At 37.0% G+C, this 72,089-nt stretch overlaps 1 protein-coding gene across 1 annotated transcript; it reads right to left on the bottom strand.

Moving 5' to 3' along the window:
- Positions 1–19,615: 19,615 nt before the first annotated feature.
- On the bottom strand, positions 19,616–48,032 carry LOC145995199 (coiled-coil domain-containing protein 112-like). Its single transcript, XM_083131758.1, has 11 exons — positions 47,918–48,032; positions 44,820–45,011; positions 40,136–40,239; positions 35,381–35,456; positions 34,691–34,853; positions 30,974–31,121; positions 29,667–29,908; positions 26,970–27,065; positions 24,237–24,379; positions 21,624–21,854; positions 19,616–19,792 (listed from the first exon to the last, which is right to left on the bottom strand). The coding sequence occupies exons 1-11, from the start codon at positions 47,953–47,955 to the stop codon at positions 19,753–19,755; spliced, it is 1,473 nt and encodes a 490-aa protein (XP_082987884.1). The 5' UTR covers positions 47,956–48,032; the 3' UTR covers positions 19,616–19,752.
- Between the last annotated feature and the right edge of the window lie 24,057 nt (positions 48,033–72,089).

The following is a 72,089-nucleotide window of genomic DNA, read 5'->3' as shown; positions in this document are numbered from 1 at the left end:
GGATAACATGACCAGGCATCCTGCTTTTGGTGGGATAGTCCTGCTTTTAGGTTAAATGTCCCTCTTTCCCACACACAATTGTTCTGCTTTTGCAAAATTTACTTTCCTGCTTGAGGAGAATATCATTTAGAAGGGTTCAGTGGCCACTGTAGGTTATCCTTGTCAATGCCATGAACAGAAATATTAAGATTCATTCATTGGTATCGACATATCACACTGACATATTGATTTTAGATACTGATAATCAAAACTTGTCACTTTTGGTTCCCTTCCACACCAGTTTCCTCTCGCATATTCTACCACTGAAGTTTTAATCTGAGTAATCAGTAGATAATCTACAAAATGCAAAAGCAGAAGTGTTCCTTAAAAGACAATCTGTATACATTTACTTCACATCTTAGCATATACAGGTGTACTTTGTACATTTTATGCTTAAATTTTTGTTCTATTTGTTCGAGCAGCTTCAGCATGAAAAAATTAGTTTGCAAAGCACTACAAGAAAAATAGATATTTGTAATACATAAATATTTTACTACCTCACATTGTGCAATTTAGGTTTGCATATTACTTGTATGGCTGAGTGGTTACTAACTTTCTGAGTGAATAAACTGTGATAAGCGTGATGACAAGAGTTGTCTGGACAATTAGCCTTTCTGTGCATAAAGTGGACTTAAACCAAGGTTATTAGAAGTATAGGTTGGGCCAATCCGTTGTTTACTCGTGATGACGAAACGACGGTAAGAGGTGAATATATCCATGAAATGAATTCCAAATCTATTCGCTAGTGTTGCACTATGCAGATAGGAAACCATGCCAGAAACTGAACACACGAAATCGAGTACACAAATGAGCATTTCCACCCATTTACATTTTGTGGCTTCAGACAAATTGAAAATAAATATCGATGGCTACTTATTGTTATGCGGGACAGAATATTATTGATCGGAACGGTAATTGTTTTTAAATTCCGACATTCGGGATGGGATATTTCCGAAATTTCCCGAGGCTCTGGAAATCTCAAATTCTACACGTCATTTTCACCTTAAGTGATTGTCTTTGCATATCTGGAATGAAAACTAACAATTTCCCATAAGTTCCAGACACTTGCAATGTAGAAAACGTCAAGAATTAATATTGTTTTAAAATGACCATTCGGTATTTCTCGACTGCTCGGGATCCAGAAAAGTAGGGAAGTCATTTGCTGAAGTCGGGATCGGGATGGAATTTTTCTTTCCGGTCCCGACTTTTCGAGATACCGCACACCACTTGTTATTATTATTTATTTTAGTTCAGCACAAGATACATCTTCCAAGTACGTTGAACATAATATGCTGTGGATACCAAAAAAGAAAAGTTCAAATGAGCATTTATGTACGCTATATTTACACTAGGCTATGCACTTGTATTTTTTCCTCAGTGCACAACATGTTTGTGCATGTTTATATTTTGACAAATGATGATACTTGCATTCCACTTATGTTTCTGACAAACTGTTAATTGTTATAAAATGTAAAATATATTCACATTCTCATCCTCTAATCATATATTTATGCCGTGCAAATGAGCAATAAATTTGATATTTCATAACTTGAACATTTGAAGCAATGATAGTATCATTCATTTGCATGTCAGAAGTTAAGTTTAAGATGATACAAGGTATATTTATTTAAACTCATCCTCATACCTATGTGGGAATTATGTAGAAATTAATGAAAATGAATAGTAGTATTAATCGTGACAATAGATAGGGTGAATAATTAGCGATATGAAGTCTCGCAGCAGCGGTCCTTAACAATCATATGAAATGGAGAAAGGTGGATGAATTGTGCGCTCCTAAGCATAATTACTCATAGTCAGACATGTAATGGAGTTAAACGAATTGTAAAGAGTAAAGACATATAAATTTTGATTGGAATACTTTCAATCCGTCAATACTTTTTTCTTCAGGGCAGAAATATAGTTTTCTTGAAACATTAATTTAAAACAAAATTAAAGCCGTACAGCCAACTACAAAGATTAATTCATTGAGTACCTTTCACTTGATCATACAAGTATAAGTTTCACTATGATATGAGATATGTCAATAATATTAATGTCTAATTTTGAATACAAGGAAATTAACCTATAGTCTAGTTTTATCTATTAAGTTAGTAAAAACAATAATACTTTAAGAAAGTTAAGAAGTAATGTAGTGTATTTTGTAATAATAAGAAAAAAGTTTAAAGTTAATGTCCATTAATGGAAAATATGACACAAATAATCTTCTATATAACAAATGTTACATTAGCAAGCTCCTTAGTGTGGTTCTAAATTTAGATGTATTTTTATTCTTGAAGAGATAGATAATAGTAGGCAAATTGTACAACGTTATTTTCATTTTTTTTTCTACATCCTGTGTTCTTTTAAATAATGGAAAGCAGATGTTGTCCTCTGCTTATTTCAATTTGCGATCACCAGATTGGGGAAAACAGACTGCAAGAAAATGTTGATGAACAATTCGCCTACCATTTCTTTTGCCATTGGTGTACAATTCTCTCTCGTTTTTCCCTACATGTTCACATAAAGCAATGAAAATACAAACTGCTAATTTTTAATTCTATTTTGGTTATTTATTAAACTGTACGTGTTTGCATTTATATTTGATAAATTTACTTTGCTCTTCTGGCCATTGAAGTCAATTGAGATGATGAAGAAGTGATAAAATAGATGAATGTCCAATCACAGTTCCCCTTCCTTATAAGAGCGACTACAAGAAAAAGAACCTTCGTCGAAAAGTCCCCGTGCACGTTCCTCCTCTTCCATTCAACTCGGGCTATAAGAGAGCTGCTCCACTCTCCCCTTCCCTCCACACTGGAGTACGGTGCACAGGAGTCACGAGTCTGCACAGGTTTCTTTGCTTGTGGCTCCACTAACTATAATAGTAATATAAAAATGTGCACTCACCTCACTTAGTTATCCGGCAGTTTGTTTCTTTATACATCATATTTGGAGAAGATACAATTCAATCTATAGGTGTACACTGTATATAATACACCTTATTACTGACTTCCTTGACCCTGGATGTACAGGGACAAGGAAAACAAAGAAAAGAGCATAATTTTCTCTTCGGAGAAGATGTTGAACCTAAACCAAAAATAACACAAATAATGAACTCGACAATGTAAATTGATGAGATTTAGTAAATCATTTGATGAAGTGAACTAATTCTGAGTGGACTAATCGCAAAGGACATAATCAGCTCAGATCCTATTACTTCTTCATGGTATGTGACGTAAAGTTCCCGCCCAACAGTTTGACGGCGTTAGTGGCTATCGTGACTCCTTTTCCACAGCCTGTAGTACACATCCTCATCTAAGGTCTAAATCACCATCCCTGAGACCTTCTGTAAACAAACGGTCTCACCGATTCGATGTATCACTCCGCGTCAGCTGATCCATGACCGCAATCATCTGCTGTTACACTCATATTTCGCCGCACCTATTCATTTTATATAAGAGCCTCTGAATGTGAGAACCCGTTCTCAAAACATCAGACGAATATGCAGCCGCATACATTGTTACTCTCCCGGTCATTCTCTCTTTCATAACCCTTAAAACTGCAGACACTGACACACCACTGCAATGGGATACCAACTTAACGACTTCATTTACTGGTTTCTCAGGATACTACTGACAGAACGTTACATAAATATTGAGTAGAATCTGTTTCTCACCCCTTTTCAAAGGCTGTCCTTGCTGGTGTTTTGAAAACAAGCTCGGAGTAAACGGAGATTTTCCCTCACGCATAGAACTCGGCATGTTATTTTTCTAAGGATAAGTCAGGCAATATTACTAAGTTGCACTACTTCCTTGCTGTTCACATGATTATTTTTAGAAAATAACCAATGTTATAAAATATCATTATGTACAGAAATCTCTAAGCTCATTGAAAGTTATATTACTACAAAATGTTCACACTTATCTTGCCTTGCCATGTCACCAAGTTATTTTACGAAGTGCACTATATTTGGCGGAACAAAAATCGTTATTAGGATGCTTGTCAAAGTGTCCAACCGCAATAAATTTACGAACTTTTTGTCTTGTTTTGATCATCATCAATATATTTATTGGACTTACAGCAATGCATATGGCTGTTTATGCCCATTATATATCTTATTTACATAAGATACAATTTACATAAAATCTACAAACACATTTCAAATACACTCCTATCTATATCAAACCTTAGAAATATACATTACCATGTTATATCATTTTGTCTAAAAAATGCAAGTAAAATATATTCAAAGAAAGAAGCCAAATTTATGGGAAATGATAACTGGTGCAAAGAGTTAACCATAAAGGTGAAGCAATAAGTAAAAAAAGAAAGAGCATTGGGTTTAAAGTGAGACGTCATTTGCGGCAGCGTATCCCATACTACAAATTTGCCATTGTTTTACCTTACGTAATGAATCCTGTAACAACGCTGGATTTTCGTGTGGATTATTTTACTTCTATGAGTTTGCAATGCTTTCTGCATGCAGGTGGTTTTGTTTACAGAAGGTGTCAGGGTTTGTGATTTGAACTATAGACATTGTTCTTGTTCTGGCGTTTAATATCTGCATACTGCAGCACTGTCGTTCTGTCATTTCACGTGACTTCACATTGAAGTGATGCATTCACTTGGCCGGTTACACGTCATCGCACGCAAAAACTTCAACTGTTACCATGGTTTTGGGCCAGGGCTGACTTAAACCACCAATTCAAAATCTAATCTGCAATATTGTGATTCAACATTACTGTCATCTATCTCCAAATCAGGCAGTTAATTCAAAACGTACCAGTGACATTGGAAGTACAGTTCAATATGTTTCTTATTTCATTATAAAACTTTACTTTTGTGCCCGTTTAGATTAATTGCAATGATTATAATTATTAGATTAAATGGATGATAGCACAATGAAACATATTGTTCTAGCTGAGACTCAAACCTACAACCTTTGGTGGAAATATCACAAGAATGTGCTTAGCCACAAATGCAATGACAGATTACAATTTCTGGTACTGCTCAGCACCTCTCCAGAGCCTAGATCACTGACCTACAAGACTAGGAAGAGTGATCCAAAGCCTGCAATTGTATTAGTTGATGCAAACTGAATGTCAAGTGTTTGTAATGTTTATGCTGGTTGCCAGGAAAGTGGCCAGCATCTAATGAGAGAGAACATTCAACTTGCAACAGCATATACAAATGATGCAATTCCTTTTGCACAATTTCACTTTCAATTTGCCACATCCACTCTAAACTTTTACTTCTACAATTTTTTAGTGCATTTTAAAAACAGATGCAGAGAGTTTCAAAACAAGACCAATATTGTATTTGTAGGACTACCCAATACTAAGAAAAAGTTGTTTTGCAAAATTGATAAGAATGGTTCTTTGACACATTTTAAAAATTCGAAAATTACGAATTGTTTAACACGTTCGCTGCCGGTGACGCACATGTGCGTCATTTGGGGCTGCAGCTGTGTGCCTTTGATGCACATGTGCGTCATTCGCATATCCTTCTTCGAGTGCTTGCCCAACAGTGGCACTGCGAAGAAGGCTTTTAATTCTTTCATGGCACATTGCTGAAGGATTGTTTGAAATAACCTTTAGCTTGGTTTCTTTTTTGCGTCTCTCTTTTTGCATTGTTGAATGGAATACAACACAATTCGTTTTTGTTATTTTCTTACTCGTGTGTTGGTACATTGTTTGGCGGTAAAGAAGTTGTTTTCTTTTTCATTTTTGATTGTTAAAATGCAGCACCACAATTGTTATTGTTTACACCAATAGCTTTGGTCTGACACGATTGGCTAGAGAAGAAAAGTGAGCTACAATTTCGTTGCGTTTTATTCATCTGAGAGGAAATGGAGGACTCGGAAGGAATAAATGCTGGCCCTTCTCGCCCTAAAAGGCCAAGAAGAGAAAAAACATATACGAATCAAGATGATATTCTGGCGTCATTAGAAGAACTTCAACTAAGTGAACTAAGTGACAGCTGCAGTGAGTGGGAAGTAGAAAGTGAAAGTGGTAATAGTGATAATAGTGAGAGTGAAAGTGAGGATGTGATCATTGGCGATTTGCTTCATCACAACGCTGTAGCAGTTTCTAAGACAGGACATCCACAGGGGACAGATGGTCCTCCCAACATGAAAACATTACCATTTACTGGAAACCCTGGACTACAAATAAATTTACATTCAATGAAGCCTATTGATTTCTTTTATATATTTGCTAATGACGACTTCTTCAGTTTATTGGTAAAAGAAACAAATTCTTATGCAGAAACCATTGTATCGTGGGGTACAAAGTCACGCATCTTGGATTGGAAACCGGTGACTAATTCTGAAATGAAGATTTTTCTAAGTCTTCTGCTGCACATGGGAAATGTTAAAATGCCACGACTACAAGATTACTGGAAGACTGCCCCCCTGTTTGACATGACTTTCTTTAGGTGCCATATGAGTAGAAATCGTTTTCTTCTTATCTTGAGGTACTTTCATCTGGCTCACAATCAGACTGCAGACACTACTGACCGTCTATACAAAGTCAGACCTCTTATTGATTTCTTCAACCATGTCAAACAATATATATTACCCAGAAAAGGAATTGGCACTGGATGAATCAATGATGCTGTGGAGAGGCCGCCTTGTTTTCCGCCAGTACATCAAAGGAAAAAGACATAAATATGGGATAAAAATTTATATGCTGACAGATTCAACAGGAATTGTCCTAAAAGTGCTGGTCTACACTGGGATGGCTGATGCTACAGGTGGGAAAGGTCATGCAGGAAAAGTTGTTCTGAACTTGATGGAAGGAAAATTAAATGTAGGTCACTCTCTCTATATGGACAACTTTTACAATAGTTATGATCTGGCAAAAAAGCTTCTCGATGAAGGTACATACTGCACTGGAACAATTCGATCAAGTTCCACAAAAAATCCCAAAAATGTGGTTCAGCTGTCTCTAAAAAAGAATGAGCATAAATGCCAATATTCAGATGGTGTAGCAATTGGGAAGTGGAGAGACAAAAGAGATGTAATGTACATTTCCACAGAATTTATGGAAGAAATGGTTGAAGTGCCGAAGGGAAAAGGAGGAACTATAAGTAAACCTAAAGCTATTGTATCCTACAATCAATACATGCGTGGCGTTGATTTTCAAGATCAAATGTTGTCGTACTATCCCTGCGAAAGGAAAACAATAAGATGGTACAAAAAAGTAGCTATTCACATGATCCAAATTATGGTTCACAATTCTCACATGTTGTACAACAAGTACTCAGGTGACAAAAAGAGCCTCTATGATTTTCGGCTGGACATTATTATGCAACTGCTACCTGTAAATGATGCAAATGATGAGCCAACAAACAGGAAGAAGAAAAAGGAGAATGTCCATCTTCCAACAAAACTGTCAACTAATGAAAAGGGAAAGTGCCTGAGGAAAAGATGCAAAGTTTGCTATGAGAAGGGAACGAGAAAAGACACTGCTTTTTGTTGCTTAGAATGTCCAGGAAAACCAGGTCTGTCCATCGAACCTTGTTTCGCTCTGCACCATAAGTGAAATGAAAGTATGTGACCTTTTGAAATGTATTAGTGATACGTTACAAGTAACGTAATGTAACAAGTACAAATGTGATGTTTATTTTATTACCGATTTTGTAACATTACATCTACAAAGTAAAGAATCAATATAGCCATTTTTGTATTTTGCTCCATTATACAATAATACAATATGTATAAATATTTGTAACATGTATGTATAATAATGCTATTAAATTGAAATATAATAATTTTTCTTGTTATGAGGAACATGAATATTGTGAAAATAATGAGAAGAATGTAAAATAAAAATAACCTATATGAATAAAACATGACGCACTTGTGTGTCATGCGGCACAGAGCAACACAAACTCATACTATATGCCAAGGACGCACATGTGCGTCATTGTAAAATTTACATGAAAATTTTAAATTTACAATGTATTTTATGAAAATCCATACAACTTATGCTTAATATGAGCAGAATTGCATAACAGCACAAACCGGCTCCTGACAAAGGTATGCATTTTTTAGGTGGCAGCGAAAGTGTTAAAACCTTTCTCCCTGCACTGCACTAAAATTTTACAATGATCGGCCAACCCATTTTTGGCCAACCCATTTTTGATTTACACAATTTCAAAGAGAGCGATCGTTTGCAAAACAAAAAAAAACTGTCCTTTTTTTGTTCTCACGACGATAAAAAATGTAAGGCCTACTCGAAAAAAAAATTGGTTTGCATAGGTTAAAGCAGAATTGAATAAGCTAAATTTTGATGTAACTCGATCTTATGAAGGTCTAATTAGTCCAGGATAATATGTCAATATTTCTATAGGCCGTGGTTTTTTGAATGAAGGGAATATATAATTAATATTTTTCACTTGTTATTTATTAATGAAAATGCATCTGGAAAAATCTGATAAACGAACTCTAAATCAGGTTATGGACAGTATATCATATGCACAACCTCTAAGGCGGCCATCTTGGATTTGGGAAGTCATGTATGGCCTCTGACACATTATCCAGCAAAACACCTGTAGTAATACATGATTGCATGCCTCCAAATGAAAGCATCCTCCATACACGTCTTCCCTTCGTGTAAAAACCCAACAAACTTACAAATGGTCAAAATTACTCCTAAAGGAGTTAAGGAGATAGGATCGATTTTGTTCGTTAATGTCTGCAGAGGCAGCCATCTTGGATGTATGATGTCACACAGGCAATACGCCACAATAGTAGGCATCAACGAAATATCACAGGCAGTAATTTTCCCCCTTCATATGCCAAAATGTCAAGTAAAGTGTAAAATATGCATAGAATCCTTGCAGAAAACTAACTAACTAACTAACTCCCTAGCCTTCTTAAACCCGAAGGTTCATGGCTGCAGCAACACAGGCCTTCCATCTTTCCCTATCTTGAGCAAGATCTATATACTCCTTTCCATCCCTATCGATTTCCTTTAGGTCTATCTCAATGTTGTCCCTCCATCTTCGTCTTGGCCTTCCTACAGGTCTCTTACCATCAGGTTTCCCAACAAGAATCCTGTAAACTTCTCTTTCCTCTCCCATTCGTGCCACATGGCTAGGGTTACCAGATCGCTGTAAGGGAAATGTAGGACATGTTGTCCCAAAATGTAGGACATTAAGTCAAAATGTAGGACACAATACATTCTCAATAAATAATACATATTTCTTAGAACAAGTAGTTGAAAAATGACACTTTTCAGTTTTTTAAAAAAATATTTCCCAACGAATGTTTAAATGCAAAATTTCAACTTGCAATCATACTAATCAATGCACCTCTTACTACTTGTAGGAGGAGGAGACAATTTTTATCAAAATTTCAGGTTTAGTCAAACTATATATTGATGTTAGAGTGGACAGTCAAACTCGTTGAAATTATAGGGACCAATACCAAACATTTTACAGAGTTTATGAAAAATAATTACTGGAATTTAAAATTGTTTCATCTTGGGTAGTTTTTAGTTCAATAACAGGGTGTCTACCAAAACAATACATCCAGAAATCTTGACTTTTTCTGGACTTTTCTAGATCCTACTTAGGTAAAGTTGGAAATTAGTAATTAAGAAAATAAATATTTATTTAATGAAAATCCCTACCAAAGGGCCAGTTAAGATGAAAACTGAAGCTGAATTTAAGAAGAGAATTAGATCTGCTTTCTCGTATTAATGCATCCTGAACTGTGTTTGGCAGACAAGCGAGGCTTTGGCGTCTGGACTCAAGCCAGTATAATCTTATGTGGGGTTTCTGTCGGTTGTCCCTATATGTTTATTACTATCCATTCATCCATCTTATATTACCATCATTCATCCTAATCTTCGCAATTAGCCAATGGGACAGAAAAAAGTGAAGTAAAATAAACTAAATCAACCAATCAATAGCAAAAATTCTTGACCACAAGAATAATTTGTTGCCTTTTTATTGACTTTCTTGACCTACTTGTTGATTTCTTTACTTTTTCTTGACTTTCATGACTTTCTTGACTGGCAGACACCCTGAATAACTTTGTTCTCTATACCCCTGCTTTACAATTAAATTATATTGAATATTGAATAAGAATGGGCAACACCTTGTTCCATCAGTATAAACCCTAAGGCAAGAAATTCTGCTCAGAAAGTGGTCCCAAGACTTTGTTCATTAACTGCTTCCGTTTTCCCGTTTGTTTAATAGCAGGACAAACTTCATTATTTTTGTGCAATGACTGAATCAAAATAAATTTCTCTATTGAGTTTGGAAGCGGAGTCCATAGACTTGTAATTTGCATGACTTTTTTCTGTTACATATTTTCCTAATTAATATTATGTGACGCTCAAAATGTAGGACATTTATGATATTTTTCAAATTCCTCCCGGACGCCGGACATAAGGCTAAACTGTAGGACATGTCCGGGAAAATCCGGACGTCTGGTAACCCTACACATGGCCTGCCCACCTAAGTCTTCTTGATTTAATTATTCTGATAATATCTGGACATGAATACAAATTATGTAGTTCTAAATTATGTAACCTTCTCCACTCACCTGTCTCCTCATCCCTTTTAGGTCCAAAGATTTTCCTAAGGATCTTATTTTCAAATACTCTCAATTTATGTTCCTCTTTCAATGTAAGGGACCAAGTTTCACATCCATATAATACTACAGGCAAAATTACTGTTTTGTATATTTTAACTTTTAGTTTCTTAGATATTAAACGAGAAGACAAAAGTTTATGAAGAGAGAAGTAACATGCATTTCCTGAATTAAGCCTACTTTTTATTTCCTCTTTAATATAATTTTCATTTGTTAATATTACTCCTAAGTATTTGAATTGCAGAAAAGGGCACGAAATAGTTTCACTAGATATATCTCCATAACAGTGAGAGATATGAACAAACCTGTAAGAATCAATTTTGTTCCTTTTTCAATTCTGAACAAAACATGTATCTATAATTTCTTTTTCAAAACCACTATTAAAGGAGTTACGATGGATTTTTGTAGTTAGTGCATGAAGTGGTAGCCATCTTGGATTTATGACATCACACAGGCCTTCTGCCACAATTGCGAGCAAAACACCTGGTAGTATGTTATTGTGTACCACACTAGCAACATATTACCAGTAGTCATATATTCCCTTCATTCAAAAACACATGGGATTACAAATGCCCCTGGACTAAATGGTTAATTTTTAATTGGAGTCCAAACTCTAGTATCTATAATTTTTAATTTGATAGTAGAAAGCTATCCATACTTTCCAAGCTCCATTTTTACATTACCACTGAATGCAGAAACCGTATTGAATCCTGTGATTGAATGAAAGACTGGCAGATTACCGAGGATCTCAGGCTTTAGTTGAAAATCCATGTCATCATTAGCAGTAAGTAATGTTAGGATATCCAGTACTCCAGAAATGGTTAAGTTTAAGTCAAAGGCAAAAATAGGTGGCCTACGAAGCCAACATGAGTAATATGAAGATTACATACATACAACAGCCATACTAGATGAAGCAGTAATAATGCACATACTCTGAAGACAACAATTTATGAATGATGATTCTCACCTATCTGATGAATGGTTGTGAACACCAGGGATATTTTCTTAATAGGATATACCCAGTATAGATTAAAATATGTAACTTTAGCACTCACGTAGGATAACCAGTGTGGATTAAAATATGAAACTTTAGTTCTCAGACAAAATATGTCAATTTCCTAATTTCTGGTGCTCAGGTCCTGAAATCAGAGAAGCGATTGATGTGGAGGGGGCAGGTTAACTTGATCATAAATTTAGCTGCAGTTGTGAAATGATATGACTTGGAATTATTCCCTGGCCAAGTTACAAAAAAATCCTTTCTGTACAACATAGAGAGTTTATATAAGCTACAATGATGAATTTCAGAATTACATAGAAGATCAGATGTTACGATCAGATAAATATCGACAAGCAGAAACTCAACTGCAAACTTCAATCTAGTATACATGAGAAAGTCAAATGCTCCTGACTCCTTGTTATTTAGGATTAATCTCATTGACATCAAACATGATAAACTCTCAACATCACAACATTTATTTATAAAACTAATACACTGTATGTCAAATGAAATTCCAATATTGCGCTAGCTACACAATCCAGACACCACCTTTGCCTTCTATTCATACTTAAGGTTTGTGCAACTTGCTCAATTTAGAAGGCAAAGTATATTCTTTCGTATTTCTTAACGTGATACTGTTAAGTATTAAGTAGGATACAGAAAAAAGGCTAATCGATGATTGTAAAAAGGGGATCATCCCAGTGGCTTTTGGAATACCAAAAATTCATAAAGAAGGGACATTAATAGTACATATATGATATCGAGTTTTGATGTTGTCAACTTGTACCCCAGCGTACCAAGGAAAAAGGCCGCCGACTGTTTACAGAGGTGGCTGATGGGGAATGGAATTGATGTGGTGACCACTTGGGAGTATGTAAGATGGTTTACCATATGTACGGGGTACAATTACTTTTGCTGTAACGGTAAAATCTTTGTCCAAAAAGAGGGATTAGCTATGGGGAACCCCATTTCAGGGATAGTATCAAGTATATTCCTTCACTTTATTGAAAGCACAGCCTTGAACGTAATAGGAAATGAGGTTAAATTCTATGGGAGATATGTCGACGATATTTTGGTTATCGGGAAGAAGGAAAGATTTGAAAGTTTATTCATTGCATTGGGGGAACAAGAAGAAATAATAAACTTCACAAAAGAAGAAATAAAAGATAATAAGATAAGTTTCTTAGATCTTGAGATTTGTAACAGATAAGAAAATTAGGACAGGCGTATATCATAAGCCTTTGTCAGGAGAAATGTATATCAACAGGTAATCCGCGCATGCAAACAGGACTAATTATAATGTTTTCTTAAATTTCTTTGTACGTGCAATAAGATTATGTAACTCAAAGGATAATTTAAGGAAAGAGATTGAATGGATAATAAATGTGGGTAGAAAGAACGGCTACAAGAAGATGGAAATGATGAAGAATTTAAGCAAAGCACAAAAGATATGCAAGAAAGATGATAACAATAAGAGAATGGACAAGGATGTAAAAGAAGGGGGAGAAAATAAAAGGGAAGAGGAAGAGAAAATTAGGTACGTAGGAATCCCATATTTTAGAGGAGTGTCAGAGAATGTGGAAAAAATAGTAAAGGAGTACGGAAGGAGTGTGGAATGAAAGCACCTAGAACCTTGGAGAAATATTTTACAAATTACAAAAGGGAGGGAACGGAAAAAGAAGATAATGAAGAAAGGAAGAAAGGAGTGTATAAGATTACATGCCAATGCAATAAACAGTATATAGGACAAACAGGTAGAAGGATGAGCATACGTTGGAAAGAACATGATAAAGACATAAGGGAGGGGGTTTCCCGGACCGGACTATCGGAGCACATTATAGATGAAGGACGCAAATATGAGTATGAGAAATAACAAGGGAAGAGGAAAAATTACTTAGGAGGAACGTCTATGAGGCATCGTACATTTGTAAAAATAGAGAGAATAAGCTTAACAGAAAAGATGGTCATATAGACAAACTATGGATTGAGATGCTCAAAAAATGGGAGAAATGGGAATACGAGAAAATTGGATTCCAGGTCACTTCTGATGTAATACGCGAAGCCCAAGTTATACACAATTTTGATCTTGGAATGACGTAACGAGGAGGAGAAATGTAGGGGCAAAGTAGGGGAGGGGAGAGTCGACATGCCCGCAACCTCACGCATAGCATTTTCCAAATATTTTACCTTTACCATATTGTACCAATTCCTTTTCCTGACGAGTGTATGAATTGACAAGGCTATGCAAATTTTAGAATAGCTGAGATATAGGGCCTGAATGGAGGGAACAGTGGTTCCCGAAACGTTGTCGTGAACAAAATAGATACTCATTTTACATAAGTAATAAATAATTTTGTATTTTTTAATTTTTAGAAATACGAAAGAATATACTTTGCCTTTTAATCAAGAGATGATGGATTCAGTTCCTGGTGGAGGCACATTGCACAGTGGGATGTAAGTCTAGTTGTGATAAGCCTAAATGAGGATAATATGGACATAAAACAAGCTATGCCAAAATTTTGCCCACATAAACCTTGTCATTATATTTATCACAGTTTATTCACTAAGCAATTTTTACTCTGTTCATATATTCCTCATCCATGCTTTTTCTCTGTCCCTTGTAATTTCATCTACTGGATGTTACACTGATCATCAAATTTCAACATGGTGCAGTAGAGATGAGATGTAGATTCAATATCCAAATCATCCCAAACTAACTACAAACAATAAAAATAAATAGTTTGCCTTTCCCTACCACCACACCACATCCAACTGCCTAGCCAAGACCCTGAGACAGTTCGATATTAATTTACCACACAAAATAGCCAGTGCGCTGAACAAACAAGGGATATTTCCTCTCCCCCCTAGACAACCCAGGAGTATCTGATGTCCAATGTGAGTGCCTGGCAGGTCCATCAGTGAACATATATAAGGGTTGCCCAAGTGAAACAAGACTTTTGTCATAGCGTCGTAGCTTAACTACGCAGAGCTTTGTGTTTGCTCTGGTAGGTGGCGTTGTATGTAAGAAAGCATACATCGTATGCATACCTGGTATAGTCTGATGGTGCAGTGTTGTTTACATGTTATGACGCTTGAGTGGTTAAGGCAACTAACTAACCCGGTAAGTTAATGATAGTTATTTGGAAGCGCGTGGTAAATATACCCCTGTTAGTGCCTATTCCAAACAAGGGTCACAAACACCTTTCGACGCTACGTTTCCGTTGAGTAAATAAGTTCCAAAACATGTAAACCATCAACAGAAAGGCAACGTCGCGTTCCGCTAAATGCAGGAACCCGAGGAACGGTCAAAATCACGAAGATTCCGTTCCAATTATTACTATACTTATTTATGTTGTCTACAGCAACGTTCCTGTAACAAATGATGACACCAAAAAATACTTAATCACCATTAACTCACTTAATACTAATTGACCAAACAGACTTGCATAATTTAATAACCATCGTAATCTTCAAAAAAGAAGCAAAGAAGAGGGAGGGGGAGAGAACAGTCAAAAAGGTGTAAAAATGACTTTAACCATTCGAGGACATTATCCTGGTTGCTATTCAAGAAAACATATTTATACACATATACATATATTGCTTTTCTTTCAATGTGTTCGATTTAATTCTAACGGAATAAAGCAAAAGATAAAGGAAAGAAAACTTCAAATTTAACCTCCTTTTTATTTCAACAATTTTAAACTATCTTGACTTCCTAATAACACGTGAAATATTATTACATGACCCTCAACCTCTCATTTTTAAGAGGGGGAATATTCTTTACAAAAAACGAGTACAAGGAACAAGTCCAATTAAAAATTCAACGTTTCTGTAACTGTATTGCTTAACAAAAGGCAACGCAATGCCAATAACAATCTACGGAGGTATTCTGCAATAACAATTAATCCTTAACATCTACGTACAATCAAGCATAAGTACCCTACATGTACATATGTATACTTATTTATTGTGCATGGCTTTGAGGCTACTGCGTAAGGTGTTCCGGGGATATGACTTATTAAAGCCGAAAAAGGGGGGGGGGGGAATTAGAAAAGAGGGCACATCGTCATTTGACAAACTTGATTTTTAAACTGTTGCTTCCCGTCTTTCCGCAGGGGTCTACACAGCAATTCCTTGCGTAAAAAAAAAACAATTTTTTTTTTTTTTTGCCACAATCGATTATTCAGTCTCCAAAAGGGGCATGAGAATAGAGAGCTAATCGATCTTTCTTTGGGATTGGACGGTTATACGAAATATTGGAGTAAAATATCTAAGGCTTCGTGTTGGACGTACTTTCACTTGGTATCATTATCAGTTCCAAAAATGCATACATAAATTATTAGAATTCACAGTCCGAAAGCACTATACCAATATATTCGGCACGTCAATTACATCCAAAAGTCAAAAAAGGGGTGGGGGGGGTAATGTGTTAGAAAAAAACTCCGAACAAAACAGCTCGCTGAATAATCTCACAAAAGGGGGAGTAATTGTACAGTTCAAACGGGGCAAGTCGGCAACAGGATCAAATAAATCTATAAACGTCCACTTTACCTTGATGCAATCCTTCTGATGGTCTTTATCACAATCGCAAGCACATGGTATGGATCACGTAACTGCATTCGTGCGCCTCTTTACGAGTCTAGAAATCGTGGCTTCCAAAGTTGTATTCCCATCTCACCATTGCAATGCGTGGGCGAAGGAATTGCGTACAGGCAAGGTGATCCTGCTCCGCTGCTAGTTGACTGTATGTGGCTGTTTCGAAGACCGGATGCGAACTGTGTTACTGACGATCGGGAATCATGCAAGAAAAGGGGAAAGGGGGGAGGAGAGTATAGTTTAGCGTATCTACGACAGATGGCAACACCATCTAAATGCCGTAGCGTTATCGTATTTTGCGGTGGAGAGTTTATTTTCTCCGAAATAAACTCTATAGACGTACAAAAGGTACGAGTAATATTCCCAAATTAAATATATAATATTTGGAATGTTACAATGTGCAGAAGCATGTTCACAACATGGATTCGTCCAAACGGGCCCAGTGAGCAGTTATTTAATTGCACAGGTGTGCCGTGATCTGCTGGGGCGTTTCCGATGGGAAGTCCTTGACCATCCTCCCTACAGCCCCAACCTCTCACCCTGCAACTACCACATCTTCGGCCCACTAAAAAAACATCTGAAGGCTGCAGATTCGCCAATGATGCTGAGGTCTATGATGCTGCTGAAGATTGGTTCTGCAGTCAACCACCGACGTTCTTTGCTCAGGGTATCCATATGCCTTTTGACGCACTGCGATACTTGTTTGAACAGACAAGGTGACTATGTGTAGACGATATGTCACCCATGGATCACCTTTACTTCCTGTATGTTCATATATTTTAATCAATAAATCATTACAGAAAAAAAAAAACAAAGAGTCACACTTTCTTTTGGGCAACCCTTATTCAACAAAACTTGACAGATGCTAGAAAAACACAGCTAACCACCGGACTGGCCAAGAACCTCAAATTCAGCAGTCACACCATCAAAAAAGTTTCTCCAGGCATACAACATACACTCTAATTTACACTAAAATCAAGGAGACGCATGCAATTATGCACTTTCCCAACAAGTTAAATATCGACAGTGGACATTTGGCTCCCAGTGGCAAACACAGTAGATTAACAGACTACACCAGCACCCCTAGTGGTACACACGATAACAGCATGAACCAGAAACCCACCCAGCACTGAAACTACAAGTTCCTGTGTGGATGGTGGCAGGGGCCACCAAAATTAATAGAACCTTTATAAGTAAGTTGAGTGGGAAAAGTTATCAAATTGCATCTGCGAATGTATTAAACTACCCTGTCCTTCATTCCTGAAACATGAACGTGGCATAAAATAAAATACAAATTACAATGCCAGAAGTAAGAATAATAATAAAAAAAAGGTCATGAAAATACTTGGTGACATATGTTTATGTTATATTTATGGGTATAATAAATGTGACTATCCACTTTCTACTGACACTGTTATTCTTTGGGGCTTAATATCGAAGTGTTGCATACTAATCCTCTACTGAACTGGTTTTCCTCCCTAGGATGTCTTTTGAACACCATACAATAGGAGGTCAAGACAAGAAGACATATCTATGGCAAGGCCTTTAATTGTTTTTCAGTTTATTTTTAAGTCTATTGTATGCTCAGAAAGGGCCATCAGGGTCATGCTGTCTAAAGTGGAATCAGAACCACTGTGCAATGTGCCCCACTGAGGATCAAACCCAGGACACCTCGATTACAAGGTGAGAACATTACCACTATACCATCACGTATATGTTCATGTTATATCAATGTGGTGCAATGACATTAAATACTGTAATTGCATGATTAGCTTTGGTACAGTCATGGAGTTTTCGGTCTCATAATAACCACATTGCATACAGGATCATTACCATGCAGAAGTGTACATAGTGGAACTTCAATTTTACATTTATCAAGGTAACAACATGAAAAAAATTATAATGTGGGAATGTAAAATCAGGATTCCATTGTAGTACCATACAACCCTAACATTCAAAGTAGAGCTTTGAGCAATTTCTCAAATCCTTGGAAAAATAACGGGTGGCGCAGAGAAATGGCAAAATTTGAATGTGGAATTGGCAACACTGTAGCACCGGCATATGTTCGGGACCGATGCAACATCATTGAGGAGGCTTTGCCATTTAGTAATGATGCAGCATTGGAATGGTTCGGAGCGTGCTTTCGCTGTGAAAGCTTTTTATAAGAACGGTGATAGTGTGACTGCAGCGCAAAGGGTATTTCGGCAGCATTACCAGCTAGGACGTCATGCTCGTGTCCCATCGGCTCGTGCGATTACAACATGGGTGTGTAATTTCGAAGAAACCGGTTCAGCATTGAAGAAGAAGCCCCCAGGCAGAGTTTGAACAGTACATATACCAGAGTATATTGAAGCAGTTCGAGTTGCCATTCAAGGAGGCCTTGCCGCTCTGTTCGACAACAATCATCAGCCCTACAGTGTAGTCGAAGAAGCGTACAAAGAATACTGCATGAAATGAAGTTCCACTCCTATAAGTTACAGATTGTGCAGTAATTACATCCTGAAGACCCTGTGTTGCGTAAGAGAAGTTTTGCGAATTGGTGTTGGCTAAGGTTAACGAGGACGCCAATTTCCTTAACAATTTATGGATGTCTGACGAACCCCATTTCCACCTTAGCAGCTATGTTAACAAACAGAATTTCCGTTACTGGTCACAGGAAAATCCTTGTCAGCTTCACGAGCGTCCATTACATAGCACCAAGGTTACAGTATGGTGTACAGTGTCAAGTCATGGTGTTTTCGGCACTTATTTTTTTGAAAGTGAGGAAGGCATTGCAACAACGGTGACATCAGATCGATATGTTGCTATGCTTGAAACATTCTTTGCACCGAAGTTGCACAACACATATCTTGACACCGACAACATGTGGTTTCAGCAGGACGGAGCCACGTCACATACTGCTCAACAGTCGATGGAGGCGATTCGCAAATTGTTTGGAAGGCATCACGTAACGGTGACATTTCATGGCCTCCGAGATCCCCCGATCTCAGTGTTTGCGATTTCTTTCTGTGGGGACATCTCAAAAGTAAAGTGTACAGCACATGTCCTGCAACTATTGCTGAACTGAAACAGAAGATTGCAGCAGAAATCACTGATATTACTCGAGACATGATACAGCAGGTATTCCAGAGTTTCCACAGCAAACTTTCAGAATGTGTACGCGAGATGGAACACATCTTTCTAATGTAATCTTTAAGAAGTAAAGTGACATGTAGAATGATATGTAAATGTCATAGTTAATGGCATACTATGTACATGCATATCCATCATTAAATGTACTTTTTCCTGTGATTATTCATGCATTTTAAGTCAATTGAAATTTTGCTGTTTCTCTGCGCCACCCTGTAGAAGCACAGTTGCACTAAAAACACACATACCTGTTAAAATATATATTTGATTTCTCAGCTTTACAAATAGCAAATACATACTTTTTTAAAAAATATGATATAAAAGTATAAAATGTATAAATACATACAATCACATAATGCAAAATATGATATGGTGAGACTAGAAGTATTTAAATAGTAGTCATTCCTCTTCTCCAAGTAGGCACACCTCTGAGAGAAAAAAATGCAATTAGTGTGTGACATTCTGATGTGGATAATGAACAAGGAAACCAAGTATACAGTGTGTCCGGCTTAAAGGTATCCAAAAATACACAAATATATATCTCAGCAGATATTAAGATTTGTTGAAATAGTTTTTATTATGCAAGATAACTCATCAAGTTTTTATGGGTGTCAATGAAGTTCAATGTGGGCATGTTTTGATGTCAAAATGATACTCGAGCCATCACAAATGACCTCGAAAATGTGACAATACAAATCTTGGGAAAAATTTCCTACTGACTAAGCTTTAGATTAAGAATTCTTACATTATAATTTATTTTTAGCTCAGACATCCTGTATTGTAATTCAGTGTTATATGACAGGAATCTAATTCAGCAGTTCAATTTCATATCCTAGAAGGGGCCTCCCTGGTGGCGTACCGATTATGGTGTTACCTTGTTATCAAAGGGTCCCGGGTTTGATACCTGGTGGAGGCCCATGGTGGTTCGGATCCCACTTTAAACAGTAGATCCAGTCCCAATTGTGATTGTGTTTGATCGTACGAACAAGGGAGGTCATGTAAGTGTCCCCCGCAGATTTCCATGAAACGTGGCAGGTGTATAGAGGGGTCCAAAGGAAGAAATACGTTGTTTTTTTGTTTCAGCTAAAAAACTGTTTTAGGGGGCACCCCCCCCCCCCCCAATGTCAAGATGAGGACAAATTGAAGTGGGGATCTGACCCCTGTGTCCCCCTCTGAATTCCATGAAACTTGGAAGGTGTATAGAGGGGCTCGTGGAGTGGACATAGTGATATTGTTATGCGAGAGGTGACACCACGGGACAAAAACATTACTCTGTTGACAATACCTAAAGGATTGACTGGAACTCTCCGACCATTAGATGTGTATGGATTTAGGATTTGGAAAAATTTCGTGCAAAGGTTTTTCGATCTTGTCCTGTTACTACACAGTGACATTAATCTCCACCCACGCAATAACATTATCAAACTACAATCCCTCACACATAATCAGTTGTCTTCACCCAGGTTTCGACACGTCTTTCAATACGCACGGTATAAGAGTGGGTATCTTCCCGAAAGGCCACCTCCATTTCAGAATCCGGTGGCATTCTGTTTTGGTAGTGCCAGTAATCCGATATGTGATGCTTGTGGTGCAGTGGCAGTAATCAGATGTGCATGGTGTAACCGAACATTATGTTTAAATCATTTTTTTGAGGAGTACCACATCGCATTGATTGATTGATCGAGTTGGTGTTTTTTAAGTCCACTTTATGCACAGTAAGGCTAATCGGGACTGGACCTACAGTTTAAAGTAGGAACCGAACCACTATGTGCCTCCACCGGGTATCGAACCTGGGACCCCTTGATTACAACGTGATGATGATGATGATGCTATCAATGTGCCATCAGGGAGGCTACCTCATCACATTCATATGATGAAAAATGGCAGTATGAGAGAGACCATTAAAAAACTAAATTATTCAGTGCATTCATTTCAGATACTGTACTGATTATCTGATGCAAACATAAAATTAAGACCACATGCAACAACGTTAAGCAGCCTTTCCATTTGCAAAGATACACGAACATTTCTCTGTTCATGCATCCATTTCATCCCAGCAGCAGCAAGGGATGAAATGAACATGAATGCAGAATTATCCCTGAATCCATCGATTTTGCACAGTGTTTTGACATTTAATGTGAACTTGCAAAGCTTTGATTCCAGCTTCTGGAAATTGAAGCAATTTGCAAAATAGATCTCTTCTGTAACTTCTTTGCAAATAGATGACCCGTTTTAATAAATTACTTCATAAATACTTACAGATGAGGCATGTTATTTAAATGCAGATTTGGCTTCTCAGGTTTTTCGTCAGTTATTTCACATCTCTTTTTCCACCCCTGGGTAGGCCTCATTACTCTATCTTTATCCCTCTCTGCTGTAATCCCTACTTGCCGGGCCAACCTCTCTAACTGCTTATTCTTTCCTTTCTCCTTTGCAGCTTCTTTTAACTTTCGTTCACGTGCACGTTCAATAAAAACATTATTTTGTTCTCTGTAAATAAAAACAATACTATTTCAACATAGATGTATAAATACGAGGGCAAATCGAAAAGTCTTTGCCCCAATTTTTTTTTTCAGCCGAAATAATAAACATGCAGGGAAATCAAAATATAGGAATTGTTCTATGTACCTTGCATTATTTTTCCACATAGTCACCACAGTGGTTCAGGAATTTGTCCCATCACTAGTTTGGAGATGTCGCTGTTGTAAAATTCGGCTGGTTGATCGTGGAACCACCGCCGGACAGCGGTCTTCGATTCATCATCACAAATGAACCTGTCCTGCCAGGAACTTCTTCAGTGGACCAAACACGTGGAAATCACTTGTGGGGAGGTCTGTTCCAGAATCTCCCATTCGAATGACTGAAGTCTGTCGATGGTTCTGTTTGCCACATGAGGCCTGGCATTATCATGGAGAATAACTACATTGTCCACATCGAGAACTCCTTGGCACTTTTTTATGGCAGCTCGCAGACATGATAGTGTGCCACAATAACTGCCAGTGTTGATGGTGTCACCTCGTGGCATAAAATCCAGCAAAAATGGTCCTCAGCGATCCCAAAAGACGAATAACACTTTGCTGCTCATACAACTTGGGCATGTTGAGTACTACAGCTATCTTTGCAAACTGACAGCAGCGCTGTGCCACAGAGCAGCCGAGAGTTAACTCTGGGCCATTTCAGGAAAAACCTATTGCATTGAATGTATATCTCGGTTTCTCAATCACACTAATATTTCGACTGAAAAAAATAGGGGCAAAGACTTTTCAATTTGCCCTCGTATAAAAAAATTGCTTCATGAAACAATGAACAATACACTTTTACTGGAGTACTGTGAAATTTATGTCAATATTATTTGATCAAATAAATAATTTAATGTGATTTATATATAAATTACACATTTTCCAATGGAAGCAATAGTTATGTATGCCCAATTTCTCCCTGTTACATTCGCCATAACATATTACAAACATATGTGCAAAAACTATATCATATTATCAAGAATAAATATGCAAAATTTCATTTAAAAATGTGGGGACTACTGCATGAGATGCAATTCTATGACCATTTACCCCTTGCCTATACTTGCAGCAAGCCCCTCGTGGATTTATGACATATTCTATGTTTCACCTGGTATGTTAGCAAAGTTAGGGTTGAGCCGATACCACTTTGCTCAAATACCGATAGCACTGATAATATTACCCTTACTGTTTCCTACCAATAAAGATACCGACACTTGAAAACTGTTGTAATTCAAATCAGATCAGAATATTCATAAATCTAATCTATAAATTTTCCATTAAAACTACATCATAGAAATCTACCAAAGTTTTGCTTTAAAATACATTCATAGTTTCAGGTGAGATATCATTTAATCATAGATTTTATTTCTTCCCACAATATTGTTGCAAACATAACGAAAATTCTGAGTTTTGCATAATTTACAGGATATTTACTACACATGAAAGTGTCTTGTAGCATTTGCAGACCTTGGAAAAGTATCTGCCAGTATCGGTGATAAAACTAACCAATACTTTCTGATACCAATAGTATCAGGCTATACACACATCAGTATTGGTATCAGCTAATTACATCTAGTAAAGTGATTCTGAACTCTGGTGTTTAGAAGTAAACTGTACAGTCACTAAAAGGCAATAAAAGTGAAAAACCTACATCGTGAAATACTCGCTTCCCTAAAAGGCATTATGTGTGTGCCGAACTCTACGGTGAAGAGTGGATGTAAATAGCTAATTTTCAAAGACAACTTCTAACTCCGCTGTAGATTTAGGCAACACATGTAACACCTTGCAGAGAAGCAAGTATTTCAGGACTGGATGTTCACTCTGATTAGTACCTTGCCATTTGGTAGCAGACAAATGCATAAGGTGACATTTAGTCATTATGCCATCTTTGAAGTGCTGGTGACTGAATAGTTAGCGTAATCGGGCCTCCCCGATGGCGCAGTGGTAGCGTCATTGCCTTGTAATCGAGGGGTTCCGGGTTCGATACCCGGTGGAGGCTCAAGTGGTTCGGATCCCACTTTAAACTGTAGGTCCAGTCCCAATTAGCCTTACTGTGCATAAAGTGGACTTAAAACACCAACTCAAACCAAACCAAGTTAGCGTAATTATTGGTATCAATCTACATCCTACATTGTTTTTTATCATATGCAGGATGTAGCAGTATCAAAATTTATCTAGATTTATTTTCATTAAAATCATGATGCTCTGTAACCTTGGAATTTATGCAATATATTGAATAAAAATAAAAAGTACATATTGAACCACCAAAATAACAATATATAAGAATGAGTCTTAGTTTCTATTTACACCCTTATATTACTAAATGCCACAAAATGCTAGTTAACAACTTTACCTAAAACTTTTCATGAGCAGACTAGAACGTTTTAAAGCTTCCTCCTTTTGTTTTAGTGATCCCAACTCATTCAACATCTTTACGATTTCCATGTGTTCCATTTTTTCCCTTTTGTACTGTTCCACTTGCATTTGTTTTAATTCCTATTGAAAAAAACATGAATTAAAAAGTCTTAAGTTGTAAAAGGTTCAAAATTCAATAGCTCACAGGAAATGCTGTCCATATTAAGGTTTATATTTATTCATAAATTATCATAAATATAGTGTAGTAATGTGACATGTTTGTGCCAGGTTCAACAATAGAATATTAGTAGCAGAAATATCAATACATTAATACATGAACAGCATGAAACTATATTGGTATACAAATGACACCTCACAGGAAATTATTACGATTTGCGGTCAATTGAAATATAGATTCAGGAATCTATTTCTTTATTCTTGAATACGAAGTTGTTATTTTGTAAAAAAGCAAAATGTACATAAGTATACAAGGGCAAAACTATACAAAACAATAAACCAATTCAAACTGCCCAGTCAGTAAGAACATAAAATGGCACAATGGGTTTCCAAAGTGTATGCCGCAGCGCCCTGGGGCACTGTTACTGGCTTACCAGGGCTCCGCAAAGTGACACTCAAATGAAACTTACTTCCAAATATGTGCTTATTTAGTACTTTTTACAAATAAAAAGTTTCTGAATTTGAAATGTGTGTTTTTAATTTTTAATAGGGATGGGACCGATTAATCGGTACTCTATCGGTATCGGCCGATATAGGCATATCGGTGTATCGGTTTATCGGTAAAATTACCGATTATTTTACCGATCCGATATATCGATTATTTTCTGATAATTTAGTGCAAAATTCTGCCATTTTGTTGTAATTTTTATGGATAATATACATGCCCTACTTTCTAAAAAAGTAAATGTCTAAATATGCAATTTCTCTTGCACTGCAGTCACCTTGAAACACACATTTATTAAAGAGGTCAGTGAACCTTTCAGGTTCTTCAAGGACTATTTCTAATTTTATATCGGATCGGTAGAATATCCGTTATCGGTAAATTTTATATCGGTACTTTATCGGTATCGGCCAAATTTTCATATCGGCCCATCCCTAATTTTTAACTTCAGGCAAGCAACCTATCCACACTGAGCGCTGCCAAAAAAAAAAGGAAAAAACTAAGGGTGCCATGAAATGAAAAAGTTTGGGAACACCTGGTATAATTACTTATTTTTAATAAACTAGTATGAAGGCAGTATTTTAAACAAAAATATCAATGGTAAATTTTTCTTGAGTGATTCTTTCTAAGATGATTATTCTTGTGATCATAATGAATATCCACATTTTCTGAATATCCAGATGATTACGATGACTGATATCCAGATATCTGAATTGTCTAGATATCCATTTTTAACCCTTAAATGTAGGGTTGTGACATATTGTCACAGCAGGTAATTGCGCCAATGTTGGCTTGTGACATATTGTAACAAGCTGCTCTTTCTCGTAGTATGTTACTCTTTTAACATACTGTAACTTGGATAATGATCGGAGATACATGTTTTGAGTTCTGCATGAGTCTAGATGAGGTATCATTTGTACCTCTAATGTTCTTAGTTCCGGAAATATAAAATTTCATTTAGAAGCATGCAGAATTTCAAATTCCTGCTGAAAACATGCTTGGCGTTAGTGCAAATACCTGGAAAATTAGCCTCGGCATCTAAGGGAAATCAATATGCATCCTCAATCTGGATGTCCAGATATCTTGGTATACTTTTATTTGAGTATCTAACATCTGAATTATTCACATACTGTCACTACAATATATAGACATCCATCAATCAAATTATCTGGATGTGTGTCAACTGTATATCTGGATATACCCAATACAAATATTTGGATATCCATCCTGTGTCTATTTAGTTGTGTGTCACGGTCTATCCAGATAACTATCGACTAGATTACATTGGTAAATGTCAGCTGATTAACTGGATATCAGAAATAATAAGATAGAAATGAACTAAATTATGCAAATATCTATAATCTGAGATAAAAGAATATCTGTCTGGATTATTGGGATCATTTTCTTGTAATAAGTTTGCTCTTTACTAACTTCCCGAACAAGAAAATGTAATTGTTGACAATTTTTTTGGCATTGTTGCCACATACAAAGTTTACCTCAAAACGATGAGAAGAAATGTAGCTGTAGTGAAATTTTCACTACCAGTTACAATAATTTTATAGCAAAGCTACAGCTACAGTTTTAAAAATGTAGTGCCATTAGAGCCACAAATGTTGTAGTTAGCTACGGTAGCATGGTACTTCTGACCACTATATCTAATTAAACGAAGGAGGGTCAGATGAGATAGCTATCAAATGACAATAGGTAACACTCATAAGACACTGGAAATAGATGCCAGATCCACAGCAAAGATGCAGCTGACATGGAAAAACATGGTTCTTTCACCAGGCTTGTAGAAAGTTGTAGGGTTTGGAGTCGTGAGAGGGCAATGTGAGAAGGGGAGAGTTGGTAATGAGGATGAGGGGTGGGGATGGGGTTTGTTTGGTAGCCTTATTACGCGTAATAACTGTACTTTTGTCAATTGGGTAACTTTCATGATATGAAGAAATTTTTAAATGCCTAATTTCATGGATATGTTACTCTCAGAAGCAACAAATATAGCAAATATTGGAACAGATCATGCAAATAAAATAAATAATAAAAAAGTAATACCTGGCTCTTTTTCTTCTTTAAGGCCAGTTCCACTGTTTTTCTCTTCCCCTCCATTTCTATCTGGTCTTGCATCTTCTTTTTCTCCTCCTTAACTCTCTACAATATAATCAACAAACAAGTTTTCAAATTTTACATTTCAGTTTCAGAATTGTAAGTTCAATCACTACCGTGTGAACAAAGAAATGGAAATCAAGTTTTTAAAATCTTTACTATTTGTATACTGAAGACATGAAAAGTGCAGCTCATGAAGGACACTTAAAAGATCAACATTTTACAATTTCTCATGGGTATATTCAAGAACGGATGTGAAAAGCTTCAGTAAGATGCTTATGTATCCGTAAGAAATTCTTGTTGAATTGGAGATACAATCTCCCGATTACATCATAAAATATGTTTAACATTTAGCGAACCAGGGCTGCTCCTGCACAACCATTCCCTTCAGGTGGGTGCAAAAAAAATCGCAGCAAGAGAACTAATTGTCAGAGAGGTATGAAATCGTCTTCCCCTCCTCCGGAATGGTAGGACCTTCCAATAATGAAATAGAAGACAAAAAAACCTCAATGTATAAGCAAAGCAGTGTTGCCATCTTACAGCAAAAAATTCCAGAAAATTGCTTCTAGTGTTAGCCCTATCGATGCTGGATAGACAAAATTTGTAGTGAACCAAGAACTCTTCGAGGATATGTAATCTCTTTCCCAATATTTAAAAAAATTGAAATTATGCAACTGAACACACGGCCGTGAAAATAGGCAGTTGGGCAGAATTGTATTGGTGCCACGTCAACCGGGCTGTGTTGCCTAGTTGGAGCATCAGACCGATCTCTCTCAGGGGCACTTACAAGTCATGTTTGATACAGAGCTGGTGATCATTGTGAATTGAAAGTTCGTTACAGGCTGCAGAAATGGAGCCCCACACCTACACGTCTACAACGAGATCTTTCATTCACATAAACTTCCGCACACACAGGGTTGTGCTCCTACGTGGCAAAACTGTAAACTTCTGCCACCCGCCTAATTTCATGGCCGTGCATTTAATTTTAGAAAGTCATAATTTAGGGGTAATTTTGAGTTATTTGAATAAATAAATTCGAATTTCAGCGAATTTGAAAATTGCACGTCTTCCGCTGCACTTCAAATTGCCACACGTCGTGAACAAGGTTTTTTATATATATATATATATATATATATATATATATATATATATATATATATATATATATATATATATATATATATATATATATATATATATATATATATATATAATGGATAAAAGCAAGGAGGGCCAAAAGGGCTAAGTAAAAATCAAATAAGGTAAAAGGAAACACTCACCGGACAGTAGGAAAATTCAAAATTTTCAAATTTTCGCTAATTTATAGCATCATCGGTGTGAGAAGAAACAGAAGACGGAACCGTATATATATATAAAGTAAACCATGTCAGCAAAAACTGTTAGTTGAAGAGTATTACTCCATTCGTGTGTTGCATCTCATATTTTATTTTTTGGGGGGATTGATATTTTCAAAATGCATTTGTTAAAAATAGAATCAATAAATATATTGTCTTGTCATTCCGGTATGTCATAACTTTGTATGACATAAATACATGTTATTTGTTGGCATGTAGCTGTGTTTTAATTTGAAAGTGCATAATTTGGGTGGTTTCATTTGACACCAGCTGTCCTCTAAATGTTAATGTTTGTAACAACCATAGATTAAAGAATTCTACAATGCAAGCAATATGTAAACTCTTGTTCATATAAAGTGGCACATTTCAAAGGGTTGAGCAGTTGAAGTATGTGCCACTTTATGTGAACAGGAGTGTACATAAGAAATATGTTTGGGGATCTAAGTCCGAAGTCTGACTATCATGGATGTTATACATATGATTGATTCTACAAATCCATAAAAAAAACAATGTTTCCACATTTCACATTTCCACTTTCTCAAGGTCGAATGTTCATTTAACATGGCTTTCGAATTTTCCTTTTTAACCCAACCACAAATTGGATGTCATAAAGTAATAAAATGTTGAATCTTAAACATGTTCACTGTATTTGTCCATTTCATATTGCAAAGAACATATAAAAGTGATGAAACACTGGGCCAAATCAATATTGATATTAGTTGTTCTTAATGTGCACAGTACCAACTTAGTAAATATAATCACCCACTTTTTCTGAAGTCAAAATATTATAGCAATCATGGAAAATGTATGACTGTTATTTCCTCCATGAAGGTTGCATGGCAAATGTGAAACATGAAAGCTGGTCTTCACACGTTGAATATTTTATGTATATATCTCAGATTATTATTTTTATCACAATACAAATGACATAAAATAACACCTTTTCACTTCTCCCACAAAATCCCTATTCCTAAATCCATTGGTGCTGTGCATTGGTCAGAAAGCACAGATTAACATTTTGAAACAGTCTGTACAAATACCATTATGCTTCTAGTGGCTAAACATACTTATTAGCACCACAAGTACAATTTTAATAATGTTATAAGCCCCCCACTCCTATCTTCCCTTCCATCATTCCTCAACTCAAGATGTTAATAGGAAATTGTGAAACACATAAATTTCAAATGTTTCTTACTGTGACTTGTGCATTTTACATTTTATTATGTTTCATCCACTGCAGTGTCAAGAAGACATTTTAATAAAAAAAAAAAAAAACATTTAATCTACATACCTTCCATTCTTCGATTTGCAATTTTGTGTCTATTCTTGATGCCGATTTCGATCTTGGGCATTCTAGGTTTGTTCTCCATGTTTCTTCATTTGCTGCAAGTGAAACCTCACTCTTAGAAGTTTTCAGTTTACTCTTGTTTCTTGTATCTCTCCAAAGTGATATTGCTTCTTTATGATCTTCCTTCAGCTGTAGATATTTCTTGTACCAATCCTCATGTTGCTTTATCTTTTCTTGGGGTATATCTGTGTTAAACAAATGTATTTAGTTTCACCAACCATAATATTAGCTAATGTTGTGTGCTGGTGATATTGTAGTATTATTTTTTGGAAAGCCCTTTAGAAACATACTAATTTTCATTAATATTAACACTGATTTTACCACCCACCCCTCTTTCCCATGCCCCAAAATTACCTTAACAGCCCACAATTTTTTTTTCACAAAGACCCAATTTATGGTTATTTTGGCATATACACATGCACCCCCCCTAAATACGTATATCGCCCAATGAAAAATTCTGGATAAATCTCTAACAACATGTAAGTACTCCACTGCTATCATATGCATCAGTTTACCATAATTTTACTTCAAAATAATCAAGAATTACATTGAAATATATTAGCTGTCATTTAATCACAATATCCATTTTTTCACACAATACTGGTGCAAAATATATAATTTTTCAGGATATTCAGACTTCGTGAAAGTGTTGAGTGACATTTTTGAGGACTCTGCAAAATAGACAAAATCCAGAAAAGTATTCTTGGAAAAATTTCAACCAATCTTTTCCTTTCTGTACATTAGTATTGGCTCAGTCATAACCATAAGGACAGAGGTGTGGCATCTGTTCTAGATTTTTACTGCTTGTAGTAAACGTATACTGTATAATGACATACAGAGGATACTCATCCATTCTGCAAGCACAAATTTCATGACTTTTCCAGAAGATTAAAGTTTCAAGCATTTCTATATTCTATTAAGTTACCTAAAACCGATTTACAATATATTTTTAGTGGGAATATGAACATACAGTGACACAAAAAATCTGTTTCCTTTTTGTTTGTTTGTTTTTCAGGGGGACCAGGAAGAAAAACATCATATGTGGGGAATTGTGTAAAATCCAAGAAAATTTTGTAACATTTTTGCACTTTTGGGATCAGGAATGCTCATGGAGTTCCACTATACTGGATCCACTTAAAAGGGATATTTCCTTGACTTTCTTACTCATAAGGTAGATTTATTTAAATTCCTCAGGTTTTCTAAGAGAATCCTGTATTCTTCTTTACTGAGATATTACAACTGCAACTCACCAGGAAACTCCTTATGGACAGCATCTATTAAAGCAGACTTGTTCTTGTATTTATTTCGAAGACGAACAAAGAAGAGATGATCATCTTCATCCCATCCTCCTGTATGCCCACCATACTCAAACAAAAAATTTTGGAATTCAAGCACTTCCTGCAATAAATCAAGACACAGAACTTCAGATAAGATAAATTATCAAACTCATTAAAAGTCATAAATTTTATTTAAATCATTCATAAGATCTGAAGATGTAGTTAAATCATCCATAAGATCTGAGGTAGTTTCTTTTATCTACTATAACACCCTTTACTTTCTTGAACAATTCTGGCATTTTCCTTTTGTTTTCATGAATAAACAGGTATAATTCACAATCCATGTCTCCCAATGGCATGATGTTAATGCTGTCACCTGTATTAAATGGATCTTGGGTCCATTCCTTGAAGGAGGCACGTAGTAGTTCAGATTCCACTTTCAACTGTAGATCCAATCCTGATTAGTCTATCAGAGCAAGAAGGGACTTAAAAACAGACAAACAAATACACTAGACTCTCACTAATCCGCTCTCTAGTCACTCAAGCAGAAATGACGTGCACAACAATGAATTATCGTGTTCAACAATGTTGTTAGTTAAAAATGTTAAACAATGCTATACATACGTACAGTATTTGAAATTGTGACTTTCTTACAGTAAAGTTCAGTACATACTATGGCTTCTAAAAGGAAACACGTAAAGTACAGCCTGTATAGTCCCTATGTGTTTAAACTACATAGTAGTACGTAATTTCCAACCCTCTCAATAATCTGGCACTTCCGCGAATCCGGAACCCATATGTGCAAGGAATGGCCGGATTAGTGAGAGTCTAGTGTAATTCATATTCCACAATTTTGTAAAGTAAATGTCTGAACATGGCATTTCATTTTCTAAGATAAAACCCATACCAGGTTCTTCACGGACATTTATAATCTTATATCAAATTGATACAATACTGATTACTAATATCGTTATTGGCACTCTTTTAGTATCGGCAAAAATGTCATATCAGTCCATCCCCAACTGTTATATGTTCCATGTTTCTTTGATGAACAGGGCTTCATTATCTCCTGCTGGAGCCCTAATTGTCGTCTGTTGTGAACAAGGGTTTCTCTTCGTTTTTGTCATTATTACAATGTAAAAGTAAACAATATCAGCAAGAAACAGTGTTTGAAGACTGTTAACCCATTCATATGCTATATCTCATAATTTTTGGGGGGATCAACATTTTCAAAATGTGTTAAAAATAGTAACAATAAATATGTAGTTTTGTCATTGCAGTATGTCATACCTACCTTCATATATATATATGATATGGATGAACACAAAAAGGCATAACTGTAGTTTCCAAGAAACTAGGTGTTACTTGCTGCCACATGGTTGCAGTTTCATTTCAAACCAGTCATCCTGAAGCACATAATTTGGGTGGTTTTGATTGAACCCAGTTCTCTAAAGATTAAACCTTGGGAAAGGCATGACTATATCATTATGTTTGTCACATCATCTACTTAATCAGTTCATCATTCATCCTCATCATCGTAATACCTTCACAAGGTATAAATGTGATTACAATAACCGAAATAGAAAGAAAGAACAAAAAAACACAAACTATGGCAGAATCATAACTATAAGCAAGGAAATCCAAAAATACATTTTCTTCAAATCAAAAATCACTACAAATATGCAAGTCCATTCAAATATGTACAAGTAAATAATAATATAACCCGTGGCTCTACAGCCCATAAGGGCCTTGGCCTATCTCCCTCCCACAATTCTACCTAGAGGTATCTTCATACTGGATATCTTCAACTGGTAATCGAGTGACCTTGGGTCAGCACGTCGAACCTCCAACCGTCATAGGAGATATCCGTGACCGGGTTACGCTACTCACTCATAGCTCCCGAATTTCTTCACGATGGTGGGTTGCCACTGGTCCTATACACAGTCCGAAAACCCAGAGATTGAACCCAGGTAGACTCGAACATATGCCGCCCCACAGTCGGAGCCCAAAGCACAGCACCTTAAACCGCATGGCCACAGAGGAGGACAATATGTACAAGTATTTTACATAAAGTTTGATACTAGCACCTGTCAGAATAATTCATGACATTTTAGTTTTTTGAGCAATGCTAGAGAAAAATAGTGCATTTCAACCCAATCACCCCATAATGGTCGCCACCGCATCATTGACACACCCTGTTTTTCCAATCAAAAAATTGATTTATAGCCATTCATCACGTACAAAGGCTGTCGCAGAGAAGGTGAGACAGATTTTTCCCTGCCTTGGCAACACTGCCCATGGTTTCGGCACTAGTCGCGTCGTGTAGGATAACTCATTGTCACATGTTGCGAAACCACGTTAGTGAGCAGCTGTGTTATTACGTGGAACGTGTTTCGTTTACCCCTCCAGGTTTATTGTGTATAACATTGATTTTCGCGATGAGTATTCAAAATGAACAGCGACATGCCATAAAATTTTGTTGGCGTTTAGAGTAAAGTGCTGATAAACATATGCAATGTTTCAACAGGCATATGCCGATCAAGACAGACTGAGTAGAGCCACAGTATTACCAAGGAGTCATTAAGACTGCGCCAGCACGTAGCAAAAAAGAGACCGAATTTGAAGAACTCCTTCATATTGCACCACGATAACGCATGCCTGCATACCGCGTGGGCTTTTCAAGATTACGCGACGAAGAGAAAACCACATCCAGCATACAGCCTGCACCTTGCACCCTGCGACTTTTGGCTATTTCCATTGCATGATGAACAAAGAAGTGATCACCGCAGTGCAAGTTTTCTTCACTTCGCTGCCTGACGACGAATTTTCAAAGACATTCACAAAGTGGCAGGAACGTATGGAAGCTTGCTTAGCTGTCAATGGTGCCTATTTTGAAAAAGATGTACGTCTACTCGATATGGCTGATTCTGAATAAAACTTTTGTGGTTTGTAATTTTTTTGTTTCATTTTAATGATTCTTGGAGGGGTCCATGTACATGCTTGTCTTTTAACTGCTACGCAGTCACGACTTTTTGACCTATTGCGCTCATTTTGGTCTCAATCGGCAGCTAATGAACCAAATTTTAACCCTAGTACATTTGCTAGCCAACGGAGGTCGCTGTTTTCCTATACAGTTATTAGTCTCACCTTCTCTGCGACAGCCTTTGTAATTGTTGAATCGGCACGATAGATAACGACATCATTGACAGCGGCACAGGATCTTCGGACACAGAAGATTAAATTTTGTAAGTCTGTACTTTGTAACACTGAAATTTTCTCAAGTGTAACGTTGAGATTATGCACAGATCAATAACAACTAATGTGTTAACTTGTTTTCATATGGAAAAATGATCATTAAACTGCCACGAAGCAATGACGTGTGGCAATTTGTAGAACTAAATTTTAATGCATATTTATGAGTATTCTGTCATCCTAATCTTGCACCAAACACAGTTTACCTAGTAATAAATTATTTTTAAGCACCGGTCATACAGACACATTTTTTAAAAAAGTATGTATGTACAAAAATTAATGCTTTAATTATAATCATGCAATTGCCATAGATTCATCTTCAATTCAGCTTAGGAAGCAATCTTTTGGAACTTCAGAAAGATTATTATATATATAGTAAAATGCTTTGAATTTTGAATTTTTGAAACAAGAAAATATATGGATTGATAAAACACTTACCCTTGACATATTTGCATTATTCTTGATGTAGGATTTTGTAGCACTTTTGGCATCTGTCTTTTTCGCATGTATTGCAGGATTTTTTGTCCACTCAATCAACTTTTGTTTTGCATTGTCTATACTCTCAGTTAGATTTTTCCCCTCTTTTTCTAGCTGTCCGTATCTAAACAAATAATTAAAAAATATTCGATACAAACTCTCTAAAACATTAGATTAAAAGAAATTGTAACGTTTGTCTGCTATTTGTCATGTTCATCATTCTACAGATTTTTATTTTATTTTTCAAGGGGGGATCTGGTATCAACAGGACACGCAGACATCAAAAACTATTTAAGTTATTATCATATAAACCAACAGTTTCCTGAAGTAATATTTTTTACTGACAATCCAAATTTCTTGTATGTTGCATTGATTCAAAAGGGTGATAGGCAGCTGTCATAAATAAACATGTGTAAATCTGAAGATCAAATTGGTAGTTATTCATAACACTTGTGGGAACTTCATTTGTAGTCATGGACACTTTTGGGTTGTAATGATTCCATTGTAAGTCTATGAGTTCATTACAACCCACAAGTGTCCATGACTGTACATCAACATTTAATGTTATGCTTCTACTCCCCTTGTTTATACATATACAGATTTCAATGACAATATGCAGTCTATTCTATATAAATGCAGACAATATCTTACCTTTTCTTATTGTATTCCTTGAAATTACTTAAACCCGTTTCTAGTTCTGTGACGTGTCCATAGTAGTATGACATATCTGAAAGAAAGAGTCTAGAAATATTCACCATGCATACATGGGACAAACGAAAACACCATATGGAAAAATCACTTTGTTAGGCATTATATACAAACTTTATCAGTTCAAGTTCATCTTATGTAAAAGAAATCACTCTTATCTCTTTTCCATAAAAAATAAGTTCCAGTTGAAGTTCATAAAAATGAACTTATTACTCTTATAACACATACACATTATTTATTTGTATATTTGACGCAATTCAGTGTTAATCTGTGATTTTCTATTTATTTATGAAATGTACTTTAAAAATCATAGAATCATAATTTTATTTAAATAGTATCTCTCTCTCTCTCCCTCTATGAGAAATACAGGTACGTATTTTTGGCCATGAGATTAAAACAATCAAATACATTTCTGGAATGTATCCTTAATTTACTGTAATACAACATGAACAATATTTTAATCAATTCTTGAATCCATGACTTACATTATTTACCAACCTTTCTGAAATCTACAGAAAATACTGTTTCCAAAGGTATGTTACATTTTATATATATATCTAGGGTGTTCACGAAAAAACATTTGAGTCACAAACTGTGATTTTCTATTGCTTTCATTCAAGTCACACTCAATATTGTAAAGAAAATATTGTAAGTATAATTTTATGTTGGGCATGTGTAAAAATTCTAAGCAGTGATGATCCAACATGTATGTAATGTCTGTAACATTTGCCATGATAAGAAAAACACAAATAACTGCCTGCTCTAAAATTGCATTTTTTGACTAAAGTGATTTTTCCCCGAACAGCTTACATATATTTTCTCACATTTATGAATGTCCCCTGTAACAATTTTTTGAAACAATAAAATATAACATTGTAATAAAAGTAATTGAAAACATATTTTCAATGCAACATGGAAAAATAACCTAAACACACAATACACTATTTCCCCTTCAGAAACTGAATCATCACTAACTTTGAAATCCGAAGTGGAATCCTTGTGCACAATTTTCACAATGTGATCTGCATTTAAATTGTTCAGCATGAACATACTTTAAGACAAGTACAAGTAAAACTCAGCAGTGACGAAAACAATACACCCGCATCATCTAGCAGTTTAAATTTAAAAGAAGTGGTTACAATACATCTGCACAAGAGCTGCAGTGTGAATATAGACAGTCATTCATCAGGGTGACCACTCTGGGACCATGATAAAATTCAAGTATAACATATACAAGGCGAACTTTCCAAAAATTCATGGGCACGAGCTTATATTTTCTCTATTTCAACATCATGTATTACAGTCTCTCATCTCCCCCCCCCCCCTCCACACACACAAATATATTAACAATATAAAGAGTCTGTGTGATCCCAATGTATTCAAAAATTGTAATTCAATTTAATTAAACATACATAATACACTTGCCATATCACATACTCAAACTCGAAATAATCTACAAACACAAGTCACAAATGTTACGGGATTTACTAATATACGAAAAAATATAATTTCTAATGTAAAAGCCATGCTTGTCTCATTGTTAATTGTATAAGAACTTCTCATCAAGATATTATATCTTACAATAAACGTACATCTGTCACATAGATTGTTTTGCAAAGGACACAAACAAAGTAAACAGATTGAGAGAATTCGGTTTTATTTTCCACCAAGCTTTCCTTTCCTTCCTCAATAAAAATAAAATCTAAACTGTGAAAAACTTGCCTCAGGGCATCTATAAATATGTATAAATTCAATAGAACTTGGATTAATAACTGCCATTCTGCACGTCTAAAGAGAAAAATTCACGTAGAATTCACACATAATTCCCAGAGACAATAATTCATGCATATTTCCCAGAATTCAAGGAAATCCAGGTGAGTAGACAGCCTGTTCATTCACAACACGACTGTATAGTGAAAGGCATTCTATGCAGATCACCCATCTAAATGGATAGTATTTGTGTGTTGCATGTCCGGAACGTATTAAGTAATTTTAATGTCAATTAACCCTTAAACACCAAGATGCAACATGTGTGTCACATTCAGATGAGGTTGCTAATACTGGGATGTGGGGGTTCAGCCAAAATAAAAAAAAAAAGCATTGCTATCACATTAGAAATTAGAGTTGCAAAAAAAGCTCATTTTTCTGAATGGACGGTTCTTTTCCTTTTTGAAAAAAAATTGGAAATTTTGGCTTTTTAACAATTATAGCTAACAAGCTATTTCACTTGAAGTTACTGTTTTGAGTTTACATATTTGTAGTGACATATTTTACAACTAGCTAAAATAATTTACATGATGTAGCAGCCAAGAGACAGATATTGGCCAATCTCAGTGGACACATATTGCATAGTGGTTCATATACAATTTTAACCCTAGCTTACCGAAGGGGATGGGGACCTTGAACCTCTATTTATTAGATTCTTCAGCTGTTTGAAAATAAATTACATTGTTCCCTAGGATGTTCCCAATATTTCTGTTTTACTTTTGTTCATAAAAGCATAAATGTAATGCAATTAGGAGGCAAAATGTACTTGGTGGGCATATCAGGTGCCATCTTTGAATGCATCTCATTCGGGACACTCATGTCACTGACAGTATACAATTAGTTGGTAATGATGGTAATTATTGTATTTAATAACCAACTGCACCTCTACAAACAAAAAAAACATTAATAAAAAATATTATAGATTTTGTGAGTTTTAGTGAATGGTAAAATATATGTGAGACACTCATGCAATAATTGGTTATTTCTTTATTAATGATAGTAATTTTTGTAATTATTATAATTAATAATTAATTGCACATATGTAATAGGCAAAGGAAGAAGTGATTCAATAATAAAATGGTTTCTTTCTGCAAGCTGCTCGACACTTGGCCTGTACCATTTTCTAAGGGAACTTTCAGACTGAAGCAACAAGTGACCTGTGTCACTTGGAAGTAGACTCACAGTAATCCATTCAACCTTTTGAACTGAAGTGAGACAACAAGCTAAACATGTCACTTGTATGATGCTCGGACTATACTGTTTTCTCAATGGTGTGCAACGTGCCACTTCGGTCTGTTGTTCTTGCATGCACGGGGAATGTTTTTGTTTATACTGAAGTAGACTATATCACTTGTCATCTGTGACTTCAATCTGAAAGCTCCTTCAATGGTGCTCATCATATCCCCTTGGTTGCGCATGTGTGGTGGATGTTTGCTTACACATTGAAGTGACAAGTGCCCCCCTTCCCCCCCCCCCACACACACTGGTATGTGTTGTTTCAGTTTGAATGTTCTCTATACTTAACAAGATCGTTAGCTACTTCATCAGAGATTAAGATTTAATTTAGCCTTAAATCACAGAGAACAGATTGCAAGTACTGTTGGTGGAAAAAGGCCAGCTTTTTGATTCAAGTTTCCTTTTATAATCATGAATGGGTCTCCGGAGTGGAATAAAGTAATTCTGTTGCCTTGTAATAAGGTGTCAGAGGTTTAATCCTCAGTGGAGGCAGAGTGCTTTCAAACTGCAGGTCCAGTCCAGATTTCTTAAATAGACTTTTTTGCCATTTGCGGCCAACCTTATTTGCTTATGCTTCAGTTTTAGTGCCAGTGTTTCTCAACCGACAGGCCGCAAAAGATCCATTGCACCCAAGACTTGACAACTACTTTGAATCTAATTTTATATTTGACAGCAAGTCTACACGTAATTGGAATATTTATTACTCTTTTTAATTATGCCATAGTTGATATAATAATATTAATTAAGAGTGAATATTAGAATATTAATTTCCATATAAACTTTAAAAGTCAGAAATGTATTTATGAGTGATATTTTTGGGTTCAGGGCATCGACTTGTACGAAATAAATTTACTGGGCTGTGGTCTCACAAAGGTTGAGAACCACTGCAACAAGTAGCCAAATTACACACTAGTTGCTTCATGGCCAGGTTTAGCTGCCATTTAACCAAATTATACATGATTTACTGAAAAGTCAGAATACAAATATATTTTACTGGACACAAAATTTAATGTAGAGAGATTTGATATTAGATTTTCGAAAGGTAGAGGAGTATTTTTTTTTTTTTTTTTTGCTTCAAATTCAAACATTGAAAATCATATCATTAGGTTCTATTAAAAAGACATACAAAACTACTCTAATTATGTGAATATGTTTATACTACATAGACATATCTAACAAGATTACCGAAATATGAAGATAACACTCGGAAAGAACCGCCCATTCAAAAAAGCCAGCTTTTTGAAAACACTGTTTATGTCTAGCTACGAATATTTAGAAATGAGTGTCTATTCTACCGTAGGGAGATAAACAAAAACCATGGAAGCAACTCCTGTATTTTCATTGATTTGTGACACTGTTGTGAAAAAAGCATAAAAAAGCCCAACCAAAAAAGCCGTGGAAAAAAAAACATTTTCTTCTGAGCACTTCCAACTCTATTACAAAATATATTTTTTCTCCAAGAGTATCAGCAGCATGGGTGCAATTCTTGTCACAAGAATGGAACACATATTAGGCAATATTCAGTTACTACTTTGAACCTTCACATCCTGGCATTGCCTATGTGAGACAAAGATAACATTTCATAAAAAAATATTATTCTCTTTCTTTTACTTGATAAATGAAAATTAGATTCTTTCGACCATAAGCTTATAACCTATTCTGAGCTGAAGAAAACAGGTAGGCTATAATACTTACCAAACTTCCGTAATTTCTTTTCATCCAAAACATTTTCTCTAAGCACATGGAAAGATTCCAATATTCTTAAAACAGAATCTTGAACAGAATTTATTTCTATCACTCTGCAAGAAAGATAATGAAAATAAGTTGCAATTGCATGATGGAACCACCCACATTGGTTTCCTAATTATCTTGGATATTACACAGTAAATCACAGTCAGGACTGGTTAAGATGGACACCAAGCAAAATCCCAGTATGCCCTCTCACCTCAACACCCTCCCGGAAACTCAAATCCGGTGCCTTTTTCCTACTGCTCACAATCAGTCACAGGTATAGCAATATAGCAGTGCTGAATAATCCTAATCTTTTCTGCTCCCTCGTGGACTTACACAGGGGCATCTTAAGGGCCAAGTGACCCGGGCTACTGATCAGGGTCCCACCCTCTAGGAGGGGGACACCAAATTGAGACGTCCACCTTTGATTAGCGCCAAAACCTTATTTCTAATTACAGCTGTTTCTATGTTTGTTTGAGTTAATTTTTTAGTCCACTTTCTGCACAGAAAAGCTAATTGGGACTGGGCCTATAGTTTAAACTGGGATCCGAAACCACTATGTGGCTCCACCTGGAGCATGGCTAAGAGTTGGATTAATTGCAGTTACTGCTGCATAACTTATTAAGTATATTGCAAAATCATGTAGCAATTTAAGCTATGAGATTACTTTTTATTTTGAGGTCATTATGTAGGTATTAAATAAACATATATCTACAATAAAGTTTTCTTTAACAATAACACTTAAAGTACTTTTAAAATAAGGCTATTACTTTTCATTAAAACCATAAATATATAATATGGTCATGTTTTCTTTTATTGGAGGAAGGTGGAGAGTTGGAGGACCAGGGTATAAATATGGACAGTGGAAAGTAGGTGGGATGCAAAAAATCCATCTTGCTTGGGTGAAAATTTGATTAACACATTTCGTGGGACTGTATTTCACTGTGTTATGGATGTAATTGTTCAAAGCATAGAAAGATATATTTGGATTTGCAATGCTTCCTTTGAAGAAGATTTAAAAATGTAAGGAGCAGTGTAGCTCCTCAAGCTTTGAACAAAATTTGTGAACTGCTTCCAAGAAGAGACTGAAAAAAATAACTTAGTCATTCGCTAATACCTGGTCTCAAATTTGCAGACAAGTCAGTGGAAGAAGATTACGAGTCTAACAGAGGTGACATTTGTAATGGAACTTTGAAGAAATGGATCACGTAGAAGTTAAGACTGATCAAAGTTGCAAGGAAGTGTGCAAGTAAAAGATGAAAAAACTGCATCAAGTGTGCATACAGTGTCATTGTTATTCGTGAGTACAATGTGTATTCCTTTGCAATGCACTGAATTGTATAAAGTTTATAACAATTTTCTTACAATTCCACTTTTGCAAGTCAGTTGCGAAAGAGTTTTTTCTTATATTAAAGATAATAAAAACAAGACTATGTTATAGTCTGTCCAGTGATAATCTTGAAGCACTCTTCCTCATGCAATGTCAACAAGATATATTCATAGCTATCGATGATCACAATATTACCAACAAATTTCTTAAATTGAACGCCTTCTGTAAAATATCATAATCACTTGTGATTCTTTTTAATTGCAAAGTATTTTTTTTAAAAAAAATGTTTGCATAGTTGTACATACCTAACAGTAGTGTAATTGTATTTTAAGAGGAAATCAGATACACATTGTGAATTTAGTACATTTATGCATCACAATATAGGGTACATAAAAATTCAGGCACAAAAGAAAAGAAACTCTTGCAGAATTTTTACCTTATTATTCTTTGTTATCTGTATTGGTAACAAACAATCTCTCGAAATTCTTATGTCTACTTTTAATAGATCCTATATAAAAAAAAAAAGTGTATGTGTCAATTCAGCCTTTACTGGCATTATCGCCCAACGATTTCTTGGGGCGCCCTCTTAAGGCAGATTGCCACCGCCCTCTTGGCAGTTCCAGTCTGGCTCCGATCACAATAACTTTCAAAACAGGATGCTCAAAATGCTCAGCTAAACTAAACCGCATGATGCAACAGCACTTTGAGGTCCAGGTCCTTCCAAGGCAATTTTTCACTGGGTGATGTGTGGTCAGCATATCGAGTCCCCTCGTCCCAGGGTTTCTGGCTTTCGATACCAGAGCCCACTACTTCTTCATTCCAAGTAGGTCTGCAATCGTTCTCACAATACTGGGTCAGCACTGTAATTTGGAATCTCCCACCAGGATCTGTTCACGCCAAAGGAAATATTGTTAACCCAATACTGAGGCCCTAATCCATGTAAATCGTTGTGTGACAACCAGAGGAACGTAACTCCAAAAATGCACTTTTTCTACGTATCTACTCACTTTGAAGAGCTCTATTTGGAGTCGGAGTTACGTATTTCCAATTTACTGATTTTCTTTTAGAGATACGTCGACCTGACTCTCCCTAAAGTGAGTACACACATTAAAAATCATCACATTTTTGGAGTTCAGCAACTGGGTAATGGTTTGTGAAAATGGCAACAACAGGGGGAAGAGTCCTGTAATGGCATTCCCGACGGTCTACAATCACTACCAAAAATATTTCTGTGTAGAATTTCAAAAGGTTGCACCAAGAAGGGAGGCCAGGTGCATATATTCTAGGCTACCTAGGCTATCGCCGAAGCCCAGATTAAATACAGAAAATAATCGACTATCAAATGTGACTGATGCTTCATTCTCAAACAACGAGCACGGGAAAAAATGATAGTATAAAACCCGCGACTCCTGTGAACCATAATCCCAGGAGGAGAGGAGGGGGAGAGTGGATCATGCTTCCTTATGGCTCGAGCTGAACGGAAGAAAAGGCTGCGTGGGGATTTTTCGTCCAAGGTTTGTTTTACTTGTGCTCGCTCTATACATGGGGACGGACTCCTTTCCTTTAAAACTACCACCAGATTTCAGCAGTTAAATTCTTCCCTGACCAGCACCTGGAGGCGGTCAGGGAAGAATTTGTAGTGGCTTCTTAAACAGGGAACTCTTTGTTTTACAAAGGCGGTAAAACCTTACAGCGATGCCAATGCCCTAACCAGCATGGGATTTTCCCAGGTAAGGGAAATTTTGAAACTAAACTACTATTACAGGAACGGGAAAAGAGTGGCTGGCATGTGATAGGGAATTTGTCCTCTAGGCAAAAACAACACTGTCCCATCGAACAGACGCAGAACTCACAGGCCGCTGACCTTCAACCAACAACCACGCCTTACGATGTTTTCAACCCCTCTGCTGTTTTGTTTATAACTGGATGGAGGAGACTGACTGGTCGGAGATGACAAAGGGCATTTTGCGAGTGGAAATCGCATTGAAGGAAGTTTAAGAAAATTAGGTTTCTTACTGCATGGATTTTCTTAAAGTGTATTGAGTGAGTGAATTACGTATATATGTTTTGAATGATCTGTGCTGCATCGTGTAGTGAACGAAAATGAATGACATAATTAACGAACTATTGCCGAAACAATTTACTCTGCTTTGCATGAGGATAAACTTCAAATCGTGAAGATATGCAGGCCTGTGGCATCGCAAAGAAGAGAAGAATGGATTTGATTTGTTATTTTGCGTTGCTCTTCTGCCACTTTAGCTAATCACGATGATGAGAATGAGTGATGATATGATGAAATTCATGAAGGGACATTCACAAAGAATACCCATGTCCATGCCTGGATTTGAGCCCAGGACCCCTGGCATTGTACTGCGCTGTGCTTATAACCATTTTACCACAGAGGTTGCCAAGAGAAGAATGGAGTTTCTGTCCAAATTAAATATTCAAGGTAAGAAGTTTATTATACGCGTATATTTTATTCTCGCACGTAGGCCTACATAAATATTTCACAATGTGGGCCTCTATATTTTATAAATAACCATGAAATATTTGAAATGTTTTCCTTATTGTTTTTATATTAATGAAACAGTGATATTTTTATAATTATTAGTAAATTGTCATGTACATATTTTAATCGCAATGTCACATCACCTTAAAATCCAAGAAATTGAACGAAAAAGAGCCTCCCATTTGAACATTATGATAAAAAGAGATAGCCCAGATTTTAAACCCAGCATACGCCACTGAGGGGGGCAATCCATGCTTGGTATACAACAATTTGCAAGAACTAAATGTATATGCAATGGAAAGTCTACCTGCAACCAGAAGTAAAAAAAACTAAAAATAATTCAGGTGCCAGCCTCTTTCTCTCAGTAGTCAGCTATTTTTTTCTCCAAATGCAGGCTAAGAAAGCCATTAATTCTACTAAGATAAAGCCTAAGAAAGCCATTAATTCTACTAAGATAAAGCTACACATTTTAAAACATGATCTTAAAAAATGTAATTATAATTAATACAAGATTAGATTAAAAGTTATTAATTCTTGTGTCGGAGTGGCTTTTCTAAAGAAGGCTCACCCAGTAACAGCATGAAAATGCAACACATTCTAATATACGTATGTCTGAATATACCATATTGCTGCAGTTTTGATATTCGGCTACCAATAGTGCAAAAGTTTATAATGCCATGATTATTAATGAGCTTCTTTGAACTCCATATTTACATACTCAAAATAACTCAATTGTAAAAGCATGCAAGGAGCTCCACCACACCTAACAGTTAACATCCTCTCTAATGTGAATAACAATTACCACCCACCTTTCAGTTTCCATTTCATTAATTTGTTCCATAAGTTCATTGGCAAGATCGCCGTCAAATGTCTTTATATTCTTCAAGGAAGAAATCTGAGCTCGATTTAACATATGCTGCTGTCTTTGCATTCTGAATGCCGCTTCCATGTATTTTTGGACAGCTTCCTTATTTTTCTGGACATCTTTACCAAGTCCACTCCTTTATTAAAAAAAAAAAAAGAAAAAGTAATTTTGCATTTTGAATAAATTACTCTCATGTTTCTATGCTATAATCATGCAATAAAAGCAGAACACAAATTTAGTAAAATCATTATCATCTGGAACAACAAAGTACAATGTCAGAACATTTTTGATTCTTAACATACATTTTAATTTGGATCAATGTAAGACTGACTGTAAGTTCATATTAAGGTAACAGTATGGTATAGGGAAAACATATTTCTTCACATTTACAGGAGAAACTACTTACAGAACTGAGTTTCTGTAGACTTTTGAAAGCTCGTGGAAGTGTTTTCTCCCTTCGTTCAACTTATTCGGCAGGTAAATCATGTTTTTTTTAACATTAATGTCTCTCCGATGCACAAAAGCTCTTGCCTCCATTACATTCGACTACGTGAACTAAATGTTCCATGTCTTCAACGACGTAACCCCCGGTCAGTGTTTCCAAACTCGCCATTGTTTTGCCAAAACATGACAATTTTAACTATGTTTGCCTAACCTCACAGAACCTAACCTAACCTTGCGTGCATGGTTCGTGGGGCTATTTATGAACAGTTTGTGGGGCTATCCGTGCATGGTTCATGGGGCAATCTGTGAATGGTGTGTAGGGATATGCATGCATGGTTCGTGGGGCTATTTATGAATGGTTTGTGGGGCTTTCCATGCATGGTTAATGGGGCTATTAGAATGGTTCGTGGGGTTTTAGAACCTGGAAAAAAATACAAAATGAGTAACACGAAAGTAGGTATTTTTCGGTGAAGAAGGTTGCAACACTGCAAACCCACCCATTGACAACGCTAGTCAAGATTTCTCCACCATATTGTGTGTGAGAGCAACTCGATATGTGGAAAATAGATGCTATTTTCGTGAAAAAAGCAAAATCTAACCTTAAACAATGTTTCGCAATGCATAATAGGTAAGTACGAATGTAGAAAATGTCGAAATGAATAGGGGTAACGGTTCCGATTGTTTTATGATTTCTCCTAGCACAAAGACTAAGGTAACACTTTACTATAGGGGTGATGGATTTCTTACTTTTACAGGAGAAAGTACTTACGCAAATCATTTTCTGTAGCATTGTGGAAGTTCGTGAATGTAGTTTTGATCCATTTTAATGTGAATGCATGTTGTTTTCTGCGAAAATCTCTGTGCGCAACGCTGTTTCTGCTGCCGCCATTTGCTTTCTGCATGAGAGCACAATGTTCCGTGTGTTCGATGAGGTAAACCCCGTAGTCAGTGTTTCAAACTTGCTGTGTTTTCATTATAACATGACATGTCGAGTATTTTTAATTTCTTTAACATTTTTTTAAACTATGCTTGCCTAACCTAACCTACGGAAAATTGTTTCTGGGGCTAACGTGAATGGTTTGTAGGGCTAACGTGAATGGTTTGTGGGGCTAACGTGAATGGTGGGTGGGGCTAACATCAATGGTTTATGAGGCTAACGTCTATGGTTTGCATAATTTCAAATCCCGGCACGAAAGTAGGTATTTTCCAGTGAAGAAGGTTGCAACACTGCATAAATCGACAAAACACTCTCACAACGCGCGATGAACCAGTACGCTATCGCCATAATGTGTGTTACAGAATCGAAATAACGAGTAACAGTAAGTACTCGTAAATGTAAGAAATAGACATTATTTTCGTTAGAAATTCATTATTTCACATAAAGAAATGTTCCGCATTCCAGAATAGTACGTTAGCAATGTAAAAAAGTGTGAAATAAATTATTTATAGGTGTCACCCCTATAGTAAAGTAGTACCAAGACTAATTATCATAGAATTTTGGAAATCATTGTCACACGAAATTTCAACCTTCCTTAAAGTAATGAAGAAAAAAACAACTTGAAAATTACCTTTCGCACTTCTCATGGACAAGATATTCTCCGTCAACAAGAGACAGTAAATATCGTAGAAGCGTGGGAATGAATGTAGAAGTAAATCGGAAACTTAGTAGAATGTATTTAGGGACTTTATTTTAATGCTAAGGGAACCAACCCTAACCTGCCTAACATAACCACGAAAGCATATATTGAAAAAAAAAAAAACGGTAAGACTCTAGTTTACTTCCTTTTCCTAAGGAATACGAGTCATATATCGTTGGAAAGGTTATTTTATAAGGAATTCAACAAAGTAAATCCCAAGGCGAGGAGCCCGACCCTGTGGCCGAGTGGTTAGCATTTCGCGCTGCGACGCCAAGGGTCCCGGGTTCGAATCCCGGTCGGGCTTGGTTGTTTGTGAATGTCCATTCATCAATTTCATCATTTTCATCACTCATCCCCATCTTCGCAAATTAGCCAAGAGGCACAAAACGCGAAGTAAAATAAACTAAATCAAATCAAAAAAAAAATCAAACCAAGGCGAGGAAAAATTTCCTGGAGGAGAAAATCGAGAAAAACCGATGTTGTCCGGATATGTGTGATTGAACGTACTGAGGACATTTTTCGATGATGAAGGACATATTTAGGGGTGAAATGAGTGCTAATGGAACCTAACCTAACCTCGTAGGCATACCTCGTTCCCGTGAATGGTTAGTGACAGAAAGTGTAAAAACAAAAACTTACTTACCCTACGGATGCCGGAGCGCCGGCTGTCTGCTAGAACGGTTTTGTAAACTGGCAAGGAGTGCGCAAGAAAGACGTAAACGGGCAAGAAGGACGTAAACTAGAGTCTAGCCCATGATGAAATCGCAATAAAACAAAAGGAACTTGGGCCCTTTTGTTTTAGAATTTTAAATGTAATTGCTGTTTACCGATATTCAGGACAGAAGGACAAAGAGTGTTGTTGCTAGTTTGTCCTTTTCCTGGAAAAGTTGACAGAAAAGTGCTGGTAAGCGATACTAAAATCTATAATATTCATTGCCTTGCAAAAATTGTTGTCTCTTACCTATCTGCTATTACCGTATGTTTATTACGAGTTATCATTGTGATAAAACGTATCTTTCAATTCATGCGGTTAGTTCACTTTGTTTACATGTTTGTTATTGGCACAGATTACTAACGTCCGCGCTTTCCAGAATTCACCAGTGTACATCAGACTGGTGCACCAAAAATGACGTCAAATTCGGTGAAATACGGGGTGCGTTCCGAAAGTCTTAACGAAACGAACGCATTCAACGAAAATAACTGGGCTCGTTAATCTGGTGAAACCAGTTATTTTACAGACTTGTGGCTTATGGCGGAACACACTAGGCGAAAGCGCAGGCGCAGCGTTTTGTTTAGAGAAAGTTTCCACATGGTATCCAGCGGAAAGAATGTCCTTATGGCAAAAATAAACTCTACTAATTTAGTCACATTCTAATGGTTAAGGCATATTCATGTTGTTCATGTTGCTTCATATCGCTGTCTGTTATAATTATAATACATTTTCCGAACTAGTGCAGTTTGAATCCATCAGCACGCGCGTTGTCTGAAGGCAGCAGGGCAGCAGACGTTTCTCACCCAACAAAGCTGCCTCCTGGCTCGTGCGTTTGGTGAATCTCGTTCTTGCACGAAACGCATGGAATGTGACTTTTGGGACAGCATAATGAAACTCACGGACAGCAAGTTACCATAACTCGTTTAACGCGTCAAAGTCGTGCGACTTTCGGAACAGGCCAGCTTCATGCTGCAGCAAATGGAAGCTAGATTCGAAATTCGAGCGCATATTCACGTTTATTAGGATGATAACTTAAATCACAGAAGGTATTTCATAAATATTATATATTTTCACTTAACGACATCTTATTTTGCATGTGTACTGTAAAAATGTCGAATATTGCCAATAAATGCTTTCCTGCATGTTGCAGCAGAAGGCGGACGCATGTTTTGATGCATCCGCATACTTTATTTCACTTTGCGTGCAAGTGAAGGAGCAGTAGTATTAAAAATGTCGACAGTTTATACTTCCAACCAGTTTATTCGCCTACCATGCAACAAAATCAGCATGATATTCCGTACTACTGCCTATAGATCGCATATCATGAAACAGAACATGTTTCAGTGCAGACAACGCCATTTCGATTCACCAGGCGCACCAGCTCTTGAGGCTGGTGTAAATTGATGACGTCGTGGTTTAACCTGGTGAAAATTCTGGTGCGCACCCGTGAAATACGGAAAGCCGAAGCGTGCATCAGAGGTGCATCAGCGCGTCCACCGAAGTCATTTGTTGAGGGGAGCGTATTTAAGGGAGGGGGTCCACGGGGTCCGGACCCCACCCTCAAAAGACTTACCAAGTACCAAAATTAAATAATCAAAATATAGTTGTTCAGCATTTCTTATGCAATCGATGGTTATTCACTGCCGCTTAACTTATTTTAAGGCAAGGAATGTAGCTCATACGGCTTTGAAGGACAGTTCCAAACATTTGCTACTCTATGCTACTTACTTATGATAATGTGCATAAAGAATATTAATCAGCAACTTTACTTTTCGTCTATTGTAATAGGCAATTAAAAGTTAACACCGTATCTACAGTTATTTGGACCTAAGAAGTAATTTTGCTTGTGCCACTTTTGACTAATCGCGACGATGAGGATGAGTTGAGTACTGATTAGCAGTGACGGCGCCAGCATGATATAAGCGGTGCGCTTCAAAATCCTGGGGGATAACATGAACGACGTCACTTGAGCAGTAACTAACTTGAGGGGATGATAGAATCTAAAACTTTTTCATCCTATAATCTCCAGGGCTATTTTGCTAAATACGTAACTGTTACATACATACAACACGGCATTCTCACAGCCGCTGTATACCATCCGATCAACATTGGAATATGCATAATTTGTTATTACTCCATTATTGAAACTTCAAATTAGTGTTTGGATCACTATAAGCAGTGTTATAAGTGTGACGGGCCAGGAACCGGCGCGGAGACCGCCTTTATGGCAGTGACGCTCTGTTGCCGCGTTTACCAGCGAAGGAACTCGCGGACAAACAGTCAATTATACCCACCGCTTGGGCAAGAAGTGACAACGTTAAAATTCCCCCTCCCCAAAGCAGCCATTAGGGAAACAGGATTTTGTCAAAATAACCGTTCTACATTGTAATTGCACATTCGCTGGTACGGCGGTTCCATTATAATAACAATGTAAATATCAAATACATTTGCATTTGAAGATGTAGTCGAGGCAGCCAGAACTTCGACAACCGTCCAATGAGTGGCCCCTAAATAAGAAAGTCTGGATCTGGTCTGGAGCCGCCACTGCATTCATTCACCCAACGCGCGCTCATATGTTTCAGTTTGTCACAACAACATTTTTAATTTTTTCTCTTTAATCAATTGTGTAATGCAATAAAAGTGTCCAAAATTAATAAATTGAATTTAATCAATATAGGTAAAGCTACTTAAATGCTTTAAACAATTATAATTTGGACATAATAAGTAATTTTGCTTGTGCTACTTTTGGCTAATCGCGACGATGAGGATGAGTTGAGTACTGATTAGCAGTGACGGCGCCAGCTTGATATAAGTGGCGGGCTACAAGATTTCAAATTCTGGAAGGGGGTTAACATGAACGTTACTTGAAGACTAACTTTGGGTGGGGGGTAGGATCTACAAGCTTTTCATCCTATAAAAATAATGTAGGACTATTTTGCTAAATACGTTACTGTTACATACATATAACACTACAAAGAACATTCTCACAGCCGCGGAATACATCCACCTACCCTGTAGGCAGCAGAGTATCATGTCAATCTAGTACCAAGTTTGGCGACTTCCGATTGGCCAGTTACTTACTTACTTACTCACTCCTTGGCGCTACAGCCCATGTATAGGCCTTGGCCTCCTTCAAAAACCACCCTCCAGTCGTCTCTATCCGTTGCCTTCGTCCTCCATCTCCGGATTCCCAGCGCTCCCAGTCTTCTTAGGTCTTCCTGCACGTAGTCGAGCGTAGAAACGTTGTTTGCTATGAACGTTTGTGAAGTAACGCCTTGTTGGATATTTTGTTTATACTATATATTTCGAGAGTCGAGACCAGACCGAGATCAGATCGAGGCGGATATTTATAAAACAAGACAAGATCTAGAACGAGATAGGCATTTATAAAACGAGACAAGATCTAGAGCTAGATAGGCATTTATAAAACAAGACAAGATATAAAACTAGATAGGCATTTATAAAACGAGACAAGATCTAGAACGAGATAGGCATTTATAAAACGAGACAAGATCTAGAACGAGATAGGCATTTATAAAACGAGGCAAGATCTAGAACGAGATAGGCATTTATAAAACGAGACAAGATCTAGAACGAGATAGGCATTTATAAAACGAGACAAGATCTAGAACGAGATAGGCATTTATAAAACAAGACAAGATATAAAACTAGATATGCATTTATAAAACGATACAAGATCTAGAACGAGATAGGCTTTATAAAACGAGACAAGATCTAGAGCTAGATAGGCATTTATAAAACAAGACAAGATATAAAACTAGATAGGCATTTATAAAACGAGACAAGATCTAGAACAAAATAGGCATTTATAAAACAAGACAAGATATAAAACTAGATAGGCATTTATAAAACGATACAAGATCTAGAACGAGATAGGCATTTATAAAACGAGACAAGATCTAGAACGAGATAGGCTTTATAAAACGAGACAAGATCTAGAACGAGATAGGCATTTATAAAACGAGACAAGATCTAGAGCTAGATAGACATTTATAAAACAAGACAAGATATAAAACTAGATAGGCATTTATAAAACGAGACAAGATCTAGAACGAGATAGGCTTTATAAAACGAGACAAGATCTAGAACGAGATAGGCATTTATAAAACGATACAAGATCTAGAACGAGATAGGCATTTATAAAACGAGACAAGATCTAGAGCTAGATAGGCATTTATAAAACAAGACAAGATCTAGAACGAGATAGGCTTTATAAAACGAGACAAGATCTAGAACGAGATAGGCATTTATAAAACGAGACAAGACCTAGAGCTAGATAGGCATTTATAAAACAAGACAAGATATAAAACTAGATAGGCATTTATAAAACGATACAAGATCTAGAACGAGATAGGCATTTATAAAACGAGACAAGATATAAAACAAGATAGGCATTTATAAAACGAGACAAGATCTAGAGCTAGATAGGCATTTATAAAACAAGACAAGATATAAAAATAGATAGGATAGGCATTTATAAAACGAGACAAGATCTAGAACGAGATAGGCATTTATAAAACAAGACAAGATATAAAACTAGATAGGCTTTATAAAACGAGACAAGATCTAGAACGAGATAGGCATTTATAAAACGAGACAAGATCTAGAACGAGATGGGCTTTATAAAACGAGACAAGATCTAGAACGAGATAGGCTTTATAAAACGAGACAAGATCTAGAACGAGATAGGCATTTATAAAACGAGACAAGACCTAGAGCTAGATAGGCATTTATAAAACAAGACAAGATATAAAACTAGATAGGCATTTATAAAACGAGACAAGATCTAGAACGAGATAGGCATTTATAAAACAAGACAAGATCTAGAACGAGATAGGCTTTATAAAACGAGACAAGATCTAGAACGAGATAGGCATTTATAAAACGAGACAAGATCTAGAACGAGATGGGCTTTATAAAACGAGACAAGATCTAGAACGAGATAGGCTTTATAAAACGAGACAAGATCTAGAACGAGATAGGCATTTATAAAACGAGACAAGACCTAGAGCTAGATAGGCATTTATAAAACAAGACAAGATATAAAACTAGATAGGCATTTATAAAACGAGACAAGATCTAGAACGAGGTAGGCTTTATAAAACGAGACAAGATCTAGAACGAGATAGGCATTTATAAAACGATACAAGATCTAGAACGAGATAGGCATTTATAAAACGAGACAAGATCTAGAGCTAGATAGGCATTTATAAAACAAGACAAGATCTAGAACGAGATAGGCTTTATAAAACGAGACAAGATCTAGAACGAGATAGGCATTTATAAAACGAGACAAGATCTAGAACGAGATAGGCATTTATAAAACAAGACAAGATATAAAACTAGATAGGCATTTATAAAACGATACAAGATCTAGAACGAGATAGGCATTTATAAAACGAGACAAGATCTAGAACGAGATAGGCATTTATAAAACAAGACAAGATATAAAACTAGATAGGCATTTATAAAACGAGACAAGATCTAGAACGAGATAGGCATTTATAAAACAAGACAAGATATAAAACTAGATAGGCATTTATAAAACGATACAAGATCTAGAACGAGATAGGCATTTATAAAACGAGACAAGATCTAGAACGAGATGGGCTTTATAAAACGAGACAAGATCTAGAACGAGATAGGCTTTATAAAACGAGACAAGATCTAGAACGAGATAGGCATTTATAAAACGAGACAAGACCTAGAGCTAGATAGGCATTTATAAAACAAGACAAGATATAAAACTAGATAGGCATTTATAAAACGAGACAAGATCTAGAACGAGATAGGCATTTATAAAACAAGACAAGATCTAGAACGAGATAGGCTTTATAAAACGAGACAAGATCTAGAACGAGATAGGCATTTATAAAACGAGACAAGATCTAGAACGAGATGGGCTTTATAAAACGAGACAAGATCTAGAACGAGATAGGCTTTATAAAACGAGACAAGATCTAGAACGAGATAGGCATTTATAAAACGAGACAAGACCTAGAGCTAGATAGGCATTTATAAAACAAGACAAGATATAAAACTAGATAGGCATTTATAAAACGAGACAAGATCTAGAACGAGGTAGGCTTTATAAAACGAGACAAGATCTAGAACGAGATAGGCATTTATAAAACGATACAAGATCTAGAACGAGATAGGCATTTATAAAACGAGACAAGATCTAGAGCTAGATAGGCATTTATAAAACAAGACAAGATCTAGAACGAGATAGGCTTTATAAAACGAGACAAGATCTAGAACGAGATAGGCATTTATAAAACGAGACAAGATCTAGAACGAGATAGGCATTTATAAAACAAGACAAGATATAAAACTAGATAGGCATTTATAAAACGATACAAGATCTAGAACGAGATAGGCATTTATAAAACGAGACAAGATCTAGAACGAGATAGGCATTTATAAAACAAGACAAGATATAAAACTAGATAGGCATTTATAAAACGAGACAAGATCTAGAACGAGATAGGCATTTATAAAACAAGACAAGATATAAAACTAGATAGGCATTTATAAAACGATACAAGATCTAGAACGAGATAGGCATTTATAAAACGAGACAAGATCTAGAGCTAGATAGGCATTTATAAAACAAGACAAGATATAAAACTAGATAGGCATTTACATGGCCGTAGGCAGGAAAAATTTTCGGGGGGGGTTCATTCATAATTGTTCCCAGGGCGTCACCAGAAATTTGAATAATAGAAATAATAATAATAATTGTACAATAATAATTAAAATTTCACAATAATAAAACAATTTTATTCCATAATAATAATAATACTAATAATAATAATTATTATATTATTGTTATATCCTTGAGGGGGCTTACTCAATCCAGCAGATGAGTGAATATCCTGTATAAGTTTCTCTTTTTTTTTTTTACGTTTCATACAGTGTGTACTGAAATGCACAATTATTTTACTTCGTCATTAAACTTTAGATACCTTCAAGAAAAAACTTTAAAACTTAGATGGAAATTTTAATCATAAAGTTTTTGTTGTTTGACTTTAAAATTAAATTTTTGGAATATTGAAAAGTGTGGAACCAGTTATTCTCTTTAAAAGCTTAGCCTGATGCATGGATTGTAACCTCAATCGCGAACGTAATGGCTACGAAACTGGAGGCACTAGGTTTGAACTCCTATCAAGGGGGATTTATTTTCGACTTTATCGGACGGGGAATTTAAAAGCTCGAAAGGGAATTTTGGGACAATCATAAAGGAATCTTCAGTCTATATTCCTTGTGACGCAGGAACACCACTGGAAAGATGACAGCAGAAGTGATAATGGAGAGGTCGCGGGCTGCGATTCCGAGAATAAATCCTGTTTCACTCAACTTTCAGAATTCCAAATGTATGAAAATTCTAGCTCGATCGCTTCAACATTGTCTCCTTGTATTTTTGTGATGCTTCGAAAAAAAAATTGAAAATTTGTTACAGATTTTGGTTTCTGAACATCAATTAATCCAACATGTCGGAAGTTTCGGGGGGGGTTTGAACCCTAGAAACCCCCCCTCTAAATACGGCCATGGGCATTTATAAAACGAGACAAGATCTAGAACGAGATAGGCATTTATAGAACAAGACAAGATCTAGAACGAGATAGGCTTTATAAAACGAGACAAGATCTAGAACGAGATAGGCATTTATAAAACGAGACAAGATCTAGAGCTAGATAGGCATTTATAAAACAAGACAAGATATAAAACTAGATAGGCATTTATAAAACGAGACAAGATCTAGAACGAGGTAGGCTTTATAAAACGAGACAAGATCTAGAACGAGATAGGCATTTATAAAACGATACAAGATCTAGAACGAGATAGGCATTTATAAAACGAGACAAGATCTAGAGCTAGATAGGCATTTATAAAACAAGACAAGATCTAGAACGAGATAGGCTTTATAAAACGAGACAAGATCTAGAACGAGATAGGCATTTATAAAACGAGACAAGATCTAGAACGAGATAGGCATTTATAAAACAAGACAAGATATAAAACTAGATAGGCATTTATAAAACGATACAAGATCTAGAACGAGATAGGCATTTATAAAACGAGACAAGATCTAGAACGAGATAGGCATTTATAAAACAAGACAAGATATAAAACTAGATAGGCATTTATAAAACGAGACAAGATCTAGAACGAGATAGGCATTTATAAAACAAGACAAGATATAAAACTAGATAGGCATTTATAAAACGATACAAGATCTAGAACGAGATAGGCATTTATAAAACGAGACAAGATCTAGAGCTAGATAGGCATTTATAAAACAAGACAAGATATAAAACTAGATAGGCATTTATAAAACGAGACAAGATCTAGAACGAGATAGGCATTTATAGAACAAGACAAGATCTAGAACGAGATAGGCTTTATAAAACGAGACAAGATCTAGAACGAGATAGGCATTTATAAAACGAGACAAGATATAAAACTAGATAGGCACTTATAAAACGATACAAGATCTAGAACGAGATAGGCATTTATAAAGCGAGACAAGATCTAGAACGAGATAGGCATTTATAAAACGAGACAAGATCTAGAAAGAGATAGGCATTTATAAACTCGATTTGATTTTGATTTGATTTTTGTTATTTAGCGTCGCTTTCCTGCCACTTTTGCCTAATCGCGATGATGAGAATGAGTGGCGATATAATGAAATTGATGACGAGACACTCACAAAAAACACCTATGCTCAGGCCGGGATTCGAACCCGCGTCCCCTGAAATCGCAGCGCATTGTGATAACCGCTCCGCTACGGAGCGACCATGCCTGGTCTCATCTTGTCCGGATAATCATTATTCGTTAGCAGGCCCATACCCCTCCTCAAGGTATGAAATATTTTAATGTCAAATAAAAATATACGAAACTAACATTGACAATTTTCCAGATTTTGCAAGAATTTCGATTTTCTCCTTGCATAAATAAATGAGTTGTTTGTGGAGAGAGGCAGGCTCCAGAAGTCTGCAATATTTGGTAATTTTAGTTTTATAACTATTGATGCAGGTCTACCAGACGTCCCGATTTATTCGGAGCAATCTCTTGAATCCCCGTCGCGACTTTTCTCGAACTGCAACTGTGATGCGAAAATGTCCCAGTTTTGAAAATTAACTAACATTCAGGCATGTTCTTCATCATAAGAATCATTGCAAATACATATCATTTAATTTATAAATAGTTATATTATTTTCTAAACATAGAATTATCATGGCTGTTATTTTTGAGGAAGGAAAAGATAGCAAAGGAGAGAGAGAGAGGTAACGTTATTCACCATTCCCATGTGGGTGTCAAGCAGTCCTCACCAGAAGGAGATGGAAGAGAAGCTCTCTCTCTCACACACTCTCTTTCTATCTTCTCTCCTTCGTTCTTTCTTTCTAGAAAGAAAAAGAGGAAGAGAAAGAAAAAGAGAGGTGTGTGAAAGGGGGAGGACCTGGGAATATAGTCTTTATTCTTCTCTCTCCCTCCTCGTCAGGGGGGGGGGGTTGACAAGAGAGAAAGAGGAGCGAAGATGGAGCCACATTCTTCTCTCTTCCCCTCGGTTTGTCTCTATCCCGAAGGAAAGAAAGAAAGAAGGAAAGAAAGAAGGAAAGAAAGGAGAGAGAGAAAGAACACCCATGCCCAAGAGAGAAAGAAGAGGGCTCCTCTCTTCTGGAAGGGTCACTTTGTCCTCCCCGTGGCGGAGTTATTTCTTTCTCTCTCTCTCTCTCTCTCTCTCTCTCTCTCTCTCTCTCTCTCTCTTTCTTTGTAATACTGGGGAAGGGAGGGGTATGTTCTCTCTCTCGAGAAGCGAAAGAGGGAGACAGATATAGAAGAGAATTGGAAATTAAAGGTAATCTGAAAACATTGTTAATTTGCAGAACACAGCATTATTCGAATATTTCTGTGGATTGAATGTAAACAATAAGAACCACGCTGCACGCCGTGTGAGTTAATTTTCCCCCATTACTTTGGACCATGTAATATTGCAACTCTAAAAATTGTACGTTTAGCTCTAGCTGCAATACAAACATAGCATTCTTGCTCACATCTAATAATCCAAAAGCATTTTCTGACGGGGGAATGATTAGTGACGGCACTCTATAACACCAGGGTCCCGGGTTCGAACCCGGCATTGGCATGCATGTTCTTTGTGAGTGTTCCTTCATCTATTTCATAATATCAACACTAATCCTCATCGTCGCGGATAGCGAAAGTGGCAGAAAATCGGCAAAAAGTAAACTAATTCAATCAATCGAACAACATTTCGGATTGTAGTTCTCTTTGTTCCACGTTTTCGGATTAACCTCTCCCTCAAAAAAAATCCTGGGTACGGGCCTGTTCGTTATCCTAATTATTTTAGTTTGGAAGGCTTGAGAGCAGGTCTCCGGTAGAGGTCAGATTAATGATCTTTGAAGCCAGAGGTCCCAGGTTCGAAACCTGGTAAAAGCACGTGTATGTATCATTGTTTGTCTCATACCCATTCATCAGTTCATCAGAATAGCCCAAAAGGTAGAAAATTGACCTGTAATAATCAACAGAGAAAGAAAGAAAAGGTTTTAGTACCTACAAATCCGCTCCCTAATAATAAATAAATAATGACTCTTGCAGGGAAGAAATTAGGAAGAAGAATCCTGAGAGGAAATGTGGAGCACCCTTCCCAAACCACCAGACATGATAACCGTAAGTCCAATAATTTTTCCCATCTTGGGCAAAGACGAAAGAGTCTTTGGCTTTCTTACGATGAGACTGTAAATGTAGTTGTTTGACTTCTGTTTCTACAGACGACCTTGGATCCTCCACACAAGGTCAGAGAAAACGCTTTTTTGAGTTGCAATTCTGCTGACGGTGAGCGAGTGTGGAACATACGTAATTATTGACACGCAATGAGTACATTTCCCTGTAGGAACTCTGGTCTTACTTCGGCGACCAGGGAAGAATCACTTTTCTTCCCACAACCATATGTATCTCTGTAATGTTCTATTGTCTCGTGGGAAGTTTATTAGTCATTTGCAGTTGCTAGGTTTACCTCGGAACACTTTGTAAGACGAGAGTAGGATACACAGTCAAAATGCAGGGCACGATTATACACGTATTGCTACCAAATATTACTCTTACTTTTTGGACTTTTAACTGTGTTAATTTTAAAATACCAACGTTTCGGAGGTTGAGTCTGCCTCCGTCTTCAGGGTAGCGTGTAGTCTGTTAAATCATATGGTGTCTATAAATGGTTGCCCTTGAGGATTATTCTCGGGGCCAAGGCTCCACCTCGTCTGTCTGTCACAAGGACCTCTATGTACATGAAGTTGCCATGATGGATTATCAGTGGCCCAGGCTCCACTACCAAATGTTAGTAAAACTCATAACCTAACACTGTATGTGCCTTTCACTTTAAAGTAGGGGCGCAGAGAACGAGAATTTTTTTAAATTTTAAAATAGAAAAATGTTCGCCATTTCTTGGCAAATTAAAGAAATTTCGGACCTGGAAATGAAGATTTTCGAGCACTGTGAAAAACCTAATTCTACACATCATTTCTCTCTGAAGTGAACATTTCTGGAATGTAATCTTACACACATACAACCATTTTTGTATGGGGTTAAAGGGGTGACATTTTGAGAAGGATCCCAAACGTCAATCTCACTTCCGCGGTAACTGCAGTTTTGCAGGCCAACGAGGCTCTGGTGCCTCGACTCACTCACTGTCAGAATAGCCTTCTGTAGGACTTGTGTAGGCTATGTGTTTGTGACTGTTCCTTCATCCACTGCATCTTATCATCATTCATCTCTATCGTCGCGATTAGCCAATCCACTTCATCTTATCATCATCCATCTCTATCGGTTAACCAAAAGTGGCAGAAATACGACGTTAAATAAATTAATCAATCAAACACACACTCATATATATTCCTAGCTACATTGAGAAATATCCTGTTATAGTAACAAGAAGAAAAAAAAAATGTTTAGCTAAATCGCCTTTCAGGTAAAACTACAGTTGACAAGGGAAAGCCCCCTGCTAGAATGTTCCAGAACAACTTTCAAATAGTCTGGAGGGCAATAATATCGACCTGTTTTGTACCTTGTTACATTTGTACTTGCTGCAGAGTCTGAAGAAGACCTTGCTAGGAGGTTGAAACGTTACCTTTAGTTTATCTTTTATAATAAAAGAAATTTCTGCCTTGGTCAACATATTGAGTTTTTCATATCATGGAAACAAGGCTTAATGGTGTTATAACAAGATATGTGTAAGATTTTGCCAATTTTCCTATTTTGCAAATTCCTAGCATGACATCAGCAGTAAGGGCAAAGAGAATTTCTGGAATCGCTATGCTACGTCACCACTGTTCTTTTGTAACTCAGTAACTCGATCCACGCCAGATGGGGAACATTACCCTGTGCTACGGATTTGTATTTCGCAACCTGTGCTACGGATTTGTATTTCGCAACAGAAAGTGGATGCATTGCAGTTTTGCCAGAGATTGTAACCTGGTGTTGATAGAGATGAGGATGCTAAAGGATAACCAGGTTAGGTAACGCCCACACAAAAGTTGCTGCCCTTTGTATTCACAAAAAATATCTGAGATGTTAATTAAAAATGCCAAAATTATACATTATTCTGTATTACAATTTGAATTTCTGGGAAAATTTGCAAACATTCTGATGAGGACTTTCTTTCTGATGTGCTAATGGAAATTGATTTTTTCAATTCCCATGTTTCTATTGGACCAACCACAGTTCCCACCATTCGTACGATCCAAACCCTTAATGTAAACTTCAACTCCTTATCTCAATTAATTTCGTTTGCACTATTGTGCATCACAGAGACAGAAATATTGAGAAGGACCTCTGTAAGGGGTTTATTATCACTACAGAGTATCTACTCTTTGAACATTTTAATAGTGATAAGTTTAACTATATTATGTGGCTGCGGTGGCTCAGTTGTCGACCTCCGTGGCGAAGTGGTTACAGTCTGCCTGCAGCTCGTGCAGGTATCAGTTCGTAGCGAGCTCCGCTCGTCGCGTGAGAAGGCTTAGCGATCGAACTGTCCGAGTTAGCTAGGGCCGTATACGGTTTGCTAGTGTTGTGTTAGTTCTTTTTTTCCTTTGAAGTGCAAGCGAGGTCTTGACTACAATTACCGTGCGCCAGTGAAGATACGATGAAATAGATCACGATGAATACACAAAGAGAAAACACCTTGAAATTTGTTTTCATTGATGTCAAAACGCGACCTACGTCATTGGATTTTCATCGATGGTTTCATGATGTCTACCAAGTGCCAACGAACCAAGTGCTCAGTTTTGAAATAGATTACTTTCGTAAGTGTTTGTACGTGAAATTTGCGACAAAAGTGGTAGGAGAACGGTTACTAAATGATTTTGGTGCTGAGGTAATTTATAGTGACGTAGATGGTGACCATAAGGTCGAAGTAGAATGGGCCCACCAGCGACATGTAATTGTCAGAATCCATGTAGTCCCAACTGAATTAAGTGCAGAAGTGATAAGTCGTGTCATGAGGTCTTATGGGGAAGTGTTAAAAATTGAAGACGAGACATACTCTGCAGATCACATTTACCCTACTCGAACTGGACGTGTATTGATTAAAATGATACTACGTAAACCCATACCTTCATATGTAATCATGAATGGAGACTCCTATTGGGTAACAGGGCCTCCCCCATGGCGCAGTGGTAGCGTCGTTGCCTTGTAATCAAGGTGTGCCGGGTTCGATACCCGGTGGAGGTACAAGTGGTTCGGATCCCACTTTAAACTGTAGGTCCAGTCCCGATTAGCCATACTGTGCATAAAGTGGACTTAAAGCAATACCTCAACAACTCCTATTGGGTAACATACCCTGGGCAGGTTCGTACCTGCCTCGCGTGCTCCGGAGAGGGTCATGTAGTGGCTGAGTGTCCTAAGCGTCGTTCCACTGTCAACCAGCCCCGCAGGGGACCGGTTAATATACCCGCTGACAATGTACCGATGGTATATAAACCAACTGTGCTACCCGTACGGACTAAACCTAGCGATTCAGCTCCATCAGTTGCAGAAGTCCCTGCGTCACGAGATAACAATGGAGGGAACACGGATAGCCCCAGACTCACCGACGAGGAGACAGGTACCAGACACGAAGGTAGTGAGAAGAATGCACCAACAGGAAGGGAAGAGATGGAGCAGCCAACATTGACCACTGCAGAGGAGATGCATCACATACCCCCGCCCCCACCCCCAAGTGCTTTGTTCGCGGAGGCAGAATTCCCCGTAGTTACCTCTCCTAGGAAATCACGGTCAAGATCTGTATCAAGGTTACGGTCAGTGGCGGAAGAGTCCATGGTGCTACGTAGAAAGAAGAAGAAAAATAATGAATGCGTAAGTTCCACAATAGTTCATAACGAATTTAGAGTAGAACCTGGTACCCCAAAACAAGATGTTTCAAAGGTTAGTTTAACCAGTAATTCAGCAAATTTAACTAAAGAGAAACCTTCGACGAGTAACAAACTTACCCCAGATTTATTTAGTCGAAAGCATAGTTAATGCATTATAGGCAGAAATTAGAGATCAGTAATGTTGAAGAATGTAAGTAAGTTTAGTTTTCTTTTGTGGACAGTTATAATCATGCAAACATTTACCTTGGCATCTATAAATTTGAATCAAATGCAAATTAAGACCAAAATAATTGCTCTCAATGACTTTCTCATTAAATCGTGTATTGATGTGGCCCTCTTACAAGAGGTCGCCATAGACGATTTTTCTGTACTGAGCATGTTTAAAGTATACAACAATTTCACTTCCTTTGCACAAGGGACTGCCATAGCATGTAGGCGACACTTGGATTTACGTAATGTAGTGCCCCATCCCACGGGCAGACAAATAAGTGCCAAATTAGGCTCAGTGTTTCTCTGTAATGTGTATGCTCCGTCAGGAAGCCAAAACAGACGGGAAAGAGAAGATTTTTTTTCAACAGTTGTAGGGCCCGAGTTGACATCCCACACACTAGACACTATACTAGTGGGAGATTTTAACTGCGTAATTCGTTCACAAGATCAAAATCCAGGATACAACTTCTCACGTGCGCTCTATGAATTAACTCAGGGGTTACAACTGCGTGACGCTTGGATACACGCCAACGGCGACAGTCAAGGTTACACACATATCACCTCCAATAGTGCGTCAAGGATCGATAGGTTTTATGTCGCACCAAGATTTCAGGAATATATACTTAGTGTTCAAAACTTTCCAGTATGCTTTAGTGACCATAGTGTCCCAATTCTCAAAATAAATTTAGATTTGGTTAAACCCCGTCAAGGTAGCGGATACTGGCTTTTAAATAGCACATTATTACGCAATGGTAGTTATGTCCAGCTAATCAGGGAAACGTGGAACGAACTCAAGGCCTCTCGGCCAGTTCAAAAGACACTAATCGAGTGGTGGGAAACTCGAGTTAAGCCTAAATTTCGCCAGGTCAGTAAATTCTTCAGTGCAGAGGTTAGTCGAGATCAAAGAAACAAATATAATTTTTTGTATGCAGTCTTGAATGATCTCCATCGTTTAGCACTGCAAGGTAATTTCGATCGTCCCTATGCAAATGAAATAAAAGCGCAATTACTTGCTATACATAGGAAACGAAAATCTGCAACAATAATAAAGAGCAAGATTCTTCCTATAGACCCTGACGAGCAAGCCACACTAAATCACATTCTTCAAGAACATAAAAACGCCAGGAGTCACGTTATTCATAAATTAACTTTAGATTCCGGTGAAGTTGTCACCAGCCCTCATAGTATACACTACATGTTTTTGCAATACTATAAAAATCTTCTAGGTCAAGCCTTTAATCCCACAGAAACGCAATGTAATTTTTTGAACTACCTCCCTGCATCACTGACGGAAAATGAAAGAACTGAGCTCACACAACCGTTTAGTAAAAAGGAGGTTCATGATGCAGTATTCAAAGCTCCGAGGAATAAAACTACAGCCGAAGATGGACTACCATCAGAATTCTATCAATGTTTCTGGGATCTAATAGGAGACGAATTAACGGAATGGGTCAACGAAGTGTTGACAACAGGGACAATAGGGAAGACCAGTAGCACGGGAGTTATAGTGTTAGTTCCCAAAAAGGCAAATCCAAAATTCGTTACAGATTTTAGGCCAATTTCCATATTGAGTAGTGATATCAAACTTATAAGTAGGTGCATAAATCAGCGTCAAAAAAAATATATGGTTAAACTTATTGGCAATTTACAGTTCGCTTGTAATACGTCTCAAAGTATACATCACTTGCTGCAAACGATAAGAGACGTAATTATTACCAAACAAAATAAGAATGCATCAGAGGCAATTCTATCTTTAGACTTTTCCCAAGCTTATGACAGAGTGAGTCACGAATATCTGTACAAAGTCTTAGAAGCATATGGCTTCGGAGACACTTTTATAAATTGGATAAAAACATTATATAATCCTATGCTGCTAAAACTCAAAATAAATGGTTTCTTGACAACAAGTTTTAAAATGCGACGGGGTGTACTACAAGGTAGTCCCTTGAGTAGCACATTGTACGTCCTCACAATAGCCCCCTTTTTGTTTAGTATCCAGCATCATTTACAGGGTATTTCTATGGCTTCCACCACAATACAAGTTGGCAGTTTCATGGACGACGTTACGATTTTTCTCAAGGATGAAAGAGATCTGTACAGTGTTAAAAGCCAAATACATACTTTTGAGCACACATCAGGAGCAAAACTAAACAATCGAAAGTCATTCCTGATGCCCCTTGGCAAGGAGAATCCTTTCACAAACAATACGGAGATCCCTGTAGACAAGAAAATAAAAGTTTTAGGTATAAACTTCTATGCAAATATCGATGAAACGATCGAAGCCAATAGTAAGCTTACGTGCGAGAGGGCAATCTACGTCCTCAGAGTGAACAAGATGCGCTCTCTGAATTTAAAAGCACGAGTAAGATTTATCAACGTTTTTGCTCTCTCTAAACTTTGGTATGTAGCAAAAATCCTGCCCTTCAAAACACAGCACTTAGCCAAGGTCAACAAAGCTGTTGGCTGCTTTTTGTGGCATGATACAATTTTCCGGGTGGCAATAAATGAGGTCACGTTATCAGAGAAGACAGGTGGGTTGGCACTAATACACGTGAACACACAGGCAAGAGCATTGTTTGTACAGACTGGCCTTCAAACAGCGTTCTCACTGCACGAGTCAACGACCCAAGCATGTATACAGACGATAATACAAAACATTCCATTAGAAGCTCCCATCGATATCCAAAGTATCCCCAAAAGGTTTTTGTTTTATAAGGACATCGCTTTACAGGTATGCTACCAGTTATTACGACATGAGACAATTACACCATCTGTTAAAAAGTTATATAGTGAAATCAATAGTTTCAAGCACACAGTACCACGAATAGTCAAGGATTTCAATACACATAATTGGCCACAAATATGGGAAAATGTCTCCGCCAAACACCTTTCAAAAGCTGGCCAATCAATATGGTACAAAGTGGTTCATCGTGTTATAGTGACAAGAGATAGGACATACCAATATGGAATCAGTGACTCTCCTAACTGTACATATCATGCAACGTGCCTGACTCTTTAGCCCACAGGATAACAAAGTGTCGCAACTCCTCCACGGCGTGGAACAAATTGCGAACAATGCTCAGTCGTATATGCCGCACCTCAGTAACAAAGTTTACGGATACAGATATAGTTTTTCCTGACTTGAATTTTTTTCCACCAACAAAACAACGAGCAGTACAATGGTTGATAACAGAATACTTATTATATATATTTCACAATGACGAGAGCAGTTTTCAGAAACAATTCAGTATCTGCTTGAAAGAACAATATGAAAAATTTCCTCTCCAAGCAAGGAAGAAATGGTATGCAAATTTCTTATTAGTGCTTTATACTTAATTTAGGTCAAACAAAAATGTAAAGGTTAACCAGATAGAAATACAAATTGTAATAGCAATAATACACTTATGTCAAAAACAATGTAATTCCATAACTTGTATATCAGAATGAGACAATAAAAAAAAAAGTGGTTAGCAGAGCGCGCTACAACGCCAGGGGTTCCGGGTTCGAGTCCCGGGTAAGGCATGGGTATTTGTGATTGTCTGTCCTGAAATAGAAATGTAAATGATATGAGTGAATGAAGTGTGATGGGGAAAGCTTCCGCCTAGGGCCTTTCCTTTTATGAAAAAAAAGAAAAAGTCGGTAACGCGTCTGACTACCATGCTCAAGGTCCCGGGTTCGATCCCCGGCCGGTTCAAATCCGGGAACTTTTCTAACGATGGAAGCGGCCCCGGCGCCTACCCAGCGTCGAATAACATGGGTACCTGGGGGAAACCCTGGGGGGTAAAGGCGGTCAGGGGCGTGATGCTGATCACATCACCCCCACTCATGACCGGATCAAGAAAGTGTGGGGCGTTACCCCCACGCCCCCTATACGCCTTCATGGCGTGGTGCTAAGCACAGGGGAGCACTTTACCTTTACCTTTATATTTAAAGGAACCGCCAATCTCCGCGGCGAAGTGGTTAACACAGGGGTCCCGGATTCGAATCCCGGCCTTGGCATGGGTGTTCTTTGTGCGTGTCCCTTCATAAATGTTACCCATTCACCACTCATCCTCACCTTCGCGATTAGCCAGAAGTGGCAGCAAAGCGAAGTAAAATAAATCAACTCAAGCAATCAAACAATTTAATAGAAACTCAGAAAATATCGAAATTATGAAGAATGGAAGACCAATCGTAATTCCATGTCAGGGATTTACTTCTGTTTTTGTGCCCCACTCCCAGGTATACAACAGTGATGGTGCCAATGAGGCTATCAAATTGTAATCAGCTACTCTGCCCCAGACAAGAAAAATTCAATTAAACTCATTTGTACTCCAGATATGAATTTATTATGTGATTGACCCTCCAGAAATAATAAATCAAGAATTATATCGATGAGCGAACCATGTGGTAAAAAAATGCGAAAATCAAATTAGCCTTTTATCCAGGACAAGTGCAGATGTGAAACTTGTGTTGCTTCAGCAATCAATTACCGGACTTAGAAATGTCTGAGTGTTAGAATCTGACTTTCCACAAAATACTCCACTCCCTACTCTTATCACCCGTTTGCTGTGTAAGTGGAATTAATTAGAATAAAAACGAGAAAGGCTAATGAGTTTGGACCGAAGAAAATAATTGCACACATTAAGGTATTTAAGGAGACAGGGACACAGGCAATGAGTGAAGTGGCACCTTTCACTACGGAAAGCGCGAGGCTCGAGGGTGATGGGACTTACAGCACCGATTGACTAAAAAAAAATGTGAATATACAAGGATACATTAAAAGATAGTGACTATGTAGCACTCAAGAACTTTAGAAAATCCAATTCAAGAAACTAAAGCTGAAAAGGAATATGTGGTTTACATTGCTGAATACTATCAATGGTTATATTCTGACATGTTGAATTTGACTCTCCCCTGTAACGTTGCTCAGGTTCCACTTGTTGAGCCAGTACAAACATGCAAAGGAACAAAAAGAAAACACGCTCCCACTCCCAAAGTTAAATCGTAAATGCCATTTACAAGAAATATTTCAAAGCAATATTGATGTACTATGAACCATATCCTCTCCAGTAATACAAAACGATATTGATGCACTCGAAATACGCCCTTCCAAAAAATTCAAAGCTTGCGAAACCAGGGTCGGTCGGTCCAGACTGCATACTAATGTAATTTTGTAAACTTATAAAACGATATGAAGATAGAGGTTGATCTGGACGCTGTAAAGTGCATCTGAGCATCAGAATAGAAGTCGCCTACACTAATAATGTCATTTTGAAATTTCGCATTTTTTCTTTATATCAGAAGTACTGTTTTAGTTTTTTTCCATGTTTTCCCTTAGCATATTATACTGTCAATTAGTTTATTATAATTTTTAATTATTATTATATCATGTTGTAGAATGTAATCGAACCTTAAATGTAATATATTTTCAATGCAATACGATTTGTTTTTACTCCAATATTTACACTTCACAATGTAAATATCAAAATACATTTTTACGACGCTGTATACCACTTAAATCTTTATTAATCATCCAGTAGCCCAAAGTCCATCTCCGCCACTGTGCGACACGTATACTTTCTGCCATATTTTGGATTTTGTAACACGCTGGGAAGATTTAACATTTCTTCAAGGACGTGTTCATCAAGGTATTTACCTTGTTGCCTCATTGCATTGTCTGTTCGAATGACAGAGCCAGAAGGCTCATGGTGAGAAAAAATATTGTACTTAAGAAGTACTTATGCCCAACATTGTAGACGAGACTTCCGTATTGGTAATGCAAGCATATGATGGTTTTAAGGAAATGATTGTTGTAGATGTTCAGTAGGAAGGAGGAGAGGTGATTAGCGGAAGTGACAATGTTAGAAGACTATAGCTTTTAGTTTAATTTCAGTCAGTGTTTTAATTAAAGAAGGATTAAGAGCAGACTAGGGCTGTTGAGAGGAAGTTTGCAGTTTTTATCAATAGGGGAATCCCCTTTGACAATAGAAGTTAAAAAGTAGTTGATCTAAAGGCCGAATTATGACACATTTGTAGACTGTTATTGCCAACGCAAGTAATAAAATAGCAATGCAAAGTTGTCTCACTAGGAATAAAATTACACCAATTTAGCATTTGAAATATATGTTAAAAGCCTTGAAACATTAGTAAAAATGAAAAGTGTCACACTGTACCAATCCGATCGGCACGATCTATGTTCGTTTTCTTTATTATTATTATTATTAAGCCGGGAGTCATTGTTTCCGTTCAAACTGCGTCAGTGTTATAACATTACTGTTATATCTGTAACCGACTGTAAGCAGTAGAAATATATTTGTTTTCCGAAGGAGGCTGAGAGGGTACGCCTAGATTTTTCCCGTACTCTTGGTGGGCTGCTCCGGCCCTGGAGGAGAGAGAGAAATTTATATTTTCTTCCTCTGAATTTTCTTTTCCAATCAGAATTTCTAGATGCAATCATACATAATTAATTTGCAGTATTTAGAAATTATTTTTAAGGTGCCAAAGTGACAATCGTGCTACTCGTATGTTAAATTAAAATTAAAAGAATGGAAATACAGGACAGCGTTTAATAAATATACCCTTGACATTGTTATTGTAAAGGCAATTTGATGTGCTAGGCTAGCATGTGTTGTAGGTCCGGGACTAAAATCATATTTAGACCCTCCTTCTACTAACAAATGATGTACATAAAACAACTATTTTATCACATCTCAAATAGCTCCGTTTTCCATCATTTTGTCTCCTTTTTCGAAGCATTCCCATGGGGTATCTTTTGTATTCCAAAATCGGCGTTATTTTTCTTACTTTATTTCCAAAATTCCCACTTTTATTTTAGCACACCTTTCTGCCAAATGCACTAAAATTATATCTTAATTTTGCTTTTAAAGTAGTTCTTTAATTTTTTCGTGACAGTTTCATACACTAGGAACGAATTTTGTGGAAATTATTCTCCATTATTTCTCGCGCGATATATACCGATGTTATGACTCTTGGGTGATGGTAGTGCACACTCAATTATCGTAAACTATTGTGTTAAGAGTTTTAGGTTCGTTTTTTTCATCACATAAAATCATAAATACAGCACTGAGCGAACGTGCTTGCTTGGGCGATTTGCATTTGGAATACACTTAATCAGCTAGTACGAAGTCCATAGAGAACGAATATTTGAGTTTTCCTCTCACCTAACTTGCATCACATCATTAGTGAATCGTGCTTCATGTGGTATGCTTGGTCTTTGTCACAATTAAGATTCGATTAAACAATACGATGAATCCAAGGTCCAATGCAATCCTGTGGCTTCTTTCGTCGTTTCTTTTGAGACGGCCCTTGAACTTTAGCACATGGAAGCATGAGAATGCCCATCGCTTTTGCAATAGGCGATAAAAATAAAGGATTACAACGCGCACCACAGCAATAATGAGAAATATAGACTAAGGTTAGCTACCGTCTAACGCACGCAGAGGCATTAGGATATTTTTGAATGCATTTCATCCAATTGTTTCATCGTCAACTTTTCAGCTATTTTCGTAACTGTTAACTGAATCAGGTTTTCACAATGAAGTAACTCAATTTACGTTTGATAGAGGATTTTCTGTCATGCGGTCTTGTCCTCGCATAAACCGTCACATTACCTCCAAAATCAAGAATGTGTGGGTCCATAAATGTGCCTTCATTGCACGGAGAACTTTACCTTATAAAAGTAAAGTGATCCCCTGTGCTTTGCACCACGCCATGAAGGCGTATAGGGGGTGTGGAGTTAGGGCCCCATACTTCAGTGGCGACTCGTGGCTTTTTTGAAGTGTAGTAAGAAGTTATGGTAAACTGAGGAAGGTTTGAAAAATGCGTTTAATTACCGTCGCACAAATCGCTCGTACTATCCATTGCATTTAGAATGTTACCTGCAGGCCCACGCACAAGGTAGGGCAAGTCCCCCCCGTTGGACTATGAAATTTTGTAATGTGAACCTATAAAAAACAACGAAAATACATGACGATATTTCAGATTTTGCAAGAATTTCGATTTTGTCCCCTCTCCCTGTCTTGTGGATTAATTATAATAAAAAGTGGTGCTTAAACTCTGAAATTATGCTAAATGCTTCTAAATTGTGCTAGGATTTATTATTAATTACTTTTTTCGGATAACTACAGTTTTAAGTTCAATTATGCATATATTTTTTTCGAGTTTTGAACTTGCGTTATTTATTATTCACTACACAAAATTGTGTAGAATCATAGAATGGCTCAACAAACGAGATGGGTTCAGCATAGAACTTGAAACGGTTTGAGAAAATGGTTTGTTTACCTCCAACCTTCTATCGATTTACTGCCGTAAAATCTCTTCAGGAACAAAATCGACAGGATAAAGAAAAGATAGAGGATGGATCGTCGCATGGTTGTAAAAGAAAAGCGTGTCGCTGTGTATGCATACTCCTTGTTATTTGAAACAAGTCCGCTGGTGAAGTATAAATAAGATTTGGACGTAATTTTATTTCAATTTCCTGAAAACCTATTCCTTTGAATTCGATTTCCCTCTCCGAGGGACTCGCGTTTGCAGATTACACTAGAGTGCGCGTCAAATCTCCTGCATATGGCCTTGAACTGCTGAACAGCACCAGCGAATCACAGTCGTGCGGCGTTGCCTAGTTCAGAACCTGTTTCACCTCGCCACTAAATCGTGTACCTGGCGCTCGGATATAAATATATTATTTCAAGTGTCAGTAGTTCAACAGATGGAAAGATAATGATTTTGCGAGTATGTACGAAAAACAAGCGTGATTGTAGCTTATACCGTTCCCTCTGTAGAAGCAATGTTATTATAAACGTATTTGCATTGTATCGTTTTTGTTCTCCCTTCGTTCCTGTCGCATTCCGAAACTTTCCGATTAGCGAAGGGAACAGAGCAGGTTCGTTCCCAGTGATGGTAGAAGGAGAAATTGACGAAGAGGATACCGTCACTGTTCGTTTTTCCCACGTCTTTAGTGTGTGTGTGTGTGTGTGTGTGTGTGTGCAGCATGTCGTTGAGTAAACCAAGTGGTAGTGATAGCGAGAGAAGAGAGAACAATGCAGTGTTGTACGAAGCCAGGCACGACAGGTGATTTTTTAGGTGTACAATTTTTTTTTAAAAAAAATGTTCGAGTGAAGAAGAGAGCAGTAAAATCGACTTTAAGAAGTGCCAGGCTCTAACAGCTCAAGCGTGTGGTGTGAATCAAGCTACCGTTTCTCGGATATGTTCGGGGACAAAACCATATGGATCGGGACCTGCTCCAATGTTTCAATCACCTAGAAAGCACATTAACGTACCAAAAAGAACGACAAACTTAGATGACTTTGAAAAAGACGTAGTTCGTAGAACCGTCTTTGAAATTTACGATTGTGGCGAATTTTCTACTGCCAAAAAGATAACGTACTCTTCACGGGACAAAATATCTTACAAAGGCTGTACAACTTCCACCTTGAGAATATTGAAACAATTATGCAGTCCCTCTGGCATAATCAGGTATGTTCTTTTCTCCCATTAAGTTTATTATATGTTATATTATCTAATGTTCCGTGCTCTCCGTGACAAGGCGTTTCGCTCAACCACGCTGTCTCTTTTCCGTGTGAGATTTCGACATGGCACCGCTGCAGTGCGCTGCTATTGGCTATCGCCATATGCAGGAGATTTGACGCGCACTATAGATTTAACCATTATGCCAAAGGCAGGATGCTAGGGGCCAACGAAGATCAAACTGTGCTACGTTTATAGTGCAGGAGGCCTTAGAAAGATCGCTTCGCGCAGTTTAATGGAATTATAAGTAATAAAATATTCCGTAATAGAGG

The sequence above is a fragment of the Lepisma saccharinum genome, chromosome 11, assembly GCF_977018435.1.
Source record: "Lepisma saccharinum chromosome 11, izLepSacc3.1, whole genome shotgun sequence".
NCBI lineage: Eukaryota > Metazoa > Arthropoda > Insecta > Zygentoma > Lepismatidae > Lepisma > Lepisma saccharinum.
The sequence above is the reverse complement of the archived record's forward strand: the minus strand, read 5'-3'. Positions and strand labels throughout refer to the sequence as shown.

Bases quoted from the DNA above. Each gene is read 5' to 3' on its own strand.
- LOC145995199 (XM_083131758.1), bottom strand. From the start codon at position 47,955: ATGATAACTCGTAATAAACATACGGTAATAGCAGATAG. The intron at 31,122-34,690 runs GTAAGTGTTTTA...GATTTATTGCAG, and splicing joins ATAATGCAAATATGTCAAGG to GAAGTGCTTGAATTCCAAAA. The intron at 29,909-30,973 runs GTGAGTTGCAGT...TGTTTAACACAG, and splicing joins TGTCCATAAGGAGTTTCCTG to ATATACCCCAAGAAAAGATA.